We start from the raw sequence: 68,912 nt of genomic DNA, 5'->3' as shown, positions 1-68,912 counted from the left end.
ATACATTAACATAAGGTGTGTGTAAACTATATGACAAAAAGGATAATAGTGTATTTTATATATATGATGGCAGGAAGATCTCTATTATCCCCATCATTGGATACAAGATCTAATATGTGATAGTGCTTATTTAGTTACTGAGCCACTTCTTACACGTTGGCCTTTCAATAAGTTGATTAGAGAACAAACACTTCAACTAACAATGAAGCTTATTCACTATGAAGATGAAAATACTCGATATATAGATGGTGGATGTGTGAACAAGGTAATTATCATAATTTTAAAGCATATATATCATTTTCTAGAATGTATAAATTAAAATATTTAGTTTTTCTCCACAAAGATTTCCTTCAAATTTGCCTATATCATATTTGTGTTTTGTAGGCTTTGGCTATGCTTGCATGTTGGGTAGAAGATCCAAATGGAGATGCTTTTAAGAAGCACGTTGCAAGGGTCCCAGATTATTTATGGCTTTCAGAAGATGGAATGTGTACACATGTATAATACAACGTGTATTGTCATTTTCTTTTTTCACTAGAACATTCTAATATCTAAATAAAACTCAATTATCATCATCTTATTTATAATCACTTGCAATAGGATAGTAATTAAAGATGATAACTTAATTAATGCAATTGTCTATATATAGGGACTTAGTACGCAATCATGGGATGTTGGTTTTATTGTTCAAGCTCTTCTTGCTACTAATCTAATCGATGATCTTGGTCCCACACTTGCAAAAGCACATGATTTTATCAAGAAATCTCAAGTGAGTATATGATAAAATTACAATTAAGAAACACCATTTTTAATTAATCTTCAATATATTCAGCACTAAATATTCATTAGTTTTAGTAGGCAATAATGAATTGATATTTTCATATTATAGGTAGTAGAAAATCGTTTAGGAGATTTTAAGAGTATGTTTCATCAAATTTCTAAAGGGTCTTGGACCTTTGCTGATAGAGACCATGCATTACAACTTTCTGATGGCACTGCAGAATGTATGAAGGTATGTAACTGATTAGATTAGAAAACATTTTAATTTGTTAAATAACTTATGGATATCAACATACATATGTTTCATAGTTCTAACTAACTAATCATTCATGTTTCAGTGTTGTTTACTTTTATCCATGTTACCAGAAGAGATTGTGGGAGAAAAATTAGAACCTGAAAGGTTATATGATTCGGTCAATTTTTTATTGTCACTTCAGGTGAGTGTTATAAAAAATGGTACACTTTTTAATTTTATGTGATTAATTTAGTAAACGATAGTCTATTCTTTTTATTTTTATGAAAATGGAAATTGAAAAAAAGGTTGCATAAAGCATACGAGTAATTTATCTCTACTTAATTTAAAACATAATATACTATTTATCAAAGGAAAATCGTTTCTGTTTTTCATATTGCTATAAAATAAGTTATTTTATTTTTGTTTTACTTCTTTTTCAAGTTTTATCATATAAATGTTAAATTTACTCAGTCGCTTCTTTTTATATTAAGACTTTTGTTATAGTTTAAACAAATTACATTAAATTTAACTTTTTACTTCTAAAATTTTAGTTCGGCAAGCTCTTAAATAATTAATTAAAAAAAATTAATTGCAACGTAAGGTTCTTTCCACTTAAATTTTAACTGATTAGATTATGTACATCTTTTTCTGTAATTTTTATTTTCCTATATCAATGTTTCTTACATTTAAATTTGTGATATATGATATTTTTTTACTAAACTAGAAGTTTGATTACTGGAGAGTAAAAATGGAGGTGTAAGTGTGTGGGAGCCAGCAATAGCTCAAAAGTGGTTGGAAGTAAGTTTGAATTAATGGTTTTTACATTATGTATAAATTTGTTAGCTAATGTAGATGTGTCTTTTTCTTATTAATTTGTAGCATCTGAATCCCGCGGAATTTCTGGCTAACATAGTAATTGAGCACGAATATCTTGAGTGTACTGGATCAACAATTCAGGCTTTAGTGTTGTTCAAAAAACTATATCCAAATCATAGAAGGGAAGAGATAGATAATTTCATTGTGAAAGCGGCACAATTCATTGAAGATGAACAATTACCAAACGGAAATTGGCATGGGAACTGGGGAGTTTGCTTCACTTACGGTTCCTGGTTTGCAGTTGGAGGTTTAGCTGCTGCTGGAAAGTCTTACAGTAATTGTGTTGCCATTCGTAAAGCTGTGAAGTTTCTACTCTCAATACAAAATGAGGATGGTGGTTGGGGAGAAAGTTATCTTTCATGTCCAATGAAGGTTTGTAATTAAATGACTGTTTGTGATTACAGTTTCCATTAACTTAAATGTCATTACTTATAAATATTACTTAATGCATATGTGCAATGAAGACCTACGTGCATCTTGAAGGGAATCGATCAAATGTTGGTCAAACAGCTTGGGCTCTACTAGCTTTGATTCTTGGTGGTCAGGTATTCTCCTCATCTGCACCTGTGTGATTTCAACATCTGTGGTATCTTGGATTTCAACATTTGTGGTTTATTATTGTATCCAAAGTAAGTTTTTTCTTACTCCTTTTCTAAATTTGCATGTAGGCTGAGAGAGATCCAACTCCTCTTCACCGTGCTGCAAAGTTACTCATTAATTCTCAATTAGAAGATGGTGATTGGCCCCAACAAGTACCTCTCAAATCTCTATCGTTTTGAATTATGGCTCTTAGTTAGGTACGAACTTATATCATTGCGTGCAAAATTGTTTAATGTTTGTGTGTGACTTAAATGTTGCAGGAAGCATTGGGAGTGTACAAGAGAAGTTGCTTGCTTCATTACCCATTCTATAGAACTGTTTTTCCGTTGCAGGCTTTGTCTGAATATCGTAACAATGTTTTAGTGCCATCCACTTGAGAAACTGTAAGCTCAAAACGACAATGCCAAATCCATAAAAAGCTCAAAACGACAATGCCAAATCCATAAAAAGTCAGACAGATAAAACCAAAGTTGATGGTGATCAACTTTAATAAGTGTATTTCTATTATAGTTTTGTAATTATGGAATAAACATGTTGCATTAAATACTATACAATAAAGGGTAATTATAAGAAAAAAAAAGATACTGTTATATGTTCTTAAATTTATTTTCAACTTTCAAATTTATATAAGGTTTGGAATTATTTCAAATTTATATAAGGTTTAGGATTATTTCACATTGTCTCGCAATACAAGAGTATGCTCCCCTTAGATATACGTGTCTTAAACTTAAATTGAATTGAATAGTTGGATTTTTTTCTCTATATGACAATTCAGACAATTCCATAATTTCTTCTCTTACCATGATAATATAAAAAATAATCAACTTATCATTTTCATAATATCTTATACTCAATTTTAAAATTATATTTTAGAATATATTTTATACCCAATTCAAAACTACACTCTAGAATATATATTTTGATACATTTCTAAATTATAAAATCTAAAATTCCTTTTTGGAATAACACATTCCCAAAAAATATTCTCAATTTCATAATTTATAATAAGTTCTGAATATATTATGGCAATGAGACATTAATCATATCTATACTGAGAGTAAGAGAAAAAAAGTATGAAAATAGAAAATGAAATAACATCAGATTAATGCACTGGACTCCCTAAGTAAATCACTTTTTCCATTTTAAACTGTCAACTGACCTAGAGTTTATATTTTCGCGGTCTATCGAGATAAATTTCGACTTTAATTAAATTGAGTTTAATGTATACATTAATTTGTGACAGTTCCCTTATAGAAAATTTTATAAAAGATGTTTTTTAACTTGTAGAAAGATTATTTCATATTTCCTTTTTAATTTCTTCTAGAAATGCTTATAAAATAATTTAGCCCATTGATATTATGAGTCATGCATGAGAAAATACTGCTTGAACCTTTACAAAAAGCTTTGAATTGAAACAAACTGGTAAGGAAGAATGTGATCCATCAAAATCTTATAAAACATAACAAAACCATCCACACTTTCCTCAGTTCATCTTTCCATCTTTTCCAGTGTGTCGTAAGGTCCCTTTTTCCAATCTTATGAAATCCCCTTGCCCTTGAACATACACACCTAACACTAAATTTTCACATCAAACAGAAAGATGACAAATTAACTGAATGATGAAAACACGTAACATCATTACAGAATGCTCTTACCGATGGAGTGGCATATATTGTTAGACAAGGTAGTACTCAGACATGAGAGCCACTCCTATGATAACTGTCAAGAACAGCAAGCATATAGCATCTGCAATCCCAAAAGATGATTCTGACAAAAAGTAAATTTTATGACTGCTACTGTCCCCTTTAAAACCTCTCACTATCATAGCCTGCGGAATTTTATGTTAAACTATCAGAACAGAACCTTCGATTTGTTTATGATGAATACAACCATAACAACCGATTAATGTGAACAAGTCAGCTTATAAGATGTCCAGGGAAATTGAGTACGGTAACATGCTAGACTAATTTAATAAAAGTAAATATTTTCTGAACTCAGCATTGTTCATGAAATCAACATATAGTTCAAACTATCAAATAAACGAAAGAACACATTTCTAACTGTTTCTCTTTTCATATATGGGAACTGAAAGTAACAGTAAGCTTGAATCTGAAAAACCTTCAAAATGGTTTACAAATTTGGAACAAAATCATCTGATTATTTAACAGATCAAGCATGAGTTGCAAATATGATAAAGTTGAAGAATTTAAAAGAAACCTAGACAAAGCAGAAGACTATGTAAATTTAAGATAACCTGAGAAATTTGCTCTGCATGGTTGAAAATATTTTTGAAGATGCGCCGGAAGTAATTAAAAAAAACTGCAAAGTCATATAAGGGAAACAAAAAAATCAATGACAATGAAGAAATATCTTCAAGTAAAAGCTTTAAGTCTAATGTAAACCCATTAAACATTACACTAATTAAGAATAGTTAGTCCATTGCAGAACTAAGTTTCCAGTACTAACTATCTACCGCATAATATAATATCCTAATTATACTGCATGCAAAAAAAAAATCCTAACTTCTTTTCATTCTTTGTCATTTAGAAGGAGGTACACATACCTGTTAGCATTACAGATGAAGAAAGTTAAATGTGATTATTATACTGGCATTCGTTATAGTGTTCAGGATCAGACAGATGTGATATAAGGTAACTATGGCAATTCATGTATCAGTCAATACTGTCACTTTATTATAACAAACTGTTGGAACAAATGTAATAGATAACAATATGAGTATAAGGTCCATGCCACATAACATGAAAATGTAAGTGTTATTGGAAGAAATGTAAGTGTAGTTCATGAATAGCATAGCTAAAGATGGCGATTACCAGTCTAATAATCAACCTTATAATCGATATACTCCGAACAAATGTGTTAGGATAAGCACTTCGTTGTATCAACTTCTAAAGCCTAGACTACACATCAAACAGTACTTATACTCCTGTTTGGAATGTATATTCCACTAGGGTGTAAAATGTGATGCTCAACCAATGTATATTCCATAATTTTTGCAGTATTAACTTACTATCAATGGTCTCCATAACAGTCAGCTGCTTCCAATTTATCCTACGGGATACAATCCCCAAAGCAATGTTCCGGACCTGCAACAAAACAGTATGATATTATGGATTTTAATGAGTACAGAAAAAGGAAAATGAATGGATTAAGCTTAACAGTTGAATTGGATTATAACTGTCGATTGAAGTTGTTGAGGAAATGCCTAATTTTACTTCCACTTGTTAAAGGATTTTTATTGATTCACATATTTACTACTATTATCTACTTGTGTGTTGTACTTGGCTAATATCTAGGCCTACCTTCCCACTATATTATCTTAAACTGCTAATATTATCTTTGCTAAATCTAATACAATCATGAGTAACGACTGAAAATTTTATTAAACAAGACATTGTCTCCTTCCTGTTTGGATGTACTCCAAAATTGTATAAATCAGGAAGATATCTTTTACCACACTGTTTACTTTCCCATAGTATATCCTTAAGTTTGATCTCTCCGTGTTTTTTATGGCACCTCCCAATACCCAAAGGCTCTAACTCTTCTGAATTGACAAGATACCCCTTTCTTTCACATCTACTGTCTTATTTCTCTAATTATCTCAGCCCCACCTAACTAATATAACAGATTGAAAACTAACAGCTACCTAACAGTTTTCTAATTCGTTATTCATAAACAAATGCAACATCCAAAACCCTAATTTCTTGCAACAAGATGCAGTGTTTATTACACTGATTTAAACCAAATCACACACGCTAGTTAACAATCATCAACACTAGTTAAAACAACAACAAAAAAGACTTCATCAGTAACCAGCAATATCTATCGGAACAACCACCACACCTCATGTGCCTATGCATGGTCGTTTTAGTAATCATGGAAGCATATAACTTTGAAACAATTAAAACAAGCTGTATATTTATCAAATTCAGATGAAAACTATATTTATCAAATTCATAGGTTGTATGTAAAATCCCCTAATCTCCTACCTCATCAAAAACGAGACTGATAAACCTCAATGACAGTAAAAGTGTAAGCACAATTTCTGACACAGAAACACCTATGTATTTCAGAGGGAGCAGAAACCATCGCAATGCAAACGCTAGTTGTTCGGGGGTTGTAGTTGTGAGGCAGAGACTTGCACTTTGAAATACCTACCAAAGAAATGCAGAACAAATTCTCAGAAAGAATCATAAAATTTCTGTTGTTTTAGGAAGCTTACAAGATATGGTAATAGTTCTATTAAATGTCCAAAGACATCAGTAAATGAAAAGAAATAGCAGATATACAGAGAGCAACTTACAGTAAAAGTCAAACATGCAACAGTGCTTGCTACAGATAGGCCTTTTCGGGTAAAGGTTAATGGACCTAACTTTGTAATTGTATATGCATAACCTGTTAAAGATACAGGAAGATTAGGAAGCCCCATCATTGCAGGTGGTGGTGTTCTCAACTGAACAAGTGCAGGTACACCATCTGAACCCAGCCCCAATGTTATGAATAATAATCCTGATAGCAAATAAACTCTTCCAAGTTGATCCTACAAATGAAATTATCAGGAAATTTCTCCAATCAACATATCATTCAAGAAAAAACAACAACTGAATAAATAGCCAACAACCAAAAAGATTTGACACAACATAAAGGAAATCCAACTTATTTATGATATGGTGCGAGCTAGCTCAAATCATAGATAAGCATTAGGAATGAGAATGCGATGAGCTTAATTTTGAATAGAGGGAGAGGAAAAAGCAATTAACATGATGATTAAAAAAAATAGTCAACATCAAATGAAACACAATGCAAAGCTTTAAGTGACAAATCAAACACCATTGAATGATTAATCGCAACAGCCCCCTAATTAATGATCAAGAACCTACTATAATTAAGCAATGTGAACAATCCATCTATATATGAATATGATCCCACTTCCTGTGTTAGATAAATCAAAGATTAACAATTATTTACCTTCCAAGCATTTCTCGGTAGAACCCACATTGAAAGCAAAGTCAGGTATATCACTAATCCAAATCGCATAACTATGTGAGACCTTGCAGGTAGAACAACCAGAGCTAAAAGCCATACCTGTGAAATCAGACTGATTGGTCACAAAAAACACATAAACCAAGTAACCAAAACAAACAACTCAAACATTTTTCCACCTACACAATCAATATATTAACAACATTGAAATATCCACCGCAATTTATAGCTGATAAGATCTCTGACGTTAAACACCAGAAAGTGAAAGTACTCAAACATGTATCAAAAGCAACGTCACTACCAGTAAAATATGTTCACAGCAGTCCAATTCCATAGCTGATCAATAAGCAAATGGCGTTTTAGAATTGGAAAAAAACACAAAATCGGCTCACCCAATGATTTATTCTTATGTTTTATTTACCGGTTTGTTGTTGCATTTCTCTTTATCAAGGACAATCGCAAAGTAGAGTCAGCAGAAGCCAACCAAAGCCCAGGTTACATGAACAGACTTGGTACACATTTGAATGCATTTTGCAAACTGAGTTTTCAAAAGCAACCTTGGTATTGCTTTTAATTGAAACTTGACAGTGTGCAAACAAACTTGTAAGAAAAACCAAACATATCATTAAAGTGAGTTTATTGAAAAATCTTGAGCTAGCAGAGGCCAAATAGGAAAGCAAACATAGCCTTAAAATATTTTATATTATGCAGAATACACTCTCACTAAACTCTCTTGGCTCACACATTGAATTCACCAATTTCTGTGCTAAAATGATGATGATTTTATCAAAAGTTTATTTATTTTTTAATTTGTCACGACTTGGGGTTACTCAATTTCATATTACAGAAAATAAAATCCCTATTTCATTTTCACACTCTTGTACAAAAAAAATACTCTAAACCCAAAACTAAAAGACTCCACAGTGAATACCTACTAAGGAATAAATTATCAATTTAGTCCCTAAGTATGACATTTTCTCCTGAATAGTTCTTCAAAACTAATGAAATTATATAAGTAGTCTCTAAAATATTTAATATCTATCAATTTAGTTCCTCGGTTGATTATTTATACAAGAGACTAATTTGAAGAATTTTGCAATACTTAAGAAACTCTGCGACATGATTACTGGTATTGTAGAGACTACTTATATAATTTTATAATTATAAGGACTATGCGACAAAGAGGATGAAGACCAAATTGTTCGTTTATTCCTGAATAATCAAAACTTAGCAGAGAACATAGCACAAGTTTTAAGTGGCGAAAGATAAAAAACCATAAATTGATATTACATGACTGACCAATTTAACTCGAGGGTCGACAGAGTGAAGAAACGTGGTGGGGTACGCAACAAACTGGCCAATGGGACTGGCGGTGGCGCCGGCGATCAACCTGAAAACTTTGTCGGCGGCGAAAGATCCCACGGGGACCCACTGGGACCAATTTGCTGCCTGAGCATTTCCATCACCCTTTGAAGCGCTTGCTCTGACTCTGAGTCTCACCTTCCTGACCAAAAGGGTTTGCTTCGGCGTGAGGTTTGCGGAAAGGCGTTTTGGGAAAAGCACGGAACTTGGTGGCGCGAGAGAGACCGAAATGAAGGTGGCATGGTTACAGTTCATGGGTGGGTAAGATGAGAGGCAATTCGGTTTTGAATTGCCTCACAGAATCGGTGACTTTGCTGCAATCTCCGTGGTGTTGTAATCATGCGATGTTTCAGAATTTGGTCCAGTGGTTGAAAGATCGATAACAAGTTAGCTATGGGTAGCACTCTCTTCTTCGTCTTCACTGTAATTACAGACTTTCTTATTATCATCTAACTCGGAGGAATTAACAAATAATTTTTAATATTTTTTGCTTTCTTTTTTCTCCCAAAACAATCTTATTTCGAGAACATTTTTTCTGCCAGATTAACTTTTTTTCTATTAAACTCAACCTAGTAATTTGAAGAAAAATACACAGATCTTGGAAAACTTAACCTATTTAGAATCAATGAATTACATAAGAAAATTTTAACAATGACATGGGACCAAGCTAAGATTTCCACCATTTTTCTTCTTTTGAACATGATAGCAGTGGAAAGAAATTAAAATATTTTAGCCTCTCTAATATATCATTTTAATCTAATATAAAAATTGATAAATATATATATGACAAAACAGATAAATTTCATTATTATTTTGTATATATTTATATATTTTTAAATATTAGTTAGTTAATTAATATTTTCAATTGTATTAATTAAGAATATTTTTTTTATATGTTAAATTATTAAATTATAATTAATAGTTGATATATAATTGGTAGGTTTTCATGATTTAAAATGCAATTTTATTGTATGTTTACATTTTTTAATAACATAATACAAAATTGTAATGTTAAATTATAATTATTTTATTTTATTTTAATAAAGATTTGTAATATTTACATATATGATATAAAATATACAAATGCATTATTAGATAATGAGATTGGCAGGATAAAATATCATCCCCTCTAGTAATATTATCTGATGTATCATCACTACTGAGGAAAACCTTGACACCAGACACTAAAATAGTACAAACTCTGTTATGAATTTCTCACTGTTATTAGCGGTGACAGTTCATTCTCTCTGTTTGGCCTACTATAATCTCTTGTTTAGTACTGTGTAAATTATTATTAGTTTTGGTAATACTGAAGACATGTTACTTCTCCACACGCAAATGAATATATAATCTCACAGACACATGATAATACCATAACAAATATATTCATATAAAAGATAATTGGATCCTGGTAGATGAGTTGGACAGTATAATACAGCAGAACAAGAAAACGATCAACAATGGCTTGATTCCTTCTTGATTGAAGAATAACAAGATATAGATAGATAAGGAGGAAAAAACACCAACCAACAGAAAACGGTTATACAGGTGGAAACTAACTATAACTTACAGAAGCTAACTATAGTCAAGCCGACACACTTTTTCTTTAAAAATCTAGCACGGTTTGTTAATTGATACCGACCAATTCATTCAATTTCTTATGTATGTCGCTTGTACGTGTACACTTCATACGTCTTCGTTATCAACTAATCTGATTTGTTTTTACTGATAAATATTGTGAATGTGTGGATAATATAATATCACTGATATGTAGCTCACAAGACAGGCTCACTGACAATGACACGGTTCTTTTCCATCACCCATTAACATGCGCACACAAAGGATGGTTTGTAATTTCTCCCACCATTTTCCGGTTTTACTAATGAAAGGGTCAATAAATCTTTCACACAATGTCTTGTTAATGTTCCATGTTCTTTACAAGGTTCTCAATATTTTAATTGAGCTAAGTCTTCCCTCCGAAGAAACAGTTGTAATGTGAGAAAAATTGAACGACTTCAATTCTGATCTATACAAGCTCAGTTATTTCTAAGCAAAGAAATTATGTGGGAACGCTGAATGTTACTAAGCATAAATGAAAATTTGTCCTGAAGCAGATAGTACCAACCAAACTTCTGATATTACGATGTGCATTTCATATGACAACCAATATAACTGGGCATGGTAACCTCTTTGGTCCAAACAAGTAATGATGTAAAAGGAAAGTGCGAGAGCTTTCAAGCTCCTTACAAACTACAGGCTCCGTCCAGAATGCCATCAATCAATAAATTTAGACCTTCAATGCTAACTTCTGAGCTGCAAGAGCTTCAGCCTCCAGAGTTGGCTCCCACAATAGTGTACTCTCTGCAAGTAAAGATGTCACGACATATGGATCCATGTTTGAAGCAGGGCGCCTGTCCTCCAAGTAACCTATGATCAAGAGGATTGGTAAGGTTAATAACTCATCTACAGTAATGTTTGACAATTTTAGATATTGTATAACTTTGGTATTATTTTGGTGGTATAATAAAATATTTGGAACAGAAAAAGAAAGGAATAAACATTGACAATTTGCTAAGAGAACACGTGAATTAGGAAAGAAAGACATGAGATTTTGCAACACGTGAAGGAGAACAATAAAATTAGAAAAATGGGACCAAAGGGACACAGCAAGAATATCCAAATCAATAAGCCTAATAGTAAGCTGAAGTTGTTGCATTGGCAATTAGCAATTATTCAAAAGTCAAATAAGATACTAAAGAATTTCAGATATCAACTTCAGCACAAGCACAACTAACTAAAGAAGTCAGATAATAATCCCAAATTACAAGTCTAAACGTTTGTATATCTATTTCATCTAATGCCAGTAAACAGTGACCATAAAATTGTTGTAAATGACCTACCTTTGCCATTCTTCTCGGTGTCTCTTCCCACACGGATTGAGCAACCACGATTGGCAACTCCCTGCACGTTCAATTTTATTAGTATCTTTCACACAAGAAGAAAAACTTTATACTTGATTATCGTGTCCTTAACAATAATAGGTATTGGCAATTTTGAAAACATACCCAAGAAAATGTGTTAATGCTTGCTGTCTCATGCTTTCCTGTCAACCTTCTTTCATTTCCTTCTCCATATGCACTAATGTGCTCTTTGTGGCGAAGTGATAGATTCAAAATTGCCTTCTTTATTACCTCAAAGCCTCCATCTTCCCTCATGCTCTTTGTACTAACAGGCAAATGTGTTTTACTAACTTAGTAATTTAGTAAATAAAAAAGACACATGCAAAGAAGCATAGGCAAAAACCTGTAATTGGTGTGGCATCCTGCACCATTCCAGTCACCCTATGTTCACCAAAACAATTAGTACAATTAAGATAGGATAACCGATACTGCCAATTAGAGCATTACGGTACCTCTATTGGTTTTGGATCAAGAGAGAGCACAACACCAGCTTGTTCAGTAATTCTCTGTCAGGTCATACCAAAAATGTAATATTTTTAATTAGAAGATACAAAATTGGACAAGGGACAAGAGAATAAGCTCAAAGTATTGTTTACAGGGGACAATCAATAATTTTCAGTTACAAGCAGTGGCATGAACCTTTCACCTGCCATCAAACTTATTCTTAAAGAATGCTAAAGACTTCAGAGATCTAAAGAATTGTACAAAAATATAGATGGAAATTTATAATAATTCAGGGTTTTCTTTGACCTTACTTATCTGCCTTTAAAAGAAGATTTATGGGCAGTAATTGTCCATTGAATATAATGAATAACTACAAGCACAAGGAGCAATTCTCAGGTAAGCAAACAAATAATGACAACGTATCAAGCCTCGCGCAAAGAGTCACTTCTTACAATTCACCTGGACATGAACAAGAATCACACAAAAGCCAAAACCTTTGACATTATATTGAACCAAAAACCTCCACAGAATTAAGATACTGCGCTAAGACATTCTTTAGGAATTGGTTCTTTCAAGAGTTTAACCTTTCTGTGTCAAATAGTCCAACAGTGTGTGTGTGTAAAGGTAGGCCAAAGTGAATTACCTCGAGGATGTACCTTGATGCCCAGATATGATCACCAGCCTCAATACCTACACTAGGACCAACTTGATACTCCCACTGCAATGTGTATAGAAGAAATAATGAGAAAAACTGATGTGACATTCATTGGATTTAAAACAAAGGGAAATGCAAGAGATGTACCTGCCCAGGCATAACCTCCCCGTTGGTGCCACTAATGTTAATTCCAGCAAATAAGCAAGCCTTGTAGTGAGCATCAGATATATCACGTCCAAATGACTTATCTGCCCCAGCACTGCAATAATAAGGACCCTGAAATATGAAAAAAATAAGTAAATCCTCGTTATGAAATTGACATATTGCATGGAGTAGGAGATCAGTGTGAGTAGCAGTCTCATAATATGTAAAAATGAACAAGTGGAACAACATACAAGTGAGAAAGACCCAAAAACTGAATTTCTTAAGGCCCTTGAAGAAACACATCCCCCACCCTAACCGGGAAATGTGAATAAAAGCCAAAAGAAATAAAAGAAGTGACATTACCTGAGGACCAGGATAGCCACCAACAGGCCAACCTAAAGGCCAGTTCACATTTGTTTGAAGTAAGGTGTACTCTTGTTCTATTCCAAACCTTTGAACAATCAACATACAACATTAGCACGTTTTCTATTAAGATTGTAATTCAAGACCAAAGTTCAGTTATCTTCTACAGTAAGTGTAATCAAACAAAGGAAAAAGATCAGTCATGATTTGGTTAGGCATCACAAGAAATATCAAACCTGTCAGAATTTTAGTTCCACTATTGCTCGTTAAGTCATTATCTATTTTTATTTTCGGTCATAAATCATCATACATAGAAGTTGTGCATATATCACAGTAATAAGTACCCAAACGCTTGGAAAACCCAATCTCAAAAGCTAGCTACAAAGGTTAGGCATCACAAGATATGAAATACTAAACAGGTCAGAGTTTTAATTGACATTATTACTCATTAAGTCATTATCTATCATATCACCCTATTCAATGTGGAACCTGGACAACCCATAATACCCAAGTACCTATCACAGTTATTCAACAATAGTTGGTATTAACACTGAACCAAGAATAAATAAATAAAGAAATTATTTTATGTGTAAAGATAAGAAGAATTATATATACCATGGAACTTCAGCAATGACCCTTGGGTTACTGAAAACTTCAGCAGCTCTGTGTCGCTTATTTGTAGGGATAGGTTCACCAGCAGGTGTGTAAGCATCACAAATGACCTTAGCAAAACAAATATCAAGTTAACTTGATAATATCTGTGTTTTAATTTCAATCAACATGTCATGAGACATCATTCAAGCATAACAGCCCTCACCAAAATATTGTTACCACCACGGAAAGGATCTTTGAAAATTGCCTGAGGACTGGGAGAATAAAAAACAGATTCAAATTAAGATTGCAATGTCGTAGAGTTAGCAAGATTAGTAAAAGGATGGGTGCCAAAATTCTTACTATAGGATTACTTCACTATCTTCACCGGGTGCCTGTCCAGTACTAGATCCATCATAGTTCCATTTAGGAAGCTCAGAGGGATGTTCAACAGGCTTTGATATTGTCTAAAAAATGAAGTATAGGGTTATCATGAGTATCATGAAATAATTCAAATGACAATGGTAACACTAATTCCTGTTATCCTGTTTATAACATTATAAGTAACATACTCTTGATTTACTGCGCACATCAATTCCTGTCCCCCCAATCCTGTTTCAAAATACAAAAAAAAAAAACAGTTTTAATTACCTGGCATTGTCACCCAGGAAATAGTTAGGATATCAACAAACTTCTCTATAAACATTTCTAAGAGACAAAAATGAAATAAGTTTCTCCATAAACTAAAATTAGTTTATGTATAAATTAAAAATTAACTTAAAAAGAAAATATACGAGAAAAAAGTTACAAATTAATTCATGCGTGAGCTAATTTTAATCTTTCTGATAAGTTTGTTTCATTTTGGCTGAATTATTGATTAATCCTTGAAATTTAGGATGAATTTGGTTTTGGAAAAAATCATTTTAATCTCTCAATTTCAGTGACTAAGAATGTTTTTTTTTCAACTTGAGGGACTAAATATTTCTTTAAAAAATTTAAAGACTAAATCCGGATTTCCCTCAAATTTTAGAGACTAAACATAATTAAGTCCTTAAATTTTCTTCTTTTTTTTTTGTATTAGAAGTACTTGTAGAGAAGTTTGTCCTTATATGCTATGAAGTATGATATTCAAAGGCAGAATAGAAAGAATACCAAATGTACTCAGCAATTATCTTGTCCGTGAATGGAGTGATATCCAAATTAAGTAGACCCTCCAGCCTGTTGATGGTGCTACCATCAGACTTAACTGCCAGCACTCTAAATTTAGCAGAACTGGTTTTCTTATTTTGTTTCATCAATAAAGAACTCCACGTGTTTGATGTAATGGGACTTGCATGGCGAGAGGATTTTGTGAATCTCATCTGCCATTGTGTAGAGGGAGCCAAAATCTGTGCCATGTTCTGCAGTTCTGCTCTGAAAATGAATGAAATTAGAATACATAATACAATTTTCTGTCTAATATTAAATAAAAATTATACTACACATAATTATAATTTAATGCATAATGTTTGTCAACTATTTTGCAACCACTGACAAATGATGACTAATGAAGCCAAACATAAAATCATTCTAATGTAAATGAATTAATCCTTCTTAAAACTAACTCCAGCGTGTGAAAAAAGGCAAAAATCATAAAAACTTCCCCTCCCAGAGGGAAAAGAATCAATGTTGGCTAGATATAATCATCGGGATAAAACAACAAAGAGCATTATAATCATTGTGATAAAACACCAAAGAGCATTATAATCTACAAAGTGACATTTATCTACATCAACCATACCCAATGACTACTTAAGATCATACTGAAAATTAAACAAATTCTAATTTAGAAACATGACAGTCCAAACTGAGTCACCGTCACACTCTATAAGATGCAAATTGCATAATATCAGATTAAATGCTCTCAGATATGAATTAAATATGTTTATCTAACCATCATAGAAGAGAGTATAATTGACTAAGAATTTGCTTTGGAGTTCAGACTTAGATCAACATTTAGCCATCGTTACCACACAACCAAACTTAGTCTTTAATCAAATCCCGAATACCCTCTGAACCATTATAGTGGCCCCTCTTTCCCTGCTACTTTACCTTGTTCTTGTAGCACATTTTAGCTTCTTCTCCCTTTCACACGCACTAAACATGTAAATGGGAGCATTTATATTAGACCTAAAAAGAAACGTGAATAATCCTAAACTATAGGCTAGTTTAAGAAACCACAATATGGGAATTAAAACTTCCCCGCTTTGGTAGTGTATAATATGAAAATTCAATTTGCTTGAATTGAAAATGGCACCCTTTTTAATCGTTAGAAGTCATACATACAATGACGAAAAAGTGAGTTAGGCTGATAAATAAAGTCACGTGTGAAATAAAGACAACAAGTTATTCACTACCCAAGTTCATAGACATGTGAAACAACAATTTGAAGCAACCCCCTGTAAACCAGGTCTGCAAAAAGCATCACCAAATAATAAAACAAGCCACTCCTTTTTATTCTATATTTTCTTCGTTTATAACATAAGAAGCATTATAATTACTTGACCAAAACAAAATTTGTGATTTGATGAAAGAGCAGTAGAGATCACATTCTGCAGTTGTTAAGCACTCACCAAACCTGGCTTTTCAAGCCTCATACATTTTCATTATTTACAAAAAAAAAAATACTGTAAACTTACCCTTTGAAGTGAAAAAACAATAATAAAAAAAATGGTGATGGGAATGGGATGATGAGTGAAACTTTACTAAGGGATTATTCCACAGCATAAAAGCCCGTGATCACTGTATCAAAAAGCTAGCATGAACAAAAACAGATTCACAGCCACAGAGAAAATAAATAATACTAAAAATGTGACCCTTTACGCTTTTGCCCCTCAGAAAAGAGTTTGAACACAATGACACAGAGAAACTCACCAATACAGAGTAGAAAAAATGGGGAAAGGTTGGAACTTGGAAAGTGGGTTGAAGTGAGTCTGAGTGTGTCACCACCTGAGACACAGTGAGAAGAGCAGCTATAGTATATCAGAGTAGGAGAGACTGGTGTAAAATAGGGGTTGGTGGACACAAACTTTCTTGGCTTTTCTAAAACCGATAGGGGTGTGTTACGAGTGGATGAAATTTGTTTTTGGTCCCTTTAAGAGCATCAAGAGAACCTTGCTCTCCAAATGTTACAGATAAGGTTCTTCTCGGCTACCTTTTTTTCTTTCAACATATTATGCAAATACCTTTTTTTAAATCATAACATAACACATGTTGTCAAGGGAACTTTGTTTTCTGCTTGATTTATAGTAATCACAGTGATTAACAAATATTTTGCATTTGTCTCCTATAGCTTTTTTAGATCTTGGATTCACTTCTTCACCCCTGATATGGCAGTTCCAGTGTGGACTTTCTTATTTCTAATAGTTCTTATATTAATGGTATATCATAACTAAATTCAATTTGATTATTATAATAAGGGAACATTTTAGGTATTAAAAAACAACAAGAGTAACGAACGGGGTTAAGTACAAGAGGACAATGGATAACAATGTGACCAACCAAAACTTTAGGAAAAATGACATTTATAAATTTTCTTACATAATTAATTTAAATTTCACTATGTTTGTTTACATTAAATATTTAAGTATGTCTCAAATTTAAAGAATTTTTTTACTTGGAGAAATCAAAGTGAGAATTAAATTATATGTGTACTGTGAAACCATTTATGGAAGCATTCTACTATGATATAATAATTATTATAATAAGAGGTGGTTTTGTTTGGTGCATTGTCCCACTTTTGCCTAAGCATTGGAGAAATCTAGATTTTGTTGCGTTGGTCATGCTAGATTAAGTAACCATTTAAATCGCTATTCTGTCTTTTTCTGGAATAAAATATCACTTACAAGCACATCAAATTTTAAAAATTTGAATTAAAATATAGAAAGCGCGTTTTGCTTTCAAACGAGCGATTGGTAAATAAAATAAGTTTCTACTTTTGCTAAAAAATTGATCTCACTTCACCATATTCTATCCATTTCCTATGTGTTAGTAGAGTTTTGTTTATATCAAATTGACTATTTTATTTTTAATATAATAATTAAAATTTTATTTTAATATTATCATAAATAAATATTCAAACTAATATGATTATATTCATTGTTAATGTTAATTACAAATATCAATTTGGTGGGACAGAAAAAAAATCAGCTTAAAGTGGGTTGAAATTTAAGTAAAGTGGTGTAATTTTGAAAGTAGTTTACGAAAATGAATAATTTAAAATAAAACACGCATAATTTGAATAAATCATATTTATAAAAACGGCTTTAAAATAAAATAAAAAATTATATACATGGAACATGTTCAGTAGAAAAATATACAGCATAGTGACTGTTGCTAAAGTCTTGGATGAACTTCTTTTAATCTATTTACTTTTTAAGATTAAGATTTCCATGCAGATAACTCACTAATTATCAAAATGCAATTAATGTTGAACAAATACACGTGTTAAACCCTAAATCTAATCTAATACTAAAAAATAAAAATAAAATTTAGGATACATTACTTGAATGGATTGGAATAAACGTGGAAAAAAAGCAAGAAAATATGACACTTTTAAAGTTGATAAAATTAATAATTTAATAGAACAAATTAAATTGAAAAAAAAAAGATAAAAATTAAAATATTAATCTAAATTTATCGGTCGTATCAGACAAGTTATGTTACTCAGTCTTAATAATAGACCAACCGGTTGAAGACACATTTAAAGTAACTACAATAAATAACTTGTAAGAACTCCCTGAGAATCTAAGACACGTTTCACAAAATCCGGGTAAATTATGAAAAATTATGGAACCTCCATAAAAATAAGTTAACATTGGTATATGATATATTCAGCCCACTAAAATATATGACTCATTACCAAATACTATAAATAAACAATTTACGAAAATCTGAAATAAAGTAAATTTTCAATTAATTCTTAATATACACTCTGAATACTAAATACTTATTTGATTGTCATCAAAATACCTTTTACAAATCAAACTCGACCGATAAATTGAAAAAACTTAAAATAAGAAATGAGTAAAAAAGAACGAAGAAAGAATGATTGAAATATCAAAGAGAATTGTTACCCCAATAATATATATATATATATATATATATATATATATATATGCCACAAGTAGATTAAATAAGAAAAAATTATCTGTAAAAATGTACATGCATATAGCTAGACTTGAAAGGGTGCAGGACCACTCTCGGCAGATTGGGTCTGCAGGTTAAAATTTCAGGTGGCTAAATCTTCTAATTTCCTGTGTTGGGTGTGAAATCAATTTCCTTTTATACACATTGGTTAGAAAAATAATAAAAATTGAAACTTAGCTTCTGCGGGTAAAAAATGGGAGATAGGAGAGAAAGTGCTCACAGTTAAAGCTTTTTTTTTATTAATATATATTTATAAATTTTTTATTTTAAACTACAGATTTTTTTTAATATATAAAATAAATTACAACATTTTATTTTAAAGTTTTCTTAAGTATATTTATCTATTTTTTAATTGAATTTATATATACTTTTATTTTATTATCTTTTTTTATTTTTTAGGTGATTTTTTAAAATCAATTATGATTTATTTTATTCAATATTTTTTTATTATTTGGACGAAATTGAGTGTTGTTTATACATTTTACACAGCAACATAATGCTTTTTTTTATTATTTCTACATGTCTCATTCAGATCACTTACTATATACCATATATTTCAGTTTTGTATATTTCTCTAATTAAATTGTCCAATAAATTGTTATACAAAATAGCATATTTCAATTATTGAGAAATGGCTGTTTTTGGTGATGGATAGGAACTTATGGTTTGGTTTAAGTGGACCAGCATTGGATAAGGAGCTCTAACCTATGAAATGCCCTTCCAAGTATGAATCCCTAACCACCACAACCTTCACAATTCATCTCTAACCCACCATATCTTTTCCTTTTTGTGAGCTCAAATTTTGGTAATGGAGAAATCCCTTTTTTGGTAGTGCTTGAAAGTTAAAACATTTGTAGTGATAAAGGTATATATAGTAGCGATTGATCACTGATGAGTCAAACTCGTTTTTTTTATATGTCCTTAAAAGAAGTTCTGAAAAAGCTGGCAAGTATTTCCTCATCAATCAATTACTGTGCTGAGACTCGTAAAACTACTCTGTCTTGTGCTTTCAGTTACCACGCATTCCCAAGGTTTTGTTAGAGTTCTCATCAAATGGAGATGCTTCATAAAGATCAAGATACTCAACTAAAATCATGTTTCGTATTTCCTTTTAAGGTACAAATGTTACGTAAAATAAAATAAAATTAGGAATGAAAATGCGAAGTGATTCACTTTGTAAATCCAATAAATTCATATCACAAAGTGGACTTTAAGCTTAACTCAACTCCATAAAATTAGTTCATGAGTTTTCACGTTCTCATCTTACATAAAATGAATAACCAATGTTATTTATGATTATTTAAAAAATTAATGGATTTTAAACATTAATTTCCAAGCACTTTTTATTATTATTTAAGCAACTTAATCGCACGGTTGTCAACTTGTTGATTATTTGAAGTTTACCTTTAAGAAAATGTACACATATTTATAGTGAAATGAAAGGAAAGGGTGTATGTTATGCTTTTTTTTTTTTTTTGGTTACCGTATTTATTTTTCCTATCAGGGCCTTTTCTTTTTGTGTTTTTTAATTGTTAAAAAAGTTATGGATTTTGGCCCAGTTCTTACTAATGGGGCATAGACACTTTTTTTCTACCTCCCTTTCATCAGCCAACCTCTCCTGCACCATATTAATTTTAACATGCACTTTATTATCTTTTAAATTTATTCTTATTTTAGATTTGAAAATTTAAAATTTAATAAATATAATTTAATATATATATATATATATTTTTAAAACGAAATAAAAAATAAAAAATACATGAATATATATTTTGGGTTAAGATTTAGGATTTAGGATGAATGTATATCTGAAAAAGTAAATTTTTATCTAATCCTACTTTTCATTTAAATTATTTTCATTATTTTGTAAGAGTATTTTCATTATTTTTAATAACAGATTTGATGATGTTAGAATTGATATGATAGAGAGGAAATTTGCGCTTTCATCACCATATGAGGAGGGTGTACTTTTTTTGGGGTTTTGTTTATAAAGAGTCAGCTTGAGGAGTTATTGTTATTGATTTTTTTTTCTTTCCCTATTGTTACCAGTGGGGTGTTTTTAAATTTATTACTATTCACTGATATTAGTATTGGAGTAAAATTTGATTTTTTTTAGCCACAATGTGAATTTGGGAATGTTACCCATTTTAATAATTTTCAAGTTCAACTTTAATTTTATAGTTTAATTTGTTGGGTTTTTATAAATGCATTATTTTGAAGAAAAAAAGGGGGGAAAGTAACTAATTCAAAAAAATACTAAAATAAAATAATTAATAATTTATTTGGAACATGAGAAGATAAGTTATTTTGATATTTTTTTATATATTTGCAAAACTACAATTATTTTAAGTGAAATCTATTTAAGAGGAAATGCCAAAATAGAAAAAAGGATATGATTGAAATGGAACCTCAATCATGGTTAGCACTTTACGATTATCACATGCCATGTTCATTTTACTTTTTCATGATGTTAAAGTCACGGTTTCCTACATAACTCGAACATCAATAATTAATTACTATAATTTGTCAAATGGCCATGTTTTTGAGAAAGGAGAAGAGGTTGTTAGAAGCTATAAATCCAGAATCATAGATGTCTTGCTAACACATGAAACACAACATAAGTGGTGGTGGAACCTCATGTTCATTGTTGTTGGATAAGTTCATATATTTTGTTTTCGAATTTACCAAACAGTATCAATGGATGTTTGATGGATAAGTTCATATATTTTGTTTTCGAATTTACCAAACAGTATCAATGGATGTTTGAATGAGTATTTTCTACAAACTTTAAAAAAATAATTAATAAATACCGTTACAAGAAAATCATGAAATAAAAACTAATTTTTAGTAAAAAAAATAATTAATTGTTATAATGAATAAATTAGAGACTATTTTAGAAACTAAAAAATTTTTGCTACAAAATTTAGAAACTAAATAATTGGTAGTTAAAACTTTGGTTGCTAATTAGATACTAATCTAGAAATCATTTAACATTAATAGAAACTAATTTAGAAACCAATTTTTTTCTAAAATGACTATAATTTTGTTAGTATAACAATTAATTATTTTTTGTCTATAAAATTTAATTTTTATTTTATGTTTTTTTGACCGTGTACATCAAATCAAATAAGTAAAAACGTAGTTAAACATATTAATTATACTATTAATACAAACAATATATATAACAAACTTATTTTTTAAAAATAAAATTCACACTAAAACGAGAATTGTTTTTTCCATTAATAAATGTTGTTCGATATTAAATGATTTTGTTGTTGTTATATATATATATACGTACGTTATGTGTTTAAAACTATTACTATTTGTGCTCTTGATCATCTCGCATGATGGAATAATATAGTTGATGTGCATAGCAAGGTAAGTTGGTTGTCTTCGTTATTATAACTTTTTTATTCTAATAAACGTTAGTTTGTATCGATTATTTTGTTTTATTGGATAATCTTATATAAACGTGTCAAACTTTGTATGTAACAGTAAAACAGTATTTTCCTTTTAATTCAAACCAAACAACTTCACAATTTTTGTTTGTAAAGCTTTTCTAGTTAAACAATCTAAAATTCCATTTTATTTTATACAAAATTATCTTTTTCTTATCTTTCCTTCCCTAATATCTATTTTTTTTTTTATCGTAGAACATATATATGATTATATAGAAAAAGGAAGGAGAGAAAATATAAAGACGAAAAGTGATATGATAAAAAAGAAATAACAGATACATAAACGCTGATGTATAGATCATGTGCACCGCATTGATGCTTTTGTAGTATAAGTAAAATTAAGAAAATATAAAGTTAAAAGAAAAATATTACACACATATTATTTTTATTACGAAATGGAATAATTAGGTGGTCTAATAACAACTTGATAAGAGATGATAGAGGTCTAACACACCGTTAGAATAAATTTTGAATAATTTTGATACTATATTACGAAATAATTTCTTAAGTCTAATTTAATTTTATAAAAGTAACTTATAATCACTTATATATATATAATGAATTGTTATTGTCGTATTGGTGAATCTCAACAATTTTTTAATAGAGTATGGTATTCTTGCATTTTCAGTCCATTCATTCGGTCAGCAGCACAGCATGAGCTTATGTACTGTCTGCATTCAGTTGAAAGTTTGGCACCACCAGACTAGGTTGACAACAACAACATCCTCATCAAATTTTCCATTATTATTTTATTTGTTATTTCCTACAAAAGAAAAGAAGCACAGTTGGAACTTGGAAGTAAACAAAAGACCAACCAAAACAAAAGCCTGCTCCCTCCGGTCCCTTTCTCTCTGTTTCATTCCTCTTTGTCTCACAGTTGTCTTCTCTCACTAAACACTCTTTCTCTCTCTTTCCACACTTTTTCTTTCTTCTTTTCCTTCCAACTTCAAATGTTTTATACGTTTGCTTGAACAGCTCAAACATATCACATCTCTGATCGTTTCAAAATATGGAACAGCTTGTCAACTTCATAATTCGCCCGCCCAGGTACCATCTTTTCTCCTTCTTCCTCTCTGCTAGGATCCACTTTTTCAAACAAAGTTCTTTTTTTTCATCACATTCTCATCTTGGTATTTACTTATGCTCCGTCTTATTTATTTTTAGTATAATTGTAATCATCCCTGTCTTTTTTTTTTCAAAAGCAAAGAGCTACTAGAGCAAGATATAAGTATATTCAGTTTAGTGTGTTCATTTCCTTTGCATCTCCATAAGAATCATAGAGTTATTTTTATGTTTTTGGTGGGTGAACAGTGTGGTCATCCTGTTAACTCTGTTTTGTTGGAAATTTTTGAGATCTATTGTCAAGCTACCGTAAAAGCCTTACTTTTCTGTAATGTGAGTATACTGTAAACCTTTACGTTGTATCTATACTGTAAACACTGATAGCCACGGGAAGCTTGTTCTGCAAATTTCTTACTTTTCCAAACAAACATTTTGAAATAGCTTTTATTTTATAATTCATACATTCTACTAGTATTACTAGAACAAGTTCCCACTGTTTTGTGTTGTGGAAATGAGATCTGTACATCATGTAATAATTATCTTCTGAATCTCGAGAACACTAGACTTTTGGAATATTCTTTAGGCTTTTGGGTGACAGATGAGAATATATGGACTTCCCTAAAAAAAAGTAGGAAGGGAAATGGAAATATCTTGTTAGTTGAAATCTTTTCAGAGTCACAATGAAAAAGGGCACAATCTTCTATTTTTGAGCATATCAGGTGAAGCTCAGTTTCACGACATGCTTTGACATACTTCTAATTATGCAGTTGTATGTGATATACCCGTCACAAAATAGATACATACCTGAGGTCATCTTTCTGCAATTATGTTATAAGATGAATTGACATTGAGTTCTGTTATCTGTTTGACAGTAGTAATTTTTTGCTCTGTTTTTGTTTCAAATTCAATTTTGATATTTTGTTATATGATTGTATCTGTTTCTGGTATGCAGAGCTGAATATGATCCAAAAAGTGATTTATTAGATTCTGAGTTTATGCTAAAAGGAAAATGGTTTCAACGGAAGGATGTGGAGGTACAGTTATAAATAAATTCAATATGTTGGTAAAAGCATTGAATTAACAGATTCTCATGTAATACTTGATATTCTGCAGATAAAAAACAGGCATGGGGACATTCTTCAATGTAGTCATTACATGCCAATTGTCAGTCCTGATGGAAAGCCTCTGCCATGCGTTATATATTGCCATGGAAACAGGTAATTCTGGGATAAAGTGCATTTCTTTGTTGGTTTACTTGGCTGGCAGGCAAGTCAATGCTTGAAAGAGACAGTTTCATTTTCAAACGTTTTTCTTTTTCCAGTTTTTTATGTAGCACTATAGATGTATACATGCAATTAGTTTGATATGGTGACCACATGGGAATTTCTACAATTCAATATAACAAAGCTGATATGAAAGCTTTGCCTTTTTAAATATTTGTTGTTGACTAAAATAGGAACTGGATAATTCTACTTAAAAATGGGAACTGGAGAGCTTATTAACAGGATATTTAAATGTACTTATCTTGTTAGCTGGCTTTTGATATCTTAGAACTTTGATACCTGGCTCTTGGTTTAAATCCATTTTAATCTATATGACCCCTGTTTCCCCCTGATTTCAAACTGTAGAGTCTACATCAGAATTCACTTTCAGAATTTGATTCCGAAATTTCAGATATTTGTAATTCTAATACTTTTTTGAGGTTCTTTGCTGTTGGTTGCTTGTTTTGTGCTTCACTTTTAATTTATTCCAATTTCATATGGCCTGGCTTATTTTGTGCAATGTTCATGGCAGTGGATGCAGGGCTGATGCCAGTGAAGCTGCTATAATTTTACTTCCTTCAAATATTACAGTTTTTACCCTGGATTTCTCAGGATCGGGAATCTCGGGAGGAGAGCATGTCACTCTAGGTTGGAATGAAGTAAGTGCTTGCTCATTAAATGTTTGAACTTTGAAACATATCATAGTTAGTTGGATCATCTTCATTGGTATAGTATGATTTTTGTTGCTGTCTTTGATGGGATTAATTTTCTCCATCCCAAGTACGAGTTGATAGTCACAGAGTGTGAGGGGGTGTGTGGAGATTTCACGTTGACTAGAGATAAGATCAATTTATAAGTGAGTTTCATAGTATATAAGTGAGTATGTAAGGTTGGATTAGGCTTAAAGTTCACTTATAGAACTAATATCAGAATGAAACTTTTTGAAAGTTAGCTAATAATCCAACCGGTCCAAATTATTTTTAGAAACATTTATGTTGGAGTATCACTGGCAGAAAGTATGAAACTTACCATGTGCATGAGGTAGGCTACTTATGATCCTCATTTATTTTAATAAATTGCTTGCATCACAGTGTAAATGAAATGCTTCTGCTTGTACTTTATTGAGAGTTTGCATATGCACTACTACCATTTTGATTATTTGCCCTTTTCATTATGCAGATTATTTAACATTCTTGTGTTTTCAGAAGGATGATCTGAGGGCCGTGGTCAACTATCTGCGGGCAGATGGAAATGTCTCTCTGATTGGCTTATGGGGACGCTCAATGGGTGCTGTGACTAGGTCATTATTATTCATCATCCACTTCTTCATTCGACCTTACATTGTAAACAAAGTTAAAGAAAAGTCTCATAGACAGTGGTTGTACATAGGGTTGTATATGGTCCATTATTACTCTGATCTTATAGTTAATTGTCAATAAGTCGATTAGTTTGTTAAAGAATAGAAACCACATAGTTGGCATCCTCTTCTAATAAGAGCTAGTGTGGCTTGAGATAAAATATGCAGAGAGAATTCATTAAGATTTTGTTTATTTGTTAATGATCATGGCATTGGAAACAACAATGAAGGGATCACAATCCTTAAGATGGTAGCCGTACACTGCTTTAACGAGTAAAAGGAGGTGTATGACATTTCTATCATTTTCATTCTTGAATAATGGGTTGTCTGCAGGGTACATTCATCTATGCTTGTTTGAACTTTGGAAACTATTTTAAGTGCTATTACTTTTGTAGACTTTTGGAAATGACCTGCTTTGTAGCCTTTCTGCCTCAAATATTTCATACCATTTCCTATAAAAAAAACTATTCTCCTGATTAAAAGTGCCTCTTAATTTTTAAAGTCAATTTATAAACTCTCTGAATGTGTAGTAATTCAGTCTTACCAGCATATATATCACTTTCCTTCTTGCCATTAATTATGTCATTCCTTGCAGCCTTATGTATGGAGCTGAGGATCCTTCAATTGCAGGGATGGTTTTGGACAGCCCCTTCTCGGATTTGGTTGATTTAATGATGGAACTTGTGGATACATACAGAGTCCGTCTGCCAAAATTCACAGTGAGTGTAATAGTGTATTACATTTTTTGGATGGAAATGAGAATTCTTTACGTTGAAGTTATTAAAATCACCTCCAGGACTAGTCTATGGTATGTTACCAACCACATGTAATGATAAAAAGTTTGTAACATATAAGTATGTTTAGCCCTTTCAATGAATCTTTAAATACTTTATACATATGGCTAGCATCTGATTTCGTGGACATGGTTTCTCTCTTATGAGAACAGATAGTAATTGGCCTACAATTTTTCCATATATTAATAATTCATTTATTTATATTTGATTCATGATACAGGTGAAGTTTGCAATTCAATACATGCGAAAAACAATCCAGAAGAAGGCAAAATTTGACATAATGGACTTGAACACCGTGAAGGTTATTTTTTTCTCCTGATTTTTTTGTTTAAGGAAAAATTCTAATTTTATTTTCCTGTGTGTATTGTATGTAATAGTTGATTAGTTTGACAGAAAAATAATTGGTGAGATTTCCTTGTTTTTCCTCATTATTTGTTTGACATAACTTTAGTTCAAATCCAGCATCTGTAACCCAGCTTGGTTAAAGAAGGATTTAACTTTTTAGGTTGAACCTGAAATTGAGACTCTGTTCTCTCTCTGTTTTCGGAAAAATGTATACTTAGTTTGTCGCTCATGCTTGTGATAATCCATAATCGTTGCTTTTGAGAAGGGATCAATCTGCTGGTTACTTCAAATTATTCATGAAATATAAGAGGACAGAGGCAAAACAACCAAAAAGGAGATAGTGTTTACAACTTTTTGTTCTCTTGAATTGAGCATGTAAAATAATGACTTAAAAAAAGTATAGAAGTTTTATCTGATGTGCTTATGTAATAATTTTTTTTTTTCTGTTAAAAAGGGAGATCTTTAGTGGGCGAAAAAAACTGAACCAAATACAATATTTCATAGAAAAAATCAATTCGGGGAAAATTTACAACATTCAATTTCTTTTCTTTTTTCACACTTTCATATTCTTCATTGATTGCATTCATTATTTGTTTGCATTGCAGGTAGCAAAATCTTGTTTTGTTCCAGCTCTGCTAGGGCATGCCATTGAAGATGATTTTATTCGTCCTCATCATTCAGATCGTATACTTGAAGCTTATAAGGTAAATATGTTTGCTAGAATTTGGGTTAAATATGTTTTGGTAGGGCAATGTTTGCTTGTAGCCCTTCTTTTTCCTCTTAGTCTCTCATTTATGAAAATCTGTTATGTATAATTTTTTAGGAACTAAAACGGAATATTTCTGTATGTAGATGGACAAAAACATATTCCACCAAGAATTCTTATTTCCTGCTTCCTTTTTCTTTATTAAATTAAGGGTCTTCCTAGTCAAGACATGATTAAGAAGTTAAAAGGAGATTTTTTTTACTGGTGACCATGAAAAAACACATTGAAAATGATAGAAAAATGGTTTTTTACACATATCAATAGAAACTTATTTTTAATTAATTTCTCGAAGGACATTAGTTAGTATTTGTCTTATATTAAACTGATTTACATAACTACAGTTCTTTCTTCCAACTCTGTTTGATTAAACAGTCTTGTCATTTTTGAAAACCTTTGTTACTTTATACATGTTTGCTGCTTTAGAATTATAAAATGTCTTCTGGATAGTTTCTTAAACAGAACATGTTATGGTTCTTCTACGAATTATCATTTTTATACATCACACCTTCTCTTTCTTTTATGATCTTCTTAGTTATATGTCTGACCTTTTGGATCTAAATATGGGTTGTTTATGCTTTGTAGGGAGACAAAAACATAATTAAATTTGATGGAGATCACAATTCTCCCCGTCCTCAGTTTTATTTTGATTCTGTAAACATATTTTTTCACAATGTTTTGCAACCTCCTGACGATGAGCTTGGGGAATCATTTTTTGACATTATGAATGATTACTTTGGTAAGGTAAATTCACCATATATCTCTTTGATTTCATTTTGGTCAAAGTGCCAAGTTCCATTCTTTAACATTTTTTTAGATGTTAATTTCTTTTATACAGGATGTTTGGAGATCTGTGCATGAATTTGGCTATGGCAATGATCCATCATTTCGAAACAAAGGTATGACTCAAGTACCCAGTGTCTCTTAACTATTCCTTATGCATTGGTATCCATGATGCATTTGGTAACCGTGCTACTGATGCAAAGCTCTTAATTGTTTCTTTGTTAATTGCAGAATCATCAACAAGCAGTACCATGGATGACAATCTAGGCCGTTCAAAAAGACCAATGAGTAGGATGGAGGTTTGTGTTTATCTGTTCTTAGTTTACTGTCAGAACTCAAATAGCATGCAATTGCAAGCAACTTGCTGAGAAAATACTCACATGATAAATATTAAACATAGATTGGTGCTTATTTTTGCTTGTTGACTTACAGACAAGCACAACATTTGTCAGCAGTTTTAAAATAAGAATGTTAATTTCACAGGGATTAGGTAATACTGAGAAATATACTATTTTTATGCTACTGGACTTAATGAATTAAACAAGATTAGATGACTGAAAATTTAAAACTAAACAATTCGACATTTTTAGTATTTTTTATTGAAGAAAGCTGAATTGGATAGAAATATATATAGATATTGCTAGGGTTAGATTCATCACCTAACTCTCTTGTTCAATTAAGCTCATTAAATAACTTTCTCGCCCTATTCTCTCTGGGCTAGTCTTGATGTAAATTGGATCATGGCTGAGCTGGTTCTTTTCAATTTTTCACCTTTCAAGCTTGGCATCCTTGTTTAAATGTTTGTAAAAGTCACGAAATTCTTTCTTCCTCAAATCCTACCAAAAAGGGTTAACAAAGTTAGATGTATCAAACAAAAAGTAATGGTTAACTCTCATTCACTCTTAAGTCTAAAATTAACTAAAAGTAAAGTTAATTAGATTGTAAAGTGCTAAAGAAAGTAAAATAAGTGCATATTCTGCTTTTGAAAATTAAGCACAATAAACACTTATCGAATTTCCCCAAACTTCAGATAATGCATGTCCCCAAGCAATAGGAAAAGATAGGACAAAGCCTAAACAAAGATAGCAAGCACAGTGGATATACAGTTCCATGTGTTTGCCACCAAAAATATTCACATAAGCATATTTCTCAAGCACACTTGTGTATGATGGTGAATGCATTTCTCTCTTTCCACACAATGGAATCATCAAATCAATCTTGATATCCTATGTGTATAAGAATGGAGTTGACGAGGATCATACTCTTGGCTATTTGATACCATTGTCAAAGACCATTTCCACAATGTTTTTAATATCTCAAACATAAGGACACGGTTCTCTTAGGTTCTGGCAAGGGGTCATGCTCAGGAAATTCAGTACCAGTGAGTTACAAGCATTTTCATATAAGAAAGTCAAGACACCACCTCCATCCCAAAACCTTAAGACAATGAATATGTGTGTCTTCTTTCTTATATAATGCTTTTGAAACTCATTCCTACTCAATAGGTTCCTTGTATGATTTGCTACTGTCCTTTCAGTTGATGCTCTGAAAAGTTTTATTGCTTTCTCCGGGAAGATGTGGTCTTTTGAGCTGTTATGACATGAATTTTGTTGAAATCATTTTAGTGATGTGATTCTTGATTTTTTAACGTTTGATTTTCTTGAATAATTATTGTTTGACTTTCTCAGGTTCCATCACATATTTCTTCAAAAGATGGATATCGGGATAGTGAGGTATTATTTTATCTTTTTTCATGTCTTTGTACTAAAACTATATTTTGTTCTTTCTCCTTACGAATAGCAAATTAGTGTAATGTGGCATTTATGGCATGGCATATTTTTGGTCCAAGGTTCTCAGCAGTCACGGATTGAGTAGTGGGTGGTAAGACTTTAAGAGCAAACATGTGAGTGTAAATGTTATAATGGGTTGTTGAGACTTAAAGTTGTGACTGTAGCTCATTTATTTAGTGTGAAAGGACAGTTTGTGATAAAATAAACTTTCATTTCTATATTTATACCGAACATTCTCATATTTATTCTTTGACGTGCATTGTGTAGTGCAACTAGAAGACCCAAAATCTGAGTTTCGATTCTCACTATTCAAGAAGCCTAACTTAAGATAAAGACAGGAAAATTAATTTGTAAGGGATAGTAATAAGCAACATGTTTAATCAGAGGCTAAACTTGAAGGGAGTTGGTTAGATGATCAAATTCAAAGGAAGAAGAGTCACTAATTTCTCCAATAACTTTGTGCAGCAGGCACAGAAATGTGATGATCTTTCCTCCTCCTCTTCTACAATGATTAGTTTTGAATTATCAAATGGTCGTCTCTATAGTCCCCTTGTCCCAACAGATCTAGGTGATGACCAGTACGTGGAATTTCAACTCGATGACTTCACGGGCATTCCATCTAGTGCAAAGGAAGAACAAAAAGTGAGTCCATATTATAATCGGTTATCACATAACATAATTGAAAAGTTTGAGTGCATGATGGTATACACTGAATTTTGTATAATTGGTTTTCTTGCATTTGTCCATATTATTCAGATGTTCATGGAAACAGTGATGGATTCACTGGAAATACGAAATCCAGAGGTAGAACAACCACATGCCAGCAGTGTTAGTACCATGTCTGTAGAGCCATCAGACAAGAATGAAGAGATTTCCAAACCTCTGGAGATAGAATCTTCTTTACTCAGCAACTGTGTGCATTCCACAGCCTCAACAATTTCAACTGCAGCTGATGTATGTGAGCCCTTGAAAGCTGAGTCAAAATCCCTTTCAATGATTCCAACTCCAGTACCAAGTCTTTCTTCGAACAGAATACCACTACCACTACCTCAACCACCATTAGACACTTCATCCGTGGCTGAGTCTGGCAATACAGATAGTGCTTCCACCAGTAATGACAGTTCTGCTAGCTTACAAAGTTCATCTGACACTGACATATCACACAACACAAAAGCCACAGTAACTGTTATTAAGAATCCAACAGGCCATGTCTTGAATGGCTTAATGCGGCGTTGGGATTTCAACTTTTTCAGAAACAGACACAATCGATAACATCAGAGAGTCATTGTTTTAATAACTATAAAAATTACTAATAGTTTGTAAAAGGCTCCACTTAAGAAATAGGTTGTTTGTACTAAAGTTTTGCATGTTTAGATTATTATCATGTAGCATTCATCTAATTTTCTTTCACTGCAAGAGAGAATTGTTGTGTTGTTACCCCTTCCAACTAGAATTTCTGGACTCTCCATTATTCGTCCTTGCTTATTCATCATTTATTGATTTTTTTTCATCCTTCTTATTAAGGATTGGTGTAATTGTATCAGTTTTTTTTTTTTTGGTAAATTTATAATACTTTTTAAATGGTTTTTTAATCCTTCCATTTCTTTTCATAATATATACATTTTGAAGCGCGAAAAAATATGGGCAATATTTAACAACACAATTTCTAAAATCATAATGTTTTAGCCTCGTTGATATTTTATAGACATCTTTTCATTTACTGTCTCTTTGAACCCTAGTAGTAACACTATTCTAATTTCCATTAATATTAATTGTAAGAATAATCATTTTTTCATTAATCTTAATAATTTTCTCAGTCTCAATAAATTTATATTACATTAATTTAATTTGAAAATAAAAAATTATGTGCAAGGTGTGTAAAACAATGTAAATTTTTAAATATGTTATAATTATTCATATTTCCAAATATGAAACTAACAAAAAAAACGAATAATTACAATGTTTGCAATCATTTATTACACTGAACAAAACTATGAAAATGAAAATCAATAAGAAATGCATACAAAAGAAACAGCATTATCAAATAGTCATGCATGATGAGAAAAATCACATTCAAACAACTGCTTTTAACTTAGTCCCCTCACGTGTGCCAGTGAGTTTCTGTCATTTTGTAACAATTGCATCGCCCGGGGTTAAACAAGAAAATGGTAAAGATTAGTAACAGATTTGAATAATAAGATCGATTTAAAAACTATTTAAAAAAATTGGTCAAAAATGACTAGTTGATGAATTTTTAAAGCATGATTTTCGATAATTTTTTAACAAAAATATTTTAATTTTTTAAAAATGAAAATGAAAAATCTAGATATTGTTTAAAAAAATTTATTTTAAAAACTATCATTATATATTGTTGAACATTAAATTTAAACATTATCATATATTAAATATTAATGTGTTTTTTTTAAATATTATTAAGTTATGATATTATATTTTTCATATTATTTAATTATTATATTGATACTGATTGAACTACGGTAGTATGAGTCTGTTGCAACGTGTTAGTTATAAACAGCAAAAATAGGTGAAGAAAAAAGAAAGTAACAACCTGCGACTGAATATTCAAACTTCACTTGTCACCCACTCTCCTTCCTCTCCTTTACTGTAATTCATCCCTATGGCTTCGGCTGCTATCAGAAACCTTCATTCTAAGCGTCTTCTTTTCTCTTTGCATTTCACAAATGCTTTCCATGCATTCTCTTGTGGCACCGTATCCCAAAACTACAATGCATCTCCATTGGATCTTGTTTCTTTACGGAGATCCATGGCCACCTTCTCTCGAACGTAAGACCTTTATAGGGACAACATCATTATTCTCTTTTTTCCTTCTTTTTATGTTAGTTGAAGATTTTTTCTTGTATGTTTCTGGTGGTGGTGGCCAAAGTGATTTTATATTTGTTATGTATGAGAATACCTATTCTTGCATGTGGGTACGTATATACCTCAGATCGCCAAAATAACGCCGTTTGAGCACTTATTTATATAACTTTCATTATACATGTTTGTATGCATGCATTCTTCTTCCACCAATCCTTTTGGAGGCATTGGGTATTATGGATATGGAAATACGGATAGCAGATAGAGACATGTATTGATTACCCACATAAAAAAGACCTTTGCATGCTATTGTTATGAGGGTTGTTTAAAGAGTGTTTCTTTTTTATTGTTTGTCTTTGCAGAAAGCCCCATCTTAACGTGGGCACAATAGGGCATGTTGATCATGGGAAAACTACACTAACTGCTGCAATTACCAAGGTTTGGGTTCATTTATGTCTTCATACTTAAACAGTGAAGAAGAGTTCCACCTTTTATTTTCTTTAAGGCGTAAACATTTTTGTGACTTTGTGGAACATGAAGGTGCTAGCTGAAGAAGGTAAAGCCAAGGCCATTGCCTTTGAGGAAATAGACAAGGCTCCCGAGGAGAAGAAGAGAGGAATTACTATTGCTACTGTGAGAGATAGATCACTGTTCTTTTCAAAGTCCATTATCAAATTATGCATATCGTGATATAACTAAAATGTTATATGAACACAATTTTGTAACCTTCTCTTGAACTTCTGATCATGACGATTGCAGGCTCATGTAGAGTATGAGACAGAAAAGAGGCACTATGCTCATGTTGATTGCCCAGGACATGCAGACTATGTTAAGGTAATGTTAGTTGGAAAAGGGATCAGACTTTGTTAAAGTATCTATTTGTAAAGGCAGATTATTGTTTGTTTATTTCTATCGGTCAATTTTCTTGGTATGAATTATGATCCTAATGCTTTTTTCCTTCTATATTGAATTGAATGAAGATCCTATTGCTTCTTTCCTTCTATATTGAATTGAATGAAGATGAATTGCCTTATTTTTGAAGAATGTGTGGACGATTGATTATTTGATGCTCTTGTGTGTGTTCTATAGTTCGCATGAACTCCATCTTCAATTAATTCATTTGTTGAAATCACAGAACATGATAACTGGAGCTGCACAAATGGATGGTGGAATTCTTGTGGTTTCTGCTCCAGATGGGCCAATGCCTCAAACAAAGGAACATATACTGCTTGCTCGGCAGGTTGGTATTTTGTCAATATGCAAAAGTAAAACTCAGCTTTTATAAAATCTAACTACATGACAAAACCAAAATACAATAACATGCATGGATATTTTTCTTGTTTCCTGTGTCAGGTTGGTGTGCCATCTTTGGTCTGCTTTCTAAATAAGGTTGATGCTGTTGATGATCCAGAGTTGATTGAACTTGTGGAAATGGAGCTTCGTGGTATGAAGTGTTAGCTTATAGTTTTATTTGAATGGGAATAAAATTTAATCTACCAATTATCATAAGGCTTATTTATATATTCTACTAATTGGATGTGCGTCCGTTGACAAACCACACTTTTGCAGAACTGCTTAATTTCTACAAATTTCCTGGGGATGACATCCCAATTGTGCGAGGTTCTGCCCTCTCTGCTTTACAGGGGACTAATGAAGAACTTGGAAAAAAGGCTATCTTAAAACTAATGGATGCTGTGGATGAATACATTTCTAATCCTGTTCGGCAACTTGACAAGCCTTTCCTAATGCCAATAGAAGACGTTTTCTCAATTCAGGTGAGCACAAAGATCATAACTCATGTGAATCAGAAATATCCTTGTTGAATATACTACTAATATTTACAAGGAAATTCTGGACATCGGTATCCATATTTACCCCCTTCATGAATAGGGACAGAATGAAAAAAAAGGGAAAATATAACCACCCCAAAGAATCACAAACAACATATATTTCTATCAACTTTTTCCAATTTTTTCTTGCAAGAGATTTCAGCTTTTTAGACAGTGCAAAATTGATGCCATGATAAGTAATCTTGGTGGTACTCTATTTTTTTCTAGGAGTTATAGTATTTCAGTTCAAACACTTCCCTTATCATGATAATCAAGTAAAATGAAATTTCTTTAACCTCTAATGTGTTCCGTTTGGTTAACTTGTTTATATTTACTCAACATATGTTGTCAACTGCCTGATATGTTCCTTCCACATGTTGTGTTTATGCGAAGGGGCGTGGAACTGTTGTGACGGGTCGTGTTGAACAAGGCACCATCAAAGTGGGAGAGGAGGTTGAAGTATTGGGACTAACACAGGTAGACATGGCAGTCAAATATGTATTATAATGTCATGTTAATGAGTATTTTGCTTTATGCTATATGATTTTGTATTTATCTCTCTGTGTACAGAGTGGACCTTTGAAGACTACTGTAACTGGTGTGGAAATGTTCAAGAAAATTTTGGATCGAGGGGAAGTAAGTAAAATCATCCTGCATCCCCTCTTCTTCCTTCCTATTACCTGAATTTGAATTGATGGATAGTTAATTGTGTTTTCATTTCTAGGCTGGTGATAATGTGGGACTTCTTCTACGTGGTCTGAAGCGCGATGATGTTCAGCGAGGAATGGTGAGTAGGACTAACTCAAGGTGTAAAGTTATGTTCAGCATTGATTTAAAACTTCATATGGTAGTGAAAATCTGGTAACGGTCTCAGTGTTGATGTGAAAAGGTGATTTTTCTTCTGAACTTGTAATTAATAATACTCAAACATTACAACTAAGACAAATTCTGGAATAGAAAGAGGTATCATATGAAAAACCGCAACCACTATTTCATCAGGTTTTATGATGGTCATTCATTTTATGAAAATGAATCAATTTATTTTTTTATTTATATCTCTAAATTTTCTACTGGTGAAATTGCAGGTCGTAACCAAGCCTGGTGCTTTCAAAACGTATAAGAAGTTTGAAGCAGAGATTTATGTGCTATCCAAAGAAGAAGGTGGCCGTCATACAGCTTTTTTCTCTAACTATAAGCCTCAGTTTTACCTGAGGACTGCAGATATTACTGGAAAGGTGGAATTACCCGAAAGTGTTAAGATGGTTATGCCTGGTGACAATGTGGCTGCAACTTTCGAGCTGATATCACCTGTTCCTCTTGAAATAGGTAGGTAGAGTCCTTGATTATAGATCATAAAAGATGCTGCATATTATCTATGAAAAAAAAATCCAAATTAAAAAATCCAATCTTTAATTATCCATATCCATATTAATTTTAATCTATTTAAATAAATTTATTTCAAATCCAAATCCATATTTTTGGATTTTAAATCCAATCCATTTAATTGGATATAGATTACATATAGATTGGATACATTTTTGGATTATCCAAATTGTATTTTGGGATAGATTTTGACTTGGCCCGATCCAAGTTTAGTCAAGACAATCCAACCGATGTCGAGGCGAGTGTGCCCAGCCTGTTGTCGAGTCGAGCATTCTCGAGCCGAACGGGCCAGGCCAATATCGAGCTAAGCAAGCCTGGGCTGATGTCAAGCCAAACGGGTTTGGCCGATGTCAAGCCAAACGGGCGCGGGCCGATGTTAAACCGAACGAGCTCGGGTCGATGTCGATTCGAACAGGCCCAGGCTAATGTCAAACTGATTAAGCCCAGATTGACGTCGAGCATTCCCGAGTCGCCGAGCACGCGCCGATGTCGGGCCGAACGGGCCAGCCCAATGTCGAGCTAAGCAAGCCTGGGCCGATGTCAAGCCAAACGGGCCCGAGCCGATGTCGAGTCGAACGGGCCCGGATCGATGTTGAGCCGAACAGGCCCGGGCCGATGTCGAATTGATTGGGCCTGGGCCAATGTTGAGCCGAGTAGACCCGAGCCAATGTCGAGTCTCTCGAGCCCGGGCCGATGTCGAGCCATACGGGCCCAGGCCAATGTCAAATTGAGCAAGCCCAGACTGATGTCGAGCCGAACGGGCCCAGGTCAATGCCGAGTCTCCCGGACCCAGGTTGATGTCGAGTCGATTGGTCTCGGACCAATGTCGAGTCTCCTTGGCTCGGGCCCGAGTCGATGTCAAATCGATTGGGCCTTCCTGATGTCAAGTTGAACAGGCCCGAACCGATGTCAAGTCTCCCAGGTCCGGGCCGATGTTGAGTCAATTGGGTCGTGCCAATGTCAAGCCGCCCGAGTCAATGTCGAGTCTCCCGGGCCAGGGCCGATGTCGAGTGGATTGGGCCTGGGTCTATTTCGAGTCAATTGGGCCCTGGACAATGTCGAGCCGAGCGTGCCCGGGCTGATATCAAGCCGAGCGCGCTCGAGCCGATGACGATTTGTCCGAGACTAGGCCATTGTCGAGTCGTCTAGGCCCAGTCTGATGTTGAGTCGTCCGGGCTCGGACGGATGTCGAGTCGTCCGGGCCCGGATCATTGTCGAGTCGTCCGGGTTCGGGCCATTGTCGAGTCGTCCGAGCTCGAGCCGATGTTGAATGGAGTGGGCCCGAGTCGATGTCAAGTCGATTGGGCTTTGGCTAATGTCGAGCCGAGCGGGGCCCTGGCCATTATCGAGTCGTCTGGGCCGATGTCGAGTCGTCTGGGCTCGGGGCGATGTTGAGTCGTTTGGGCCTGGGCCCATGTTGAATCATCTAGGCCCGGGTCCATGTCGAGTCGATTGGGCTCGGATCGATGTCGAGCCGAGTCAGCCCGAGCCATGTCAAGTCTCCGTGCCCGGGCCGATTTCGAGCTGAACGGGCTCGGGACGATGTCGAGTGGAGCGGCCCTGGGTCTATGTCGAGTTGATTGGGCCCTGGCCAATATCGAGGCAAGCGGGCCCGAGACGATGTCAAGCTGAGCGGGCCCGAGCCGATTTCGAGTCATCTGGGCCCAGGCCATTGTCGAGTCGTCTGGGCCCAGACCGATGTCGGGTTGTCCGAGTTCGGGCCGATGTCGAGTCGTTCAGGCTCAAGCCGATGTCGAGTCGTCTGGACCCGTGTCGACGTTGAGTCGTCTGGGCGTCGATGTTGAGTCGTCCGGGCTCGGGCTGATGTCGAGTCGTCTAGGCCCGGACCGATGTCTAACCTAATTGGTCTGCGTTCATGTTGAGTCGGCTTAGATCCAGTTCGAGTCACATTAATCTGTGTCCATATCAAAATAAAATTAACGTAATTGACAAAGTAGATTTGATTTAATTAACAAAATGGATTGAATATAGATTTAATTGCTTTAAATGGATTTATAAAAGATCCATTTAAATTTAATTTAGTTAAAATATATGAATTTTAAATTTAATCATTTATTTTGGATTTAGTGATTTAGATTGGATTTTAATCAACCTAATATTATCTACAGGATGCTCAGTTTTTCAGATTTCCTCTTATAATTAATTATCCAATCATTGTAAACTTTTGTCACCTGGTAAAATTGGAAATTGATTAATCATCTTCAAACTTTGCATACATCCAGCATTATGATGTTCTGACAGTAGTCACTTTATTTATGAACAGGACAAAGATTTGCTTTGAGAGAGGGAGGCAGAACAGTTGGTGCAGGAGTTGTCTCCAAAGTGATTTCCTAGGATGTTGGTCTAAATTCTACAACATTTTTTTACCAGTAATTTGTAAATAAGTCATGAGTAGGGACTAAGGAAAAAGCGTTCTAGGAGAATTTTATGATGTGACTAATTTTCATACTTGATGCGGTGATTCCGTTTCAATGTGTTTTGTTTTGTTTACTTGTTCAGAGAATTACACTAGTTCATTTAGACGTTCTTCATGGACCAGAGGGAAAGTACTTCAAAAAAAAATTTAGTTAATAATGTCAATTACTTCCACATACATTTCGCTTATTTCTTGTTTGGTGTATTATTATTAGAATACTTTCTCTGTTCCACAATGTTTAAGGTTTTGCAAAATATTAAGAACAACAATTAATTTGTCACTTTTTAAAACAAATTTACTGAAATAGTCTCACTGTTTCCATCAATGTATATGCATTACTTTGAATAAGAGAAGGTAATTAATTTGAGAACATATGCGAAAAAAAAAAACTTCATTGAAATGTATTAACATTAATCAGTTTAGAACTTTTTTACATCATTTTGGAGATGAGAGAGCAATCCGTTGGCAACCACCACTAAAGCCCAAAAACATCAGGCTCCTATATAACTACGAACAACTGTTAGACATCAGTCTAGCCTAATGAAGGAAAACTCAAGATTATATGGAATTTTGTTCAATTTCCATGCAGGAAGGAAGGAATTTAATCATGAAGGAAAATATGAATTATTTAATTCAAATAATAACATTGAATCTGAAAACAAAATAATGAATAAATCATTGAGTCAGGCTCTATTTCCAGACCCACCAAACATGGCAGTCTTCCTAGAGATCTACTAGTTTGCACACATATGTACAGGTATACTATACTATTATAGCAGTGATTGCTCTGGATCGACATGGTTTACTGATTTTGCAATATAGTTCTGTGCTTGATTGTTTCACCTATCTTCCAGCAACTTCAATGTTGTCTCAACCAGTGAGTGAATTGTTAGATTGTGCCTGTTCAGGCCAACAGTACCAGAGAAAACATTAAAGCTTTCAAGCTCTGAAGTGGTCTCCAAGACACCCTCCAGCACCTCCTCCATTCCCAAACCCTTGAAAGTGTGAAAATTTTCTTCCCTTTCTTTCATCATCCAAATTGCAAGCTCTATCACAAACCTCCTTATCCTTGGAACCTTAGTTGGAGGATATCGGTGTTTCTTGAGAATCTGCATTAGTTTATTTGCTAGTTCAGCCTCAGTGATTCGTGATTCTTCAAATACAGTGCTTGATTCAGAGGAATCCATGAATGTGAAAACACTTGCTGCTAGTCCAATCATCACTTCTTGTAGCTTGTTTTCTTGTGACATGATTGCCTGAAGTATCTGCAAGGTTGTGCAATGGTTAAAAATTAAGTCTGAAGCATACATAAAAAGATACTATACAGTTCAAATGTTGCTAGCCCAAAATTGCGATGGTGGAGGAATACTTACTGTGGGTGCGGCAGCTGTAACCCCCCTTAACCGTGTGAAGCATTCTGATCCACTGTAGGTGCATAAATTTCTTAGAATCCTAGCAGCATTGACACGAAGCATTGGAATGTTCAATGCTTCTATTAGCCTTTCCAATACTTTTAACTTCGAAATCCTATGACAATTGCTCTTGCTTTCCAATGCCAGCATTGCCAGGGCCTCGCCAGCAACAGTGGTTACATCTTTCTGATTTTCAGCAATGCAATCTTTGAAAAATAAGTTGAACAATTCTTTAAGTACTCCACCTGTGCCTCCAATCCTTTCTGTCGCCTCCTCTTCCAATGCCAGACTGGTTAAAATTTCAATGCTCAGTTTCTGTAGCAAGGGATGTTTCTCTCCATGCATTAAAATATCTCTGATGTTGCTGATTGTGAAAACTATCTCCGAAATCTCCCTTCGAAGATGTTTCCCGTTGGTGCCTGTTGTGCTAGCCAGCATCTTCACCAGCTGCAGTGATCTCTTCACTGTCAGAATTTGAGACGGCGTAACATTCTCATTCTTCAGCAACCTTTCTTCAGCATGTGTGAGCTCTATGATCTTTGGGAGCAGGCCCCTAGTGTTCCCAATCTTTCCACAGTTGTCATGATCACGGGCAAGTTTCTTCAGAAGGAGGAGTCCCAAATGGTTAAATGTCCAGTAGCCATAATTTGGATGATCAAATACGATTTTCTTTTCTCCAATTTCATCAGCTGCAGGTATGCAATTCCTGTTACTTTGGAGAAGAGATGATATTGATTCCATAGCGCCAGGTATCCCAGCTATGCGCAGAGAGTTCTGCTTCTTGCCAGCTAGTGCTGATAAAATCTCTGCAGCTGAGAGCCTAATTTCTTCCTCCTTGTGGTCTGTCCAATTCAGCATCTCAACTAGCCTCTCCACCACAGATATGGAAATTCCAAGCTTCTGAAGGGTATCATCTGAAAACCGTTCGCTGACCGCAAATTGGCGAAGAATCCTTGCTCCAATAAGCTGTTCATCAGGCGAGTTTGAGGCCAAGAGATCCATGGCAAAGCAAACAATGTCCATTTTCAACCCATCAAATATGCTCCCATTGACACACCTAGAATAGGCATCATAAAAGAACCTTCTAATTGACACCACCCCTGATGGCCCCAATTCACATTCCCTATTAACCTCATCCAACAGTTTGCAGTAGCTGATCTTCCATTCCCAATAAGTCTTTTCCATCAAGAACAACAAAGCCTCAGCCAAAGCCAAGTTATAAAATATATTCAAAGCAGACTCCCGGTTCCTCCTGTCAGTGTCTCCCTTGGCAACCTCCCCATAGTTATGCTTGATGAGCTTCATCGACGAAAGAACCACACAGGCCGTGGCAGAGAAAAGCTGAAGCCAATATAAAAGCTTGCTTATATGCCTTGAAAGGAAAAACCATCTAGCACATGGTAGAAGTGGAACATCTGAACTAATCCACGTGCGAGTTGGTGTCCTTATGCTAAAGGTACCATCCCTATACCTGGGGGTCACATTAGCCTCCATCATGTCTCTCCTTTGCCTCCTCATTACAATTGGCCTGAAAAGGCTCTTCACACTTTGAAGAAGCAAGTTTGGAGTGGACTTGAGCATCCTGAAACTATTGATCCCAGCATCAGTTATAGACCACGTGGCTTGGTGCTGCCACTCAAGCTCGTGGCTCCTGCTGAAAATCCTTGTGCCTTCAATCAACAGTATGATGGTGATGAACCAGAAATCGGTTTTGTCCAAAGTGATGGCAAAACCGCCAAGAAGAACAACTGTTGCCCAAATGAAACCAAGAGTTCCAAGGCTAGTGGCTGCTTTTTCAAGCACTGCAAGACGAAGTGCAAAGAGGGTAAGCTTCTTTTCTGGGGCTCGAACCGTGGTGGAAGAAAAAGTGTTATCTGCATCGCTGTCTCGCTTCTCAATGCTGCCAAGTCCACGAGGCTCAAACATTGTGGTGATTTTGCTTGTCTCGCTTAGCCTTCGGAGTTCAGCAACTTTCACACGAACACTTCCCTCTCCCTCTGTCTTCACAGAAAGCCTATGATACATGAAAAAAATATGGTATGTTGGAACTTTGAAGTGAATGTTTGTAACTTTGTTGTGTCTATGAAAGGTGAAGGATGAGAGGGTTTTATATAAGAATGGAATGAAGGATAATGAAGAGCTTAGAGGGCACGTTTACAATGAGGCGTGTTGGGGAAAGAGTGACGTCAAGCTCTCTCTGTTTCCGTTTATTTTGAAGATGCTGTTGGTTATGCTTTGGTAGCAATCTTGGTAACGTGAAGAAGGGTTAACTTGTTTCTCTATCTCTTCAAAAGCTTCAATGTTTTCTCTTTCTACAGAGTTTCTTGTAAGTGAGAATCTGAAGAAGTACGTAGTATATAACACACAGTAGAAGTCAACCATTTTGTTTTCTTCCTATTCCTTCTCTCTCTTTTACTTTCACAGCTACAATATTAAGTCACAATCATAATTAATCCATATTATGGCTAAAGTTTCCTCTGTAAACTTATCGATTCTTTATAATAATTAGCATTAGTAAATACAATTACTTCATAATTTTTTTAAAATGGAATAGATAATTATCATTCATTTTGATCCTTTTAAAATGAGACATGTGACCACTCACAATTACTTCTTAAGATAAATAACTATCATTTATTTGGATAATATTTTCTTAGTCTTTAAATTTTCTTAGTCTTTAAAGTGAGATATATAACTATCATTCGTGTATGCAATTCCTTCTTAATTATTTAAAATGAAATGGATAACTACTATTAGTATACATAGTTAGTTCTTGATTCTTTAACATGACACCGATAAAATTATTGTTTATGTAACAATTATTCGTTGATTCTTTAAAATGAGACAGGATAATTATTATTCTTGCACAATTATTTTTATTCTTTAAAATAAGTTATGTAACAAGCCTTTTATATACAATTAATTCTTGATTCTTTAAAATGAGACAAATCACTTATTAATTCTTTAAAATAGGATACGTAATTATTGTTGGTGTATTCATTTATGTCTTTATTATTTAAGATGGGTCGAATAACTAGTATTAATGCATACAATTACTTCTTTCTCTTAGACTAGACATGCAACTATCATTCGTGTAGAGATTTATTTATTGATTCTTTAATATGAAACATGTAACTATTATTCTTGTAGGCACTTACTTCTTAATATCCCTATATATACTTCTTCATTTCTTTTAAATTATAACTAAATATATTAAATTTGTATATTTTGCACCTCAAAGTTTATATACAGACCAAAATATTAAGTGACAAGTTTATACATTATACAGAAATATTCAGACTCATATTATATGGTAGTAATATTTATTGTTTATTTTCTTAAATAAATTGCTCCCTCTGATTTAGGGTTTTCGTGTTATAGATGAAAAATTGTGGAGTTGGCTTTCAAAATTACTGTAGTGTTTTAACAATTGGTAATGAAAAAAACAATACACTTTTGTAAAATATCGTTCATAGTAAATACATTTACTGTTTATAATAATTAATTAAAATTTATGCAATGTATTAAATAAAAATTGTTATAATATCTTGATTGAGATGTCAAGATAATATAGAAGTTTTTATAAAAAAAAAAAAAAAAAAATTATAAACACAAGAAAACTGTTTTGTGGTTTGTAGATGGAGTGCACGGATAAATCATAATCACACACAATTTTTCATTCAAAAGCAGTTACTTCATAAAGCAGTAGCTTATGGCTAATTACTTGCTCATGCGTGCTGCACATCTAAATGAAAAATATTTGTTAAGATTCGGTCTCAAGCATTTAATTAAATTAATTCAATTTAACTTTATCTCCTCGAAATTTCTTTTGAGATTAGAATGTGTAAATGGTTGGGCAATTTTCATCCAATAAACACACTTGGTGAAGTGCTCTTTCATTTTGGTTCCTTGGTCCCAGCAGAAAGCTTAGGCAAAAAGGGAGAAAATAGAAAAAGGGAGAAAATAGAAAGTGAAATAAGGACCTTAGAAATTTAGAACAAGGAAATCTAGATGATATGGTTTCTTAAAGTAACCCTGGCCGCACATTTTTGCTTGTGGAATATCTTGCTTTATTTTACGCGTACACGTAAAACAGCTTCGTTGTGTTATGCTACAACTAAAACCTTAAGTCAATTCACATTTTTTTTTCTGTTGTTATGGTACATGCTGTTCCTTATGATTGAAATCAGAATATAAAAAACACTAGTACTTTTATTCTTTTTTAGTTTTAGTCATGTTATGTGTGTTAATTTTAATAATTATGCTTAGGTTCCCTTCAAAAGGAGTTATTGTGTTTTTGCATGATTCTAATTTATCTTGCCAACAAAAGGGTTGTAAAAAGATGTTTTGGCTTTGCCTAATAAAAAATTACTATGTATGGTCGTTTCATTAACTTTTACATGTGCCATAATTTTAAATTATCGATAAATAAGACATAGAAACTAAAAATTTCAAAAGTTTTGTTTTAATTTACGCTTCTGTTTTAAACTAATGAGAATTCTTTAGGCGAAGTGTTGTTCTCACTTTTAATAAGAATCTCAGTCTTATTTTATTATTTCTTTTAAATATATTTCTTAATTTTAATTTTAGTTTTAAATTTAATTTTTATTAACGAATTTTAAAAAAAAAAACATTTTCAATCATCTTAACTCATTCCTTAGAATTGGAATTTCTATCTAAACCAATTCTGCAAATTTTTGTTGCGAAATAACAGTCATTGCTTATTTTTACAGTTTAATCTGATTTTGTTTCAATATACTTTTTCAAGTGGAATTGAACATATTGAATGCAAAAGATTTCAGACTAAAAATTTGTACGTTATTTGATTAAAGTTCAATAGTTGATAATCAAATAAGTCTAAAAAAATTTATCAAACTTTTTCATATAGATTTTTTGTTAGACCGATTAAAAATAATAATATTTTTATAATATATAAGTTTAGAATCAGTATTTTGTAAAATTGAATTTTAATTTTTAATATGATATTAGATATTTAATAATATAAGTAAATATAAATTTTAAAAAAATGGATTAAAATCAAAGTACATTTCTTCGTAATTTAAAATTCCAATTAAAATTCACCTTCTACCACTCTTAATATAATATTAAGATGACACTACTTCCAAGACAAAAACTTCTTAACATAATATAATGAAAAAAATGGCAACAATTTTTTAGTACAATAATGATAACAGATTTTAGGCCTATAAACTTTTGGCACTAATACAAGTTAGTAAATTAAAAAATATAGATACATTACATCAAATCCATGTCAGTAAAGAAAAAAAAAAGATTAGATCTTTAATCCAGATCATGTATGACTCAGACAATGGATTATAAAAACTTAAAATGGAATGTGATGGAACAAGAGTATGCTTGATGAGATCTAGATTGAACTAGTACTCAAATTCAAGAGGTAATAACCTAAGAGACTAGAATATGTTTGAATAAATACTTCTAGAATAACATAAAAAATAAACGAATCAAATAACTTTTTACAAATTTAAATTAGTTTATGTGTAAAATAATTTGTAGAATCTATTTAATATTAATTTATTTAAAATTATAATTTACTCGTGTATAATTTAATATTAACTTGTAAAGAAATTCACAGAAAAAAAATTTCAAACAAACACCAAGAGTTTGTTTTTATCAATTAAACTAGTGTTTATAGGGATGTAAAAAGAAACAGAAAGTTGGAAACCAAAGTACTTTAAATGAAAAACGAAAATAATTTTAAGAATAAAACTTTCCTCCTCCTAAAATAATGATCGGCTAAATAAACATTCCCTTAATTACTTATGATTGCTATTTATATATACATTTCTTAAGTTTTATTCGTCTCTATATTATCATTAAATAGTTTAATATTTATTGATTCACTTTTATATTATAAGAGTAATAATTAAAATAAAAACATTAAAGCAATAAATAAAACAAAAAATAATAATATTTTAATTTATTTTAATATATTATAATTTAAAAATATAAATTTTTATTTATTAAGATTGATATAATTTTTTATTTTAATTTAAAATTTATTTGAAATCTAATTTTTATTTTAAAAATTACTTTCATGTAAAATTATTTTAAATATTTATTTTACAAAATCATTTTAAATATATATAAAAAAATTATTCTATTACATTAATGACATCTATTACAACTTATTATTCTCATACTCCCAATCCAACCAACTTTATTTTTTTCTCATTTTAACTTTCTTTTCTTCACTTTTTCACTCCTCTTTTAAAACAAGTTCTTTATCTTATTGCACACAAAATCCAGTTGTAAATTACAGGAAAATATGCAAATAGGAACCATCTAATTTTTCCAACTTTAATACATGATTTAGAACAAGTATACCAATTAATTCATCCTAACTGTTGAAAAGGCATACCTAAATATTACAGTTTAAACAAGAATAAAAGGGAGGAGAGGAAGTGGAAGGTAGTATATGCATAAAAACCGAGTGTGATTAAGTTTGAGCCATCACTTCTTCATAAGGATTACATGTTGTATCAAAGGGTATCAGTGTCAGTGCAATTCGCTGTTTCATCCACTAAATTCAATTTGCTTCCTACATAACTATCTCCAACCAGATCACTGAATAAAATAAACAAATGATATCAGCTATTGTAATTAAAAGTTCTATTAACCAAGAACAAACATTTGTACTTCATCTATGGCAGTATTTGAAGAATCACCACAAGCATTATCCCCAACGTGTCTTCTCTTGATGACATCAGTTGAGAGAAAGGAACATCAAGCTCGTTACTGGCAATAAACAGAGCTCACAAATTAAAACTTTGCTACCATCCACTTTGCTACCATCCACAGTTCATCATCCATCATAAAATCTACAGGGAAAAGGCAATAATAACAATACAGTCAATTATGCCTTGGAGCTTGCAAGTTAGAAAACACAGATACAACATAATGGCAACTCTTTTATAGGACAGCTACAACAGAAATAAAACAAATAAAATAGTATAAATCATTTTTTTATAAAACTCAAATCTTATATCAAAAGAGTAACTGATGTTCTGAAAGTTAGCATAAATCATAGTAAACATTATAAATATTCTAATCCTGTCTATATTGATATAGAAGTTCAAAATATAGAACTGAACAGCAAAAACTGACATCAAACTAGGAGTTTCAAACATCTTTCAAGTGTCTAACATGAATAATGGTCCAGATTTTGCTACTATTTTTGAAGTATTGGTGTTTTCCTTTGGTTACAAGTACCAGAAACATGAGCTTAAAGTGACTTGTGTTAGCCAAGAAAATAAAAGAAAATGGTAATTCATGATATATTGATGATTAAGAACTCAGTTCTTTACAAGGCATATGAAACGTAACACAGTTGATATCAATCCATACATATAATACAAATGTATGGAAAAGCTTCTGACTTTTAAATAAAATAAATAAATAGCAAATACTGTTACTTGTAATCAAGATAGAGCATATCCAACAAAAATAAACTCACCCATGTACAGAATGCATCTTCATAATAAAAAGAATCTCAAACACGAACTGAAATAATCTCAACTTTGCATTCATAATTCCAAAATTTCACTGTGCAAAATGTGTTTCTGATAGTAACAGGCAACCAATTTTAACCCAGTCTGGCAAGTGCCAACTATCTAAACTTTATCCTTGTCCAAGATGCATAAGCAAATATATTAATGCATTACAACGAGAGTTGATATTACTCAAGTAATGCATTGCAGTGAGCTGGTAATATCGCTCAAGTTCTTCTCAATCCATGCAAAACAATGAATTCTATACTAATTATATGTATTGCTACTAAATGAAACAACCAGTTACTTCATATCTTCAAATCATGTTCCCTCTTTAAATGTTTTGCTTACTTGAGATATTTCATGGAGTTGTGTTGAGAACTTAGAACATAATAAATATTGCATATATGATACATCCTATGACTTTTTGTTTATGTTTTTCATATACATAGCATGTCCTTCCTTCCGTAGCTGTGTGCCATTGCTTAAAAATTGTCATACCTGCACAGGTATACCCTATTATTATTCAGTTCTAAGCACAAACTACATAGTGAAATCAATATTGACACGTTAATGCATCTTTTAGTTTAAGTCCAGACTAGTTTCTGAAAGAATGAACATTCGAAGTTTGAGGTAGCAGAAACCAATGACCAATGTATCAATCAAATGAGTAAAAGAAAACGTTTCAGAAAGATTCTTTCTAGTTTATTTACCCTCTGGCCTAACAAATCAAATCCCATGATGCACCACTACGCAAAAAAATAGTCTTCAATTGTATACCATGTGAGTTTCCGTTATATGAGAGGAGTCCGTTGCGAAACCCTAGCTTTCTCGGCATCAATAATAGACTCCATCAACTTCACCGCATTATCCAGCTTCCCCTTCGCATTCACCACAACATAATCAAAATGCTTAACGTGCTTCATCTCCTCTCTCGCAGTGCCGATCCTTACCAGTAGCGACTCCGCCGTCTCCGTCTTCCGGTCCACGAGCCTCTCCACTAGATCCATCTCACTCTCCGCCGCCACGAACACAAATACCGCCGACTTCCCGAGCGCCTTCCTCAGCGTGGCGGCGCCCTGAATGTCGACCCTAAGAACGACGTCGCAGCCCTTGGCGAGGCAGTCGCGAATCTGCTGCTTGGGGACGCCCTTGTAGTCCCCGTAGACGAGGGCGTACTCGAGCAGCTCCTCCCGCTCCACCATCCCCAGAAACTCCTCCTTCGAAATGAAGAGGTAGTCCTTGCCGTCGACCTCGGAGGGGCGGCGCGGGCGGGTGGTGGCAGTGACGACGAAGTGGAGACCGCGGCGGGCCTCGCGGAGGCGCGCAATAAGGGTGTCTTTGCCGACGCCGCTGGGGCCGCTGATGACGATGATGAGAGGATTGGGATTGGAAGAGAGAGGGTCGGAGCTGAAGGGGGAGCCTAGGGAAGCTTCCAGGGCGCGGAGGAGGTCGGCGCGTTCAGATTTTTCCAAGGTGGGGATGGGAACGGATAAGGGTCTGCGAGCGTCCCCCATTTTGGAAGAAGAGAACGATTTGATGGCGTTTGAAAGGGGTTTTTGGGTGAGGGAATTGAGAATGTGAGGTTTTGGTTTTTGATTTGATGAGATTATTGGAAGACGAGGAACAGTTGTGCACAGGAGCCTGCGAAGCATCGAGCACTCGCTGTAAATACCACTGCTCATCCACATCACATATCACGGATTGATGAGGTTCTTAAAATTACTCACAACTATACAAACTACTTTCTTTCTACAACTTCCTACTCTTTATACTCACTCACACTCGTCAAAAATATCTTTGCTTGCTCCTGGGAAACCAGTAAAATGAAAACATGTTTTATTATTTCTTAGTCTTGGTTTGGGACCTCTTGCCGAATTGTTTGGTCGAGAAAAATGTAATGAATGGGACTAATGAATTAGTGAGTAACAAGTGTGAGTTGTTAAATCTGAATGGCAGAGGAAACCCTCCATCCCCAAACAGGGCCTGGCCTGCAAAGAAACCGTTTTTTTGTATATATTAGTTAGTTGTTTTCTGTATGTAGGGCATTAAAAGTGTGCGCCCATGGTTGTCCATATTAGATATGATTCCATTGGCCCAGGATAAGACTTGCAGGGAAATATCAGAGTGCACACGTGGAATTTAGTAAGCATAGGTGTAAAATAAGGAATTAACATTTCATTGGGAGCCAACATTAGTTTCTTTTGTTAAACATCAAATCAAGTTACTAACAGCAAAGATGTGCCATAGAGAAAGAGACAAATGAGTTACTTTGGCTATATGTCTTCTTTTTTTTATAAATAAAATACATTATGTTGGTAATGGTACCCAAGTAAAACTGGGGTATAATAACAACTACAGTTCTGCAATGAAGCAAGCGGTCGGTCTTCAAGTTCATGGCTTTTCAGATCTTTCATGTACTCTGTTATTAACACATTAGAGTGCAATAAAATCATCAATTGGACCATGCGAACCCTTTAAATTGACGATGCAATTGAGTGAATTAGAAATCATCCTCTAGATACTTCAACATTGGGAATTGAGCCCCTTTAGCTCTCCCCTTTGTTTGATGCTTCATATGTGAAATTTCAGTTCTGATGATCAAGATTAGGTGTAGCACATGAACCTCAGGTATATATCTATCAGAGAGCCTCATGGCACACATTCAATATCAATACCACTGACCACCAGGTCCACCTGGAGCAGCAGCCACTTTTCTTGCCATGTATTGAGGCTTTGGCTGCAGTCCACTTGAACCTTCAATCCCATCATCCTCTGCCCCTCTCTCACTTTTATAGCCCGGGTTTCTCCTAGGATATGAACAGCTAGACGCTGCGAACTGAGCTGGAACAGATGGATTCCTGACCATCCTCCTCTGCTCAGTTTCTGCCGTCACTGCTACTCCACAGTTATTGTATCGCATCACTGAACCAACAACCTTTCCGGGCCTTGCTGCCACACCTATAGACAGTGAGCCACAAATGGATACATTGGATGAGAATAACATCATAGTACTTTAAATCCATAGGAAGTATCGGATGAGAATTACATTATAATACCTTAAAAGTACATACAAAAAAATTCATCAAAAAAATTTAAAGAACTCCGCAGCTTTCAGCTCACAGAATTCCCACCATGTGGCAGAAGAAAGAAGTACATGTGTGCAAAGATGCAAAAATATTGGTTAAAAGAAAGATAAATTAAAATGAAACAAGCTTCATGAAGGCACAAGACTCTTCTTGTCAGATAATGCCAGTCATGTGTGTGTCCAATAAATACAAAGAAAGTAAGGGAAACAGAGAAGGGGTAAAATGCATGTAGAAGTCAATCATCATACCTTGAATATTTTGAGGTGCTTGTAAAGGAAGCCGGGACATAGGGATAACATTACTCCTATCTACCGGTTGTCTCTCTACTTCTTTGATGCAACATTTGGACAGATCATCCGCAACCTCCGACGTATTATGTATTTTGTTGTCTGAATACAACACACAAGGTCTGCATGTACAGCAACAAATCAGTGGAGTAGTTGGCAATTCCAAACCAGATACAGGAGGTGTATTCTATTTGGAGTTTGACAATATAAAATGAATAATGGCCAAAGAAGAAAGCAACAATTTCCAACAGTTACAGAAAATTAAAATACCTGGGCAAAGATGCATGTTGCCTCTCAGGTGGAGCAACAGTTCCTCCTTTGCCGTAATGTTCCTCAAGATATGCAAATTGCTTCTTGAAATGGTCCACAGCACTACTCAAAAATAAAATTTAGGAAAAGAAATCAGGGGGAGAAACCAAAACCTAACCTTAGAGAAACAAGAGTGACAAAACCAATCAATTCTAAAATACATCAGTCAGTCTAAATAAAATATGCTAGAAAATCACAAATTTACAATACCATAAATAATCAATTCGTAGTCAAAATTGCATCTCATCAAAACATCCGAGGTAATTTATTTCAAAAAAGAAAATTAGCATATATTGTACAGCAAGTATCCATATATCTAGTTACTTTCACATCTATGAAATTAACATGAAACTTGAAAATCATGTGGCTTAAACCTTATGAGGAAAGACTATGGAGATTGTTTTCTTAATATATTGGTTGCCATAGCATTTTCTTTTGTACTTTCTTCAATAAATTTGATTATTTTAGCCATAACTCAAGTCTAAGTAAACACTATAGAAGTCACATTTAACTATACAAGACATTGTAAATTTAGACTCCTCAATGAGTGAAAATGAAAATTTTAAAACCCGAAAGGGCCAAAAGTTTATGAATTGTTAAAGCAACAATATCAAGTCAAAGCAACATCCAAATATGCTATGTTGTTCAGGAAGTGCTAATGAGGTGTAAAACACAAATTTGGGTAGAGGTTTAGACAACACCTTGGATACATGAAACCTGTTGGTTCTGCTCCCTCTAGAAATTCCTTCAACATCTTTGGATGGTACTCCAGAATCTCTCTGTATATAAGCTCGCGTACATCTTCCTTTGTTATCCGGCGTCTCTCAAACTCAAATTCCATCTTGGTAACTGGTTGAGCAGATGGTTCTCTCTCAACCTTGGCCAAGCCTTTAAAATATGGATCCGCTAGAGCCTAACATTATACACAAAATAACCTATTAACCAGATATAACAGAGCAAGTGAACCAAAGATAGATGGACATCAAAATCTAACCTCTTCAGCAGTAGGCCGGTCCTTGGGCTCAAATGCCAACATTCTTTCTAACAAACGAAGAGCTAGGGGGTCTGCATTTGGAAACTTCTGTGAGAAAGGAACTGGCTTCTTCTTACGCATGCTGCTCAAATATCTACGAGCTTTCTCATTTCGTACCTATTGATATGATACCAAGGATGCATTAAGTGACTAAGTAGAATAAACAAATAACAAAATGCTAAAAGGGAAACTGAACGACAGACCCTAGCAATGGCTTCAGGAGATGGAGTTCCAAGAAGATCAGTCATAAGGTCTAGTTGATGAACAACATTCTTCCCAGGGAAAAGAGGTTTTCCGGTCAAAAGTTCTGAAAATATGCAGCCAATGCTCCAAATGTCTATAGCCGGTGTATACTGAAAAACAAAAGTTTATGATAAAATCCATTTACTAACATTGAGACACATGGAAACACTATCCATTTTCATTTCACGAACATCATCAACTTATGAAACAAACAATGATACTGATGCCTATTTAAATCTTAGAACTATCCAGAATAGACTTTATAATGTAATTAAAAGTAAAAACTGACCCTAAACCAGGTTGTTGAGCTCTAAAATGCCCTGTATAAGATAAGGACCTAACTCAAATATGATGAGAATATTGTTCTTCAACACAAGTATGAAAACAAGAGAAGGAGAGTTAACCATGAGACATCAAAAGACCTGGTTAAACCATATTTGATGAAAACAGCCCAATATCCAGAAGACAAAATGGGTACTTTCACTAAACTCATGCTAATGGCAGCTCTGATGGGGGGAGTGGTATGGGATTTTTTATTATTTTCTACCTTCCTAGTTATTTTGAAATTAATTATACTCAACGTGAATTGGAATTTTGGAGCAACACAAATTCCTTAGTACACCATGTGAATGTAAACCATAAAGGGCGGAAAAAATGGAAGAGTACTTCAAGTTTTATATGGGACAAAAGGGTACAACTCAAACAAAGAGGAAAACTCTATCACACAGCTATAATACCTACAATATTGTATGGGAACAAGAAAGCAATCATATGTTGTAGAAATAAGCATATTAGATATAAGAGCAATAGAGAGAAAGTTCAGGAAGCAGCGGAAAGAAGGTAAAATATCGTCTAAGGTAATTTTCGTATGTGTGGAAAACTTGCAGAAGCCCTAGTAAAGGAGAGTAAGGCAGATGTAAGGTACCCGTAGTAGAAACCATTAAGAACCAAGAAGGATATAAAGATCAATGGCTTGTCTACGTAGATACCATAATAGAAGACTATGGCACCATTAGCTGATCACTCAGAGAAACGTTGTTGTGCATACATTATTTATTGCAGTTAAAATTTAAAATTGCTATTTCGCACATTCATTACGAAAAATAAAACTTTTTGACAAAGTAACTCGACAACCACCACATAAAAAAAGTTAAATATTTGATAAAATTGATTAGCGATATTAATTAATATTAATAGTTGTAACATTTGCTGCACCTTGGAAAAGAAGGATCCACACAACTCAGGAGCCCTATACCACCTAGTTGCAACATAATCCTGCAAGCAAACAAACAGAATTGAGAAGCAATGAACCGAGAAGGAGAGCTATGCTGAATTGATGGTATAAGTTTATTAGTCGCAGGGAAAAAGAATCATACTGTCCAGAAAATAGCAGTGGGGGTATCATTGAAAGCCACTCTGGCAAGTCCAAAGTCACAAATCTTCAGCTTGCAGTCAGCATTTGCTAAAATGTTCTTTGGCTTTAGATCACGGTGAAATACATTTGCTACAAGTTCATAAAAAAAGTTTAAAATCATCGAAATGATCATAGCAACTAAGTTCGTACAATCAGAAAAATGTATGCTATAGCAAACAATCTATTAAAGAGCCCCAAACTGACCAGTGTGTATATACTTCAAGCCTCGAAGAAGCTGATACAGGAAAAACTGGTAATGCTCTGGCGTCAGATCATCATTAGCTTTGATGACCTGATGCAGATCAGATTCCATGAGTTCAAAGACAACATATATATCTTTGAATTCCCTTCTAGAAGGAGGTAAGAGAATATGCTTGATCTCCACAATATCTGGATGGCGTAAAAGTCTAAGAAGCTTAATCTCACGAAGAATACGAGTAGCATCAGAAACATGCTCAAATATGTCATTGATTTTCTTTATTGCAACCTTTTCTCCAGTGTGTGAATCATATGCAGAGCACACAACACCATAGCTTCCTTTACCAATCACTTCCTCTATTCTGTATCTGCTCCCCTCACCATATTCTGTAAAGAAGTCCACATCCACGGATGACTGCATAAACACAACAAACCAAACATTATACCAAGTCAAAATATGGTGTAAATGATACAAAACAACAATATTTTAATGAAGGGAGACAAAACTATGTTCCACATTTTTAGACCCGAAAGTAGTTAGATTAGTGTCTTAATTTGCAGGCAACCATGGAAGACACAGGATAAAAGTAGCTCCAGAGTTTTTAAAGATGGATATCAAGATAGTTAATTTAAAGTTGCACAAAAGCCACGGAGTGTACATTAGACTTGATAGCGAAAAAAAAAACATTTTCTGGATTTGCTTGGTATAATTAAATTAGAGAGGGATGGAAGATTAATTATAAAGATAAAACAATAACCGTTATTACTTGTTAGCGATTTTCTAATATTAAAATGAAATTAAACATAAAAGAGGAGAAGTGGGGGCTAACATAATTCACTGCAATAGTTTGCAGATACCATAGAAACCAAAAAAGTAGACAAACAAATCTTAAATGATGGAAAACTTTCTGCAAGACGTCTCACAAACCAACACTGCAGACTAGGGCATGTGGCAGAGAAATATAGACATTTGCTAGTCACGTTGTTTCTTCTTAACTAAAAACGGTTTTCATGTCCAAAAACAAAAAGGAGAGAAAACAGTAGTTGCAGGGAAGAGTTAGAGCTCCACGCTAGATGGTATAAAAAAAACATGTTTTTTAAATCATAAAGAATACAAATTCCACCCATGTCCTACAGATGCAGAACTCAACACAAAGAGCATCCACTCCCCTCAATACCTACCCAATTTCTCTCCGAACAATACAAATCAACAACACAACACAAATTAAGCTACATATATGTCAGTTAAGCAACTTTACCTTTTTTCTCTGATCAGGATGCATCTTTACAACCAAGCATAAAAACCCTACAAATGATTTAAGCCAGTAGGTGCATCCAACAAACCCCTCCCCTCAACTCAAATTCAGATCACGCAAACTCCCACTTCCACTTCAGAATCCCAGGAAAATAAAAGAGACAACCCCAGCGGCACCAGAACGCCCCCAGATCAAAAGAGGGTGTTCAAAATGCAAACCAAGAAAAAGAAATCGAAAGGAATAAGTAAAAGTAAAATCTTTCAGTTCAAACTTGAACGGTGCTCCACAGGAAAACCGACCCAGAAAAGTTTAGCAGCGAATACAGCAACTGCAATTAAAAAACAAACACGTACTGGGACACAACTCTGTTAGAATTAAAAAAACTAGGAACAAGAAACCCCCAAAGCTAAAAACAAATGGAGAAAGAGTCGAAATGTAGCTAAAAAGGCCAAGGACGCAGATCAAGCTGGAGTGTGAAAGCGTTAAGCTAAGAATCAGCGGAAAAAACTAATCTTGGAGGATCTGCTACGGCGATAAGCACTAACGCCGCTAAAGGAAATGAATAAATAGAGGCGTGGAACAAAGGGTGGAAGTTAGCAGAATAAGAATCTTGATATTGGGGTATTGAAGAAGAAGATTGTGATGGAAAATTGGGAGTGAATAAAGGTACATAAACTTTTGGATCTCACACAAGCCGCATACTACAAGTTCAAGTTGAAGAAGATTGTGGTGCAGAGCTTTGGAAAGTGCAAGAGAGAAAGAGGATAGAGGAAAAAAAATACCCACAATTTTAATTTAATAATATATAATAATAATTTTGAAAATGAGTGTGATTGTAAAGGAAGAGTATTATTGCAGAAAAGTATGATTGTGTCTTTGCCACTCAATTTATCTATTTTTTTTTAATTTATTTACTCGTTTTTAATTTCAACTTTTTTCTAAGAAATTGGATAAGAGATTATGTGGAAGGGGGTGTTTGAATCTTGTGGCATTCCTTGCTCATGGTCAATAATTGTTGCTTAACTATCTTTTGATTGAATCCCAATTGTAAAATATTTACATGTCTCTTATGATAGTTAATTAAAGACTGAAAGTAAATGGAGAAGGTAATCCAAACAAATTAAGAATAATATATATGCCTTGATTTAATGTGTAATAAAAATTAATTGCAATTAAATATCATTGGTAAGGTTTTCAATTTATATCATCTTGATTTACTATTTAATTAATTTTATATTTTCAAATATGTGGGCCATATTTTTTCCTTGGCAGCAACAGCGTCCAACTTCTTGGAATTGGTTTTGGATGTCTCATCGAAGTCATTTTCCATTTCATTTTGCACATTATGTTCTAAACAACCAGTGACATGTCAGATAACTGTCATAAAAATGAGATATATTTGTTACGAGAGAGGAGTGAAGAAGAAATATCAAGATAATAAGCGATTATTTCACTTTTCACACAAAAATAAGAAAAAAAAATGGAGCATAATTATATAATTATTTGTGTACATAAGTATTTTAATATTTAGAAACTTTAAAATAAAATTAAAAAAACTTCGTAATCTTATAGGTAGAACGTCTTACATTTTTTTATAATATATTTGATAAAGTGTCTCACATGATATTTAATATAATTGTTTTTACCGAAAATTTAACCTTTCTTTAGTTTCTTGTTTTCTAGTATGTTTTCTATATAGTTTTAGTTTAGTAAATAATATATTTTTTATTATTGTGTTCTTTCTTTCCTTAATTCTATAGCATAGTATTGAACTTTGTGATTCTGACCATTACTTCTACATCCTTCTTCTTCTTTTCTTTTTCTAATTATTTTTTTTCTCGTATATATAACATTTACTTCTTTGAGTTTAAATTTGTTATTGACAAAATTCATAAACTTCTCAAATTCTTGAATTATCTTTTAAAGTTCACTTATTATATTATCAATAACGATATTAATCATAATTATTTATATTACGGGTAACAAGATTATTTTCTTGCTTGACTTCTTACATCAATATTCACATCCATTTTAATAAAAATGGTTGGTCTTACATATTTTGCTCAAATCTTAGTCAAATTTAAAATGTAATTATGCTTCTCAAAATCATGTTTGTATCAAGAAATTAAAGATTCAACTACATGCTCTAAAAGAATGATAATTTGTTGAAAGGTTTGTCTTCTTGACTTAAAGAAATGTGTGGATGTGTTAGTTGCTATTGATTCTTCTATCTCATACTAAATATATATCTCAAATTTTACAAAAAAGTCAATATCCTCTAAGTATTTCATCTCTTTTATAGAAAAAGGGCTAAAAGTGTTTTTCCTTTGATATTAACATATAAAAATGATTTACGGATATTATATTGAATGTTTCAAAAGGAAGATTAGGAGACTACTTGTATTAGTGGATTTTTGGTATGTTTAAAGTGGTGTTTCCTCTTAGCCTATGTTATTTTTTACTCTTAAAAAATTCCTACTTGCTTTGAAAACATACACGTACATAAATAGAATATGAAATTAGTGTGGTCACTGATATATTTCTTGTTCTGTTAACAACAAGAAGAAGAACATCATGGAGTAATTTAATAGAGATATCATATTTCAAAAACAATTGGGAGAAGAACATCGATGAAGGTTTTTGACAAGAAAAAGTATTCAAGAAATGCCACAAGATAAGGCAAGTATTGATATTGATGTGAAAAAATCAATGTTAGAATTTAGCAATGCCAAATGGCACGTGCCTCACATGGCATCAATACTTTTCAAACTGTGAATCGGTGCTTTTAGGAATAAAATAATACGAAGACTCGGTTCTGCCAAACTTTATCTTTTAAATTCAACTATAACACTTTTCAAATTGTTCTCAATTTTCATAAATTATGGTGTTTTTGTTTATATAATAAATAAATCCCCTTGGTGCAATGAATCAAATAATAGGAGTGAAAATAATTAATTTACAAGCTTTACACTGATTACTGAAAAACTCAATAATACGCCCTTCAAATGGTGTTATATTGTAAATTCATTCTTCATTTGTGAGGAAAAAAGTACTGTAGATGTTAGTTTTAAATTAAGTTTAATAAAATATAAATTCTGGGTGTAAATTTCTAAATTTAATCAGAGCAGCATCAATTTTGTTCTTAAATAAATAAATCAAATAAGTGATATATCTTCATTAGAGAGAAGATAAAAACTTTTCTTCAAGCAAAGGGCACCTTGTTGCTTCTGATTTGGAGTACAAAACAAATAAACACCGACCTGTGTTATTCCGAGAAAAACAAAGTTTTGAATTCTCTATGTACTGAAAAAATACGTATTAAAAAGAAGTTTTTCAGCAAAGTATTATTCTTTTTTTATGAAACTGAATCATTGTTTATTTTGCCCCAAAATAGTTCCCAGATCACCAAAATCTGTGCAGAATCGTAATGCCTCTCAATCTATATAATCAAGTGAAATTAGAAATTTCAATAAAAATATAAAAGAAATATTATATTTTATTATTATTGGATGAGATCAAGTGTTATGATGAAAAAAAATATTTTAATTATACTTTTATAATAAAATTATTTTTTATATTAGATTACTTCTCAAGTTAAGGAAATTCTTCACTTAATTTTTTTTATATTATTATTCTATTTTACTCAATTATCTTTGTTTATTGTTTTTACAAATATCCATTTGGTTCTGATTTTCCAATCATTTATTTTGTCAAGTAAGAAAACAGGAGAAATGAACTTCTGACAAGAAAAAAAATTGAGATGGGGACAAAGGATGGGTTGTTTCTTACACACTATGGTTGAACGAGATGCTCTCAAGAAGGTCAACCAATTGGTGATTCCACCATTTGTGCAATAATCAGGTCCACCACCACTATTTTTTTGGTCAATACTTTTCTTGCAATCATAATAGTAATAACTTTTATTTTTACAGATTATTGAATACATCATAAGATTCAATTATTATCCTACTATTTTTAATTAGAGAAGCATTGAGTGTTACCTAAAAAAAATAGGAGGTAAACAATTTAATGCAAGAGAATTAAGAACAAAACTCATTAAAGGGTGATACTTGTCCAAAACATTGACCCAATTGAATATATGTAGAAATAAATAAGATCTCACGTGTAACTAAAACTCAGTAATATTAATGTTAGGCAATACTAAATGTTTGTGTTTCTTTTTTGTTTTCAACACCATCTTTTGTGTGGAAAACTGTCCAAATCGTTATCACTCATATATCAAGGTTGTAAAACTGAACATTCAATCTTGTTAGTAATAAAAAATTTAAAATAATTATTTTAAAATTCAATGGATTTATAGTACACAGTGGTAGTATAAAACGATTTTATTTTGTTAATATAAGTTTACACAGACAAAACTCGACGCTTATTATTATTACTATTTTGGTGGTTTTGTATGAAACAATATATTTAGATTTCATTCGGTTATTTTTGGGAATTGAGAAGATCGAATTTAGCATTAAGATTTGTGCATTGTGCTCCTATCTACACGTGAAGTCAAGTTACAACAATTTTATTTCTAATATTCTATAAACAGAAATCTATTGATCAAGGACGCAGATCACAAGTTATAGTTACACCAAAAAATCCATCCATTTGCACGATATATCTAAAGATCAAAACATTGCTTAAAACGATACATTAAAAAAATAAAAATATATTATACTCATAGAAGAAAGGGAATACAAAACTACTTATGATATTGGAAAAATAATCTATCAGATTAATTATGACTTTCAGCTCCTTCAAATAATTTTAAATTTAGTTCTTCAAATTTAAATTACTTTAGTGCTCCATTGAAAATAAAATACAACTTTAAACCCTAAACACAGAACATTACCCTAAATTCTATATTTTAGTCCCTTGAATTAAGTATTTAGAAACTATAATTGTTTCTTAAATTTTAAAGAAACTACACAAAGTTCTTCTAATTTAAAACCAAAACTAGAATTATCCCAAACTCAAATCATTAAAAGTAGTTTAAACCCTAAATCTAAATGCACTTCACACCACCGTTTTCTTTTACCTAAACAAAAAATAATAATTTACCAAGCCCAAACCTATCCTAAAATTTACCAAGCCCAAACAATTAAATTTAATCCATGCTCATAACTCTAACTTCTGAAGTGTAAACATTACTGCCCCACCCTTTCAATATACACCTCTCTATCATATCAAAAGTGAGTATTAAAAATCTAAGCCAACCCAAACCCCCAAAAGAACTACAAATTTCGAGCATAATAAAATATACAAAACTAAACATCTGCAACTGTGATATACTAACAGACTATTAGCTTAGAAACTATATAACACTATTCTAAAATTTGAATTTCAAACCAATTAAGTTATTTCGAAAATTTCGCCCCTTACATAAGGGGGCACTCTCTCCTTTCTTAATAATTACTGCAATCTCCTTTATAGAGATATGCACTATTATGTACTAATAATAGTAGTAATACCGAATCGAGCCTTAAATAAAACCATAAATTAGATAAATTATAGCTGCTATTTTGGTTCTGCAAACAAACAAAAGCACATCAGAAAAACATCTCCTGCTATGCATACTCAGTAAACTACGGGTCTAACATCGATCATTACAACCGGTGAGTTTAAAAAAACTGAAATCGGCACAAAATCTTTGAAAGGAAACCAGACTAGTAAAAGAAACCCAGCACTTTCCCACCAACATTCTTCCTCCTAGCTTCTTCATGATCCATGATGCCAGCAGAGGTAGTCAACACAATATACCCAAACTGAAACATTTGGGTAATTAATGGTTAGGGATCAACAATTAAATTGTGTTCAAAGCCTCTACGTGTACCCTTACAAAATTTACGATACAGACACAACATTGATAGCAAAACACGAATATATTAATGAAACAGAACAAACAGTATTTTAAGAATTGTAGCATAGCACTAATCTACTGGTGGGTTGTCTTAACTTTGATCCCGATTTTCAAAAGTTTACAGACATTCCAATTGTTATCTGTAGTACTAATACTTACAAAGATACAGATTGAAAACAGCAAAAAATTTCTCAAATAAAATGTGGCGTGTATCATTAAGCCATGATTTCATAGGTGCTCATTCTTGTATATGACATCTTCTTAAAATATAAACTCAATAATCTAAAAGAGAGATTCAGACTTCAGAAGGCAATTAGCTGAAATAATCATATGCCACTTAAATTCTCAAACTCTCCACAATGGTGTTATGTCAAAAATTGTAAACAATAAAGTTAAAGAAAACAACCCTGTTATTTTTTGCAAAAACAGAATACTATATTTTATAACGAGTACAAGAACTAAGAACAAGAAGATCTCTGATGTTAGAAAAAGAACGAGACTTTTGAGCTAACCTGTCTTGAGGGGAGTAACCTAGCAGTCCAGCCTTCAATCTCTTTGACACCCACATCAAAACGGGGGCTAATAACCCCACATTTGTTCAGTCTACCATTCAATTCAACGACGATTTTCCCAGATCTGTGATCGTCAACGTACTCAAACTCTCCAATGTACCCTAGAAAGAACCAAAACAACGAAAATATATAAAATAATTATGAAACAAGTAGTAATCAAATTAAGGTATCATCCAAAAAACAAGAAACATCACATACCATGCTTTTGCATCACCAAGAGGAATTTTATAATCACTTTTGAGGATGGCCTAACCATGACCTGGCGCTTCCCCCTCTTCTCGGCATTGTACATGCTCTTGAGAGCATCATTCAAGACACTGACCCTCACCATTATCACTGTGACCAATTTCATAAAAATTAACCAAACGGCATAACCATCATTATAAACAACAATAATACTAATCACAGTAATGTTGTATATGTATTATGATTTCATAATCATAACAGAAAAAACAAAAAAGCAAGGATTTCCGGCGAAAGGTAAAATTTTGTTAACAAGGTATCTTCTAAAAGGCTACCGCAACAACAAAATACAACACTTAAGGATCTCAACATGAAATTAAACACCAGAAATATGCTTCAGTATCTATTTCTTCATCATGAAAGGTAAGATAAGAAGGGGTAACAAAGAAAATCTAGACAACCCCTGAACCAAATTTCGTAACCGGAGAATAGGAATCAGATCTTACCGAGATAGTACAGTGAAGGCACAGAAACTGCGTGGGTGCGGAAGAAGACTAACAACGTAGGAGGCCACGAGTATAAAACAACTTCTACGCCTGTTTAGGGTTTGGTTAGCGATTAAAGGTTTTGAGTCCATGCAGTTTCTCCTTGTTGGACCCTTCCTTTCAGGCCCATAATTGTGTGGCCCATTCATTTACAAAAAACATCTTTGGACCAAAAATATTGGAAACCTAAGGATATTATACTTCCTTTCTCTCCTTCCATGAATAACTCATTTTTATTTTATAAAAATGAATTTGTTCAGAATATTTATTAAAAAATAAATAAATCGAACACATAATCCTACTTGTTTTAAACATGCAATGATATTTTATGAAAAGTGTATTTCATTTAAACATAGTTTTTCTTTTTAATTGATTTCTCTATAAATAATTAGAATAGTTGCCTTGAGAGTATTTTTAGTTATCAATCAATCGTTGATGATTTTATTTTTTTTTACAATATACAGGTTGTGATTTTTCTTAGCTTTGTATCTCTCTCAATCTATTATTTTTTAATATCTTTAATTTAAATATTAATTTAATTTTTTTTAGATGATATAAACCATTTATCATGAATTTGCAATATTATATAAGTCTCCCATCCTCACACAACCTTATGATTATTTTACAATATATTATTTTCTTTCTTTATCTCCTAGTTACCTCTCTTTCAAAATTTCTTTGTAGCTTTTTTTAGATTCTTACTACATGAACATCTAATTAAACTTTGCAAAATATAATTAACCTGTACTTAAAAAATATAAAATTATTATTAAATAATTTAGCTGATGATAAATTTGGTTTAATCATTTTTAAAGTGACATCAACTATTTTTAATTTTTTTAGTAAATAAATATTTATTTCAATTACGATTTAGGATAAATTAGTCAACATTTGTTTAATATACTAATTTAGTCAATTTTAATAGGGCGTCAATCATTTTTAACTTTTTTAATAAATAAAAATGTTTATACTAATATCACTGTGTCAGTTTAGTTGAATGTTAATTAAAATAAATAATATTAACGTCAATATAATTAACCTTAATTTTATATTTCAGATAAGTCAATATTAATTTTATTTATTTTAATATTTATAAGTTAATATCGATTAGTTAATATAAGATATCTTTAATATATGTTTAAGTTAGTATTAACAGACTCATTGTTGATTATATATCATAAATGTGTGCATCTTCCTGTTAAAAAATATTAATAGTAAATTCTTTTTAATTTATCTATATTTAAATATGACAAATTTTTCAACTCACGATTTATATATTTTTTTTATATAAATCTTTTGCACTCGTATCTTTCGTTCATAATCATATATCTTTTGATAATTATCTCATTCATTCACATCATATTCTTCATCGCAAACAATTTTTTTTTTTTTTGTTTTTATTTTATTTTGTTGAAGATGAAAATCTTGTACATGTTTTTTTTCCAAAATTAAATTAAGTTGATATTAAAAATATAATTTATTTAGTATCAGAACATTAATTCATTTCCATGTTAAAATTTATTTAATATAGATAGTTTAATTCAAAATTAGTGATTGAATAGTAGACCTTAAAAAGTTAAGATTAATGAATTATTGTCATGATTTTATATTTACACGCAACTGCAATTTTTAGTTAATTAACATCAAAATTTAATTATTAATGTAAGTTTTTAATCCACGCTGAATATCTATTTATTAATTAATATTAATAGTATGATGAAATTTTTAAAAAGATGAATTAAATAGCTTTATCAACTAATAAATTATTATCATTATTATTAACATTTCTGTAAAAAATAATGTCCATTATATGGTGTTCTTGATAGGTTATTTTTTGAATTAAAAAGGATAAGTCATTTTATTGGTGATGTTGAAACTAAATCAATACAATTTGAACTAAATATTGATTAATAGATATTCATGAAATGGACGAGTTAATATACTTAAACAATGATCATTTCATCTACAAGATAATTAACAGATATATCAATTGAATTTCAATACTTGAAACAAACTATGTGACACTTTCCAATTTCCAACATGTTATGTAATTTAACTTTTCAAAATAAGTTATGGATAAAACAAAATAAAACAATATGTACATATATAAATAAATAATATTAATAATTAATCTTTCTATTTGATTTCATCATTATATTTGTATGAAAACATTTTTCTTAAATTACACTATTCTTTATGAAGTTTAATTTTATAGATAAATAATTTATTTATTTTGTTATCTATCTTTCCTAAAAGCAACAAAAACTCATCTAAATAGACTTAGTTATATTTGGATTTAATTACGTCAACACCCTAACTTTTGTGACCTTTTACACTTTCACTCGTCATTGCTAATGGTGTATTTTCTCAAGTTTCAACTATATCTCATTTTCAAAAATTCTATACAAACACTCATTGTTTAAACTGTATATTGTCATTCATTTTTTCATAATTTATATGTAACCCATTAAAAACATGGTGTAAGTGTGATTCAAAAAATCCCAAGAACTATCATTGTAATTTAATCCTCCGTTTATTATTTGCATGATACCATTTTTAATGAAACTTCTAATATCAAAAGTATCTTTGTTTTCTTTATTAAACCACATAGTATCCATTTGCATTTTGTTTGAACAATGTTATCTGAAAAATATTCATGATCCATATTTACATCATATAACATTCTTCAAATAAAATGCATAACAAATTCTAAAATTCAAGAACATTAAATAACAAACAAAACTTATTAAGAAAAGATTTCACGCAAAATGGACAAGGAATGAGAAAACAAACAAAATGTCCAAAACTTCAAACCTTTAAATCTTTTACAAGGGCATGTGTGTTCTCAATGAAAAAGACAAAAACATTTTGGCCTTAAAAGTTTCATTAAAAACTATATGCACATCAAGTTTTTGTGAACAAATAACAGAAGAAAAAAATTATAACAACAACCCAATATTTTTGTTTTTTTAAACTACATTTACATTTACATTACATGTACACCCAAAGCTTATAATGAGGTACACGTGTAATGTAAAAATATATTATTTTAAAACAAAAGAAAAAAAATTATGTAGAAATTTTAAAAACAAAAAATTAAATTGCTACACATTAGGATCCATTTGGAGAAGAATTATAGAAATAAAAACAGATATAACCGATAGCAAGTGAAGTGGTTAAAGTTTCAACCATAATATTCGTAAATCGTGTTAAGTGTGTCTATCTTGTTACAAAGAAATTTATAATTAAATAATATAAAAAAATTATTAAAATAATAATATTAAGGGTTGTAATGTAATTATATAAAAAAAAATATGATTGTGAATAAATCATTGTTACAAAAGTTTTTCAAAGTAATCTGTTAACATCTGAGAGATTAATATTAGAAGAACCAAATTGACTTGGGGAAGGAGGAGGAACTTAGTAAAGATTAACACATTAATGGCATTGAGTGCTCTGAAAAATATTCAGTCAAGCTCAACCATTGTGTTACACTATATATGGAAAGGATATTAAGAAAGTAGAAAGAGAGTTCATATATATATATAACTCCTAAAGTAGAAACCAAATTGAGAATGCAGAGAAGAAATTAGAACATAATAATGAGAATAAGTATGGAGTATCTAATGATTTAAGGGCGACATGATGATGATGATGTGGTGTTACTATCCAGAATGGGAGTGGGGTGGTAAGGCTTAAGCTGGTTGCAGAGGCACATGTAGGAATAATAAAGAACACGTTCTTTGGCGCCAGTGCGATGGATGTTGTTGTGCTTCAGGAAATACTTGAGTTGTGCCAGAGTGCAGCAACCAATCATTTGGCTCAGTAACAAGAACAACCAGTTAATGTTCTTTTTCTTCGTATTTTCAAACGACGGTTGGACGCTGTTGTCTTCCCCGCAGCCCTCGCATCTTAGGAGAACCGGCCGCATCCAAACCTTCGGTGCCCTCTCGTGCATATTCTTCTTTTCCTTATCAATGAAGTTCAGCAACTGTGACAGATTGTTCCTCAAATCAAGAACCATCTCGAATTTCTTCTTGCAGCTTTTGCACTCGACCAAACCCTTGATGGCAAGAATCCTGTTCTCTATAAGGTAGCTGAAGTTCTGCACGGTGGCGCGTCGGTCCGTGGCCCAGGGGAACGGTGGAGGGATGGTTTCGCTCTTCTCTTCGAACGCAGAGCGGCGACGGCGGCAGCGGCGGGGTTGGGAATTTGAATTTGCTGGTATAGCGTTGTTGATATTATTAGTGTTGGAGGGTGTGCATGGTGCCCTCATGAAAATTTGGGTTGTTGGGAGAGAGGGTGTTGCTGGTCTCTTTCGACTATTAGATGAAAGGGACAGTGTAAGCAAATCTTCATTATCATTCTCATTGTTCTCACCATTTTCATGATTAGGGTTAGACATTGTTTTGGCTTAAGGCAGAAGAAGATGAGGACTTACAAAACAAAAAATATACAATTCAATTTGAAAGGTTTTATATATAACAAACTAAAATATGACCGTTTATATTTATCTGTTTTAAAAAAATTGATTCTTCTTAACTACTTCTCTTTATTCTCTTAAAAAAATATTATTTAATTGCACTTTTTTTTATAAAACGTAATTATAGAAATACTTTTTTTTTAATTTTATTGAAGGTAATTTCTTTTATTGTGTACATTATTTTTATTTTAAATAATTATTTTTTATTTTATTAACGGATGACAATGTTGATCAGGTTTAAACTGATTACTTTGTCTTTTAACATTAATAGAGATAATAATTAAGATAAATGATTAGTAAATTGCATGATTACTTTTGGTTATAGAAATAAAACCAACTGCATAAAGAGAGAAAAATAAATAAATAAAAAATATAAAAGAATGTACTAAAATAACATAGAGTATTAAATAATATTTGTAAGAGTACACAAATTTAACTTTTTAACACAGCTTAATATAAATATATTTAAAAATCATTAACTAAAAAATCATTTATAATCATTCTATTAACAAAAATAGGAAATAACTTAATTGGTAATGATAACTTTTGAGTTAAAATTTGAGTTGTTGAAATAAATTTCCAAATTTTCTAAAAAGTGTAATAATAAAGATTTAGTAGGAATATAAACAACTTGATTTTTTTGTGTACACAATCATCATATTTTTAAACCTCTTTTACCTTGTGTTTGTTTATGGGTGAGTAGTGTTGATGAATTTGATAGAGACACTCCTATTTGATTTCATGCATTTACAAAAAATATAAGTGTGAATTTTTTATGAAATTATTCATTTTTCATCATGACATGAATGAAAAAAAAAGAAGAAGAAAACTACCTAAATTTGAAAAACAAAAGAAAACATCATAGTATTACAAGTGATAACAAAGTTCCATTAGTAAAAATGGGGTAATAGATTATCATATTGCGTAACTGACTATTGATTTGAAATATAAGTCACATCATTAATTATACTTGAAAACATAATTAATTGTGTGAATTATATTTTGAAGTATAATGGGTTATACAATTTTGATAATTGATTTTCTTTATCTTTTATTTGAATATATCGAGACACTACAACTTTTTATTTTTATAATATTTTATTTCAAAAAATATATTTAAATATTAAATTATTTTTAAAATATATTAACTTATTATTATTATTAAATATAATCAATTATATAATTTATATATAA

The 68,912-nt window shown here is 32.5% G+C and overlaps 10 protein-coding genes across 28 annotated transcripts in view; 3 read left to right on the top strand and 7 right to left on the bottom strand.

Annotated features, from left to right (window-relative positions):
• LOC137832302 (beta-amyrin synthase) overlaps nucleotides 1-3,093 on the top strand; it is a 4,981-nt gene extending 1,888 nt beyond the window's left edge. Inside the window, exons 7-16 of the mRNA XM_068640385.2 lie at nucleotides 74-265; nucleotides 385-498; nucleotides 650-769; nucleotides 890-1,012; nucleotides 1,119-1,217; nucleotides 1,757-1,813; nucleotides 1,895-2,263; nucleotides 2,356-2,436; nucleotides 2,560-2,643; nucleotides 2,752-3,093. Of these exons, the coding sequence (XP_068496486.2) occupies nucleotides 74-265; nucleotides 385-498; nucleotides 650-769; nucleotides 890-1,012; nucleotides 1,119-1,217; nucleotides 1,757-1,813; nucleotides 1,895-2,263; nucleotides 2,356-2,436; nucleotides 2,560-2,643; nucleotides 2,752-2,868 (1,356 nt within the window). The 3' untranslated portion in view covers nucleotides 2,869-3,093. The remainder of the gene's footprint in view (nucleotides 1-73; nucleotides 266-384; nucleotides 499-649; nucleotides 770-889; nucleotides 1,013-1,118; nucleotides 1,218-1,756; nucleotides 1,814-1,894; nucleotides 2,264-2,355; nucleotides 2,437-2,559; nucleotides 2,644-2,751) is intronic.
• Nucleotides 3,094-3,821: 728 nt separating this feature from the next.
• ABCI12 (cobalt ion transmembrane transporter) lies at nucleotides 3,822-9,510 on the bottom strand. 3 transcript variants are annotated; one of them, XM_068640380.1, is made up of 8 exons: nucleotides 8,792-9,510; nucleotides 7,478-7,594; nucleotides 6,813-7,049; nucleotides 6,499-6,663; nucleotides 5,520-5,595; nucleotides 4,746-4,810; nucleotides 4,147-4,319; nucleotides 3,822-4,066 (listed from the first exon to the last, which is right to left on the bottom strand). In XM_068640380.1, exons 1-7 carry the CDS (start codon nucleotides 9,107-9,109, stop codon nucleotides 4,167-4,169), a joined length of 1,131 nt encoding a protein of 376 aa, XP_068496481.1. In that variant the 5' UTR covers nucleotides 9,110-9,510; the 3' UTR covers nucleotides 3,822-4,066; nucleotides 4,147-4,166. The 3 variants fall into 3 exon arrangements, with proteins under 3 accessions (XP_068496481.1, XP_068496480.1, XP_068496482.1); XM_068640379.1 differs by having other exon boundaries at nucleotides 3,822-4,060; nucleotides 8,792-9,443; XM_068640381.1 differs by having other exon boundaries at nucleotides 3,822-4,045; nucleotides 8,792-9,443.
• Nucleotides 9,511-10,969: 1,459 nt separating this feature from the next.
• GS2 (glutamine synthetase 2) lies at nucleotides 10,970-17,268 on the bottom strand. Of its 3 annotated transcripts, none has more exons than XM_068640377.1 (14): nucleotides 16,925-17,268; nucleotides 15,164-15,424; nucleotides 14,584-14,623; nucleotides 14,375-14,478; nucleotides 14,238-14,286; nucleotides 14,036-14,142; nucleotides 13,421-13,508; nucleotides 13,061-13,189; nucleotides 12,902-12,976; nucleotides 12,267-12,320; nucleotides 12,158-12,195; nucleotides 11,920-12,079; nucleotides 11,755-11,815; nucleotides 10,970-11,281 (listed from the first exon to the last, which is right to left on the bottom strand). In XM_068640377.1, the coding sequence occupies exons 2-14, from the start codon at nucleotides 15,406-15,408 to the stop codon at nucleotides 11,142-11,144; spliced, it is 1,290 nt and encodes a 429-aa protein (XP_068496478.1). In that variant the 5' UTR covers nucleotides 15,409-15,424; nucleotides 16,925-17,268; the 3' UTR covers nucleotides 10,970-11,141. The 3 variants fall into 3 exon arrangements, with proteins under 3 accessions (XP_068496478.1, XP_068496479.1, XP_068496477.1); XM_068640378.1 differs by having other exon boundaries at nucleotides 15,164-15,419; XM_068640376.1 differs by lacking the exon at nucleotides 16,925-17,268 and adding an exon at nucleotides 16,690-16,907 and having other exon boundaries at nucleotides 15,164-15,419.
• A 6,014-nt stretch (nucleotides 17,269-23,282) lies between these two features.
• Nucleotides 23,283-32,338, top strand: LOC137832297 (uncharacterized). 6 transcript variants are annotated; one of them, XR_016521690.1, is made up of 14 exons: nucleotides 23,283-23,703; nucleotides 24,671-24,752; nucleotides 24,832-24,935; nucleotides 25,513-25,639; nucleotides 26,186-26,280; nucleotides 26,933-27,056; nucleotides 27,352-27,432; nucleotides 28,082-28,180; nucleotides 28,825-28,978; nucleotides 29,078-29,138; nucleotides 29,254-29,321; nucleotides 30,711-30,755; nucleotides 31,281-31,454; nucleotides 31,569-32,338. XR_016521690.1 is itself a non-coding variant. In XM_090303717.1 (14 exons), the coding sequence occupies exons 1-14, from the start codon at nucleotides 23,666-23,668 to the stop codon at nucleotides 32,082-32,084; spliced, it is 1,773 nt and encodes a 590-aa protein (XP_090159843.1). In that variant the 5' UTR covers nucleotides 23,283-23,665; the 3' UTR covers nucleotides 32,085-32,338. The 6 variants fall into 6 exon arrangements, 4 of the variants coding, with proteins under 4 accessions (XP_090159843.1, XP_068496476.2, XP_090159844.1 ...); XR_016521689.1 differs by having other exon boundaries at nucleotides 31,278-31,454; XM_090303717.1 differs by having other exon boundaries at nucleotides 28,825-28,983.
• Nucleotides 32,339-33,422: 1,084 nt separating this feature from the next.
• On the top strand, nucleotides 33,423-39,418 carry LOC150027368 (elongation factor Tu, mitochondrial-like). The gene is made up of 12 exons (XM_090303720.1): nucleotides 33,423-33,614; nucleotides 34,010-34,085; nucleotides 34,188-34,280; nucleotides 34,407-34,481; nucleotides 34,783-34,887; nucleotides 35,001-35,091; nucleotides 35,217-35,422; nucleotides 35,870-35,953; nucleotides 36,047-36,112; nucleotides 36,201-36,263; nucleotides 36,562-36,802; nucleotides 39,144-39,418. The coding sequence occupies exons 1-12, from the start codon at nucleotides 33,448-33,450 to the stop codon at nucleotides 39,212-39,214; spliced, it is 1,338 nt and encodes a 445-aa protein (XP_090159846.1). The 5' UTR covers nucleotides 33,423-33,447; the 3' UTR covers nucleotides 39,215-39,418.
• Nucleotides 39,419-39,896: 478 nt separating this feature from the next.
• Nucleotides 39,897-42,801, bottom strand: LOC137832286 (uncharacterized). The gene is made up of 2 exons (XM_068640353.2): nucleotides 40,670-42,801; nucleotides 39,897-40,561 (listed from the first exon to the last, which is right to left on the bottom strand). Exons 1-2 carry the CDS (start codon nucleotides 42,731-42,733, stop codon nucleotides 40,136-40,138), a joined length of 2,490 nt encoding a protein of 829 aa, XP_068496454.1. The 5' UTR covers nucleotides 42,734-42,801; the 3' UTR covers nucleotides 39,897-40,135.
• Nucleotides 42,802-47,166: 4,365 nt separating this feature from the next.
• LOC137832285 (P-loop containing nucleoside triphosphate hydrolases superfamily protein) lies at nucleotides 47,167-50,333 on the bottom strand. Of its 9 annotated transcripts, none has more exons than XR_011084537.2 (4): nucleotides 49,018-50,333; nucleotides 48,589-48,738; nucleotides 47,416-47,568; nucleotides 47,167-47,314 (listed from the first exon to the last, which is right to left on the bottom strand). XR_011084537.2 is itself a non-coding variant. In XM_068640350.2 (2 exons), the coding sequence occupies exon 1, from the start codon at nucleotides 49,926-49,928 to the stop codon at nucleotides 49,032-49,034; it is 897 nt and encodes a 298-aa protein (XP_068496451.1). In that variant the 5' UTR covers nucleotides 49,929-50,333; the 3' UTR covers nucleotides 47,167-47,568; nucleotides 49,018-49,031. The 9 variants fall into 9 exon arrangements, 1 of the variants encoding a protein (XP_068496451.1); XR_011084539.2 differs by having other exon boundaries at nucleotides 47,387-47,485; XR_011084546.2 differs by having other exon boundaries at nucleotides 47,416-47,485.
• A 62-nt stretch (nucleotides 50,334-50,395) lies between these two features.
• MPK16 (mitogen-activated protein kinase 16) lies at nucleotides 50,396-56,944 on the bottom strand. 2 transcript variants are annotated; one of them, XR_011084534.2, is made up of 10 exons: nucleotides 56,070-56,884; nucleotides 54,817-55,225; nucleotides 54,575-54,702; nucleotides 54,414-54,473; nucleotides 53,159-53,308; nucleotides 52,917-53,072; nucleotides 52,624-52,835; nucleotides 51,884-51,985; nucleotides 51,297-51,735; nucleotides 50,396-51,198 (listed from the first exon to the last, which is right to left on the bottom strand). XR_011084534.2 is itself a non-coding variant. In XM_068640349.2 (10 exons), the coding sequence occupies exons 1-10, from the start codon at nucleotides 56,091-56,093 to the stop codon at nucleotides 50,909-50,911; spliced, it is 1,692 nt and encodes a 563-aa protein (XP_068496450.1). In that variant the 5' UTR covers nucleotides 56,094-56,944; the 3' UTR covers nucleotides 50,396-50,908. The 2 variants fall into 2 exon arrangements, 1 of the variants encoding a protein (XP_068496450.1); XM_068640349.2 differs by having other exon boundaries at nucleotides 51,575-51,735; nucleotides 56,070-56,944.
• Nucleotides 56,945-61,557: 4,613 nt separating this feature from the next.
• Nucleotides 61,558-63,328, bottom strand: LOC137832296 (small ribosomal subunit protein uS8z/uS8w). Its single transcript, XM_068640374.1, has 4 exons — nucleotides 63,197-63,328; nucleotides 62,706-62,843; nucleotides 62,448-62,608; nucleotides 61,558-61,840 (listed from the first exon to the last, which is right to left on the bottom strand). Exons 2-4 carry the CDS (start codon nucleotides 62,836-62,838, stop codon nucleotides 61,742-61,744), a joined length of 393 nt encoding a protein of 130 aa, XP_068496475.1. The 5' UTR covers nucleotides 62,839-62,843; nucleotides 63,197-63,328; the 3' UTR covers nucleotides 61,558-61,741.
• A 3,538-nt stretch (nucleotides 63,329-66,866) lies between these two features.
• Nucleotides 66,867-67,640, bottom strand: LOC137833560 (uncharacterized). The gene has a single exon (XM_068641902.2). It carries the CDS (start codon nucleotides 67,638-67,640, stop codon nucleotides 66,867-66,869), a length of 774 nt encoding a protein of 257 aa, XP_068498003.1.
• Nucleotides 67,641-68,912: the final 1,272 nt, after the last annotated feature.

The sequence above is a fragment of the Phaseolus vulgaris genome, chromosome 6 (assembly GCF_051622355.1).
Source record: "Phaseolus vulgaris cultivar YP4 chromosome 6, ASM5162235v1, whole genome shotgun sequence".
NCBI lineage: Eukaryota > Viridiplantae > Streptophyta > Magnoliopsida > Fabales > Fabaceae > Phaseolus > Phaseolus vulgaris.
This window is presented reverse-complemented; position numbering and strand designations above follow the sequence as displayed.

Coding starts and splice junctions, on each gene's coding strand:
- ABCI12 (XM_068640380.1), bottom strand. CDS start 9,109: ATGAACTGTAACCATGCCACCTTCATTTCGGTCTCTCTCGCGCCACCA. Junction 7,595..8,791: donor TCGACCCTCGAGTTAAATTG/GTCAGTCATGTA, acceptor CTGATTTCACAG/GTATGGCTTTTAGCTCTGGT. Junction 4,320..4,745: donor ATGCAGAGCAAATTTCTCAG/GTTATCTTAAAT, acceptor AAAATTCCGCAG/GCTATGATAGTGAGAGGTTT.
- GS2 (XM_068640376.1), bottom strand. CDS start 16,777: ATGCTGTGGAATAATCCCTTAGTAAAGTTTCACTCATCATCCCATTCC. Junction 14,624..15,163: donor ATAATTGCTGAGTACATTTG/GTATTCTTTCTA, acceptor ATTTTGAAACAG/GATTGGGGGGACAGGAATTG. Junction 14,479..14,583: donor ATGTGCGCAGTAAATCAAGA/GTATGTTACTTA, acceptor TTCATTTTTTAG/ACAATATCAAAGCCTGTTGA.
- LOC137832297 (XM_068640375.2), top strand. CDS start 23,666: ATGGAACAGCTTGTCAACTTCATAATTCGCCCGCCCAG. Junction 28,181..28,824: donor GTATACTTGAAGCTTATAAG/GTAAATATGTTT, acceptor TATGCTTTGTAG/GGAGACAAAAACATAATTAA. Junction 29,139..29,253: donor TCCATCATTTCGAAACAAAG/GTATGACTCAAG, acceptor TGTTAATTGCAG/AATCATCAACAAGCAGTACC.
- LOC150027368 (XM_090303720.1), top strand. CDS start 33,448: ATGGCTTCGGCTGCTATCAGAAACCTTCATTCTAAGCGTCTTCTTTTC. Junction 34,281..34,406: donor GAGGAATTACTATTGCTACT/GTGAGAGATAGA, acceptor TGACGATTGCAG/GCTCATGTAGAGTATGAGAC. Junction 35,954..36,046: donor AAGTATTGGGACTAACACAG/GTAGACATGGCA, acceptor CTCTGTGTACAG/AGTGGACCTTTGAAGACTAC.
- LOC137832286 (XM_068640353.2), bottom strand. CDS start 42,733: ATGTATCATAGGCTTTCTGTGAAGACAGAGGGAGAGGGAAGTGTTCGT. Junction 40,562..40,669: donor TTACAGCTGCCGCACCCACA/GTAAGTATTCCT, acceptor ACAACCTTGCAG/ATACTTCAGGCAATCATGTC.
- LOC137832285 (XM_068640350.2), bottom strand. CDS start 49,928: ATGTGGATGAGCAGTGGTATTTACAGCGAGTGCTCGATGCTTCGCAGG.
- MPK16 (XM_068640349.2), bottom strand. CDS start 56,093: ATGCATCCTGATCAGAGAAAAAAG. Junction 51,736..51,883: donor CAACATGCATCTTTGCCCAG/GTATTTTAATTT, acceptor CTGTACATGCAG/ACCTTGTGTGTTGTATTCAG. Junction 51,199..51,574: donor AGCACCTCAAAATATTCAAG/GTATGATGATTG, acceptor CACTGTCTATAG/GTGTGGCAGCAAGGCCCGGA.
- LOC137832296 (XM_068640374.1), bottom strand. CDS start 62,838: ATGGTGAGGGTCAGTGTCTTGAATGATGCTCTCAAGAGCATGTACAAT. Junction 62,609..62,705: donor CTTGGTGATGCAAAAGCATG/GTATGTGATGTT, acceptor GGTTCTTTCTAG/GGTACATTGGAGAGTTTGAG. Junction 61,841..62,447: donor GGTTACTCCCCTCAAGACAG/GTTAGCTCAAAA, acceptor CAAATGTTTCAG/TTTGGGTATATTGTGTTGAC.
- LOC137833560 (XM_068641902.2), bottom strand. CDS start 67,640: ATGTCTAACCCTAATCATGAAAATGGTGAGAACAATGAGAATGATAAT.